Here is a 60,948-nt window from a genome sequence, read left to right as displayed (position 1 = left end):
GTACAATGCCCATTGTGGCTGGTGTCACATTTGAGCAGTTTCCTGCTGCCACATACAGTGGCCAAGGAAGTAGAAAAATGACAACATGGTGGGAAAAGGGAAATTGTAATACATATGATGGGAAAGGGCCGGTGACTAGGAAGCATCTGTACATTTTCCATAGCAACCTGTGCTTTTTAAGCTTATAGCTCTGCCCATAATCAGATGTTCAAAACTTTTCATAAAAACAAACTTGTGGTTTAAAGCAACCCTTTCAAAAATGCCTCTCCTCAGCTAGACGCTGATGTCAAAAAGGAAAAAACCACGGCCTCGAATGACAGAATAAGTATAGTAAAGCTGCCGGGGCTTTTGTTCCCAGAAACCCAAGCACATCTTGGTTGGTTTTAGCAATAGCTGCAGCCACCTTCTAAATTGAGGCTTCATTTTCAAACCTGGAGAGGAGGTCCCTGGCTTTTCTGGGGTCACATCTATTCTCGAGTGTGACAGTACCGAACAAGAGGAACTGTTTTCTGGCCACAATCTTTGGCAGCAAGAAGGGACTGTTTTTCTACTGCCTAGGTGCAGTGATCAGGGCAATGTTGCAGCCACTCTTGGAAAAGCAGCTTGGCATACCTATTTAAATCTGAAACTCCACTTTCTGTGGTTGGTACTGCTGAATTTTACTGTTAAGACTACGTCCCGATAATCAGCTGTTTTTCATAAGCTGTCATTCATTGCTTGCTTGCTTTCCTACCATTAGCATCTCTCAGTAAAAGCTGGGATGCAAAGTGCTAGGATGCAGTTCTACTCAAACACAGCAGGTTTTCTAAAGGGCTGCAGCTTGGAGGGAAATAGCCATCCACTCACACACATAAAGAGTCTTTTGGATTGTGCGCATACAGGGTTGGAGGGAGAGGAGTGGATCCTGCCTAAAGTGTGCAAGTCATTACAATATATACTTTGCAATACTAATGTTCTTTTACAGTTTATTATTTTATTAATAATGTATTATTTTACAGCTTATTATTAAAAGCTCCTAGTCTGTGATGAGATGAGTTTGGATGCTTTGTACTTCTAGAAATAATATAATCAATTTTAAAGTTGGCCACATGCTCCCCGCTCCCCACTCCATTTTGGGGAGCTGGAATAGTATGTTTCCCAACAAATGGTGTCTCCGTCATCCCTATTAAATTCAGTGTAGCTGGGTTAGGGGCTGTTACTGACTTAAGAACAAGAAAAGCAGAGTTCTAGGTGGAAAATAATTTCAATGAGTTTGAATTCATCTAACCAAGACTTACTATTACTCTATCAGTTTTGAAACCAGCAGAAAAATGATATACTTTTGTCCACACCCTTAATATTGGCTATCTGAACTGGAAATGCCTTTCAATCTCAAAGCTGACATACCTTACTTAACATTTTGTGTTAACCTTGTATGACAGTCTGTGATGCCGCATTGAGTGGAATATGCTAACCTGGTCAGTTCCGTGGTTGGGAATTAAATTCTGTACAGATATTCTGGATGATCTTAGGAACAAATCTGTAAAGGCTGTCAAATTCATCCACAAAAAAGGAGTGCTCTTTGTCCGGGTTGGTTGCAATGGCTTCCAGCTCATCTTGGGCAGCCCACGCAATGCCTACTGAATAGGCTATGACTCCTGAAAAAAGAAACGAGGATACATAATGGATATCTGCCTCATTTCAAAACCATTAAACTTGAAAATGGCTCACAAAACACCTATGCAAAAGGTCATTGGGTCTCTTCAAAGGTTGCTTTTCTTCTCTGAAATGCAGTTGTGACATAAGGTGAGAGGTTGTGCCAGTTCCACCACAGCAACCCCTGTTGCTGAGTAGGCAGCTCTGGAAGGCAGCACTGCTAGATACAGAAAGACTCACAGAAGTGCAAGGAAAGGGGCTGGTAGATAACTGAGGAACAGAAAGCTTTCATTTTCCTCTAGTCATTTATACTGGGCAAGCTCTGGTAGGTAAGTTTGGGAATGTTTCATGGAGGTAATAGTCAACTAAAGGAGCTGTTCAGTGCACAATAAACTATGGCCACTGCTTCCAACACCTGTTGTCCTACACACAGCTCATGACCCATGCTTCTCATCCCTATCCTAAATGAGAGAGAGAGAGAGAGAGCGTGTGCGTGTGTGCATGTGTGTGTGTGTGTGCGCGTGCACGCATCAAATTTGGGGTGGGTGGGTGAAGAAATCCCAGAACTGAGTATGCAAATGTGCATAATGAACATCCCTTAAAGCCTTTAAGCTGCCTAATTTCAGAACTGCAACCCTGTCCAAATACCAGTAGTAGGAGATACCTTTTAAATAGATGTTTCCAAAATACAGCAGTTTACCGTTTTGATGTGCTGCTGTCGCTGGCCCTCTGACATCATCATAGGATCGACCATCAGTAATCAGAATCATGATTTTCCTCTTGTTGGGCTTGGATTTGCTAAAGAGCTGCTCAAAGGCATAGTTGATGGCTGCTCCAGTGCTGGTCCCCCCACTCCAATAGTTGATTCTCTTGATAGCATTCAGGACGTCTTGTTTAGTAACGTGCTTGTCAAAGCTAAACTCCAGCCTCTGTTCATAGGTGTACTGAACAGCTCCAATACGGGTGTCTGTATCGGATATCTCAAATTCCTTGCTAATGTTGGCTACAAACTGGAGGACTGTGCGGAAGTTACCAGTGCCCACGCTGCTGGATCCATCAATGACAAACCCAATATCTGCCGAATTCAGACAGGTCTTGCTGCACACAAGACGATCGGTGTCGCAAACGCGTTTCACTAAAGGCTGCACTATTTTGTGCAGGCTAAACCAGCTGGGAACATTGATAGCATAGTAACCATTGGTTCTGCATACAGCCTGCAAGAGAGAGATGATGAACAGAACACTTGCAAAACTTGTAATTTATAAAGATATTGTGATATCATGCTTGCTTTCACCTTATGTCATGTCTGTATCCACTCATGATGAAAATATAAATGTATGCAGAGACTCCTAAACCTATTCACATCATAGGTACAAGCAAATGATACATTTGCAGCAGGCAAGCTGCTCCAGTCAATTGGATAAACACTATATGAGTGGATGGAATGATGCCATTGTACTCCATGCCACAAATGGTCTGCCCTAGGAGCAGATGTTGCTGACAGCATGGCAAGTAACCATATCATCTCACTGGCCCTCCTGAAGCTTGTTCACACAGATTACTGAAGCAGTTTAAGAGCATATCTTCCAGATCGGTCCCACACTGAAAAGATGTGTTCACCTGAAGCCACTCTGTTAGATCAGTGGTCTATCTAGCTCTGTTTATTCTAAGAACTAAACCAGACATACACAAATGTGCACTATCTAAGCCTGCTTCCAAGCTGAAGTGCCATTTTTGCATTAAACAGCCCTGCTACCCAAGGGCCTTTTAAAAAAATGGATATGGTACAGATTAAATGTGTGTGTGTGTGTGTGTGTGTGAGGGGTGGGGGGGTCCCATTGGCATTCTGTGCATATCATGCTGTTGTTTTCAACCCTTAAAACAGAGAAAATTGCTGGAAAGAGATGACGTTGGAGACATCAACTTTGTGAAAAGCAAGAGCACCTAGTTTGTGCAATGCAATGCCAACCATTCTAGTTTCTTGCAGTTCTTTCCATGTTCTAAGATGTGGCTACTGTGTCACCGCCTGTGAACTTGGACTTCTCGTCTCTTGCTTCTTTTCCAATCTGGCAAATGCACAGAGGCTCACTATGGCTCTGTCCCCTTCAAAACTTAACTAAAATCAAGTCCATTGGCCAGTCACTTTTAAGCTGGAGGCTACCCAGTGGAAGGCATTCAGGGACTTGGAAGTACATAAATGTATTTCATGGCAGGGAGACAGTGGAAAGTGTACAAAATGATCAGAAGGAGTGTCCAGGGGGAAAGTTGTTTTCTGAAGGACACTTCCTAAAGTCCAGTCTGCTTCCTGAAGGTGGGCTCATTTTCCAGGCAAAACTGCATGCCAAATGAACACCACTCAGTTGAATAAGCATTCTGTAATGGGTACCCAATCTCCACTATATAACTTGTGAAGTGCATCCAGAACTTGTGTGTGTCTTGGAGAAAACTAGAGCAACATCACACAGTGTTCAGTAAACATGATCTAACAGTGCATATCTTGATTGCTTGTGCTTTGCTGTTTCTTTTTGAAATGCTTTGGTTCGTGCTCTTTCCTATATTAATTCACTGAAGAGCTCAGTGTGGACCAACACTTTCTAACGATATGTGGGATCATGAAATTTAGTTACTGTGTGCCTCAATAATGTGGATATAGTGGCAAATTTGAAAGGATATTTGAAAGGAAATTGAAAGGAAATTTGAAAGGTAGGCCAGTTTTGCCTGGCAAATGAAAATTTTAGGTTAACTCTCAAGAACTTTTACAGTGGTTTCACATTTGCATATGTTTAGTTTATTATACCACTTATAGAGGCATACCTCCAATAATGGAGGTATGAATGGAGGTATAATGGAGGCTTCTTTTAGTGCTGATTTTCTACAGCACTCTTTGTCCTGGCATGATAGACCACCATTCTAGACAAGGAGAGCAGTGCATACTGGGGTAATCAGTCACTGTTTCCTGCCTATTAGATGAAGAATATTATCTATAATGCTGTATCATGCAGTGCTCAATTTTTGGAGAATGTATATCTCATGCTTTTGAAGGTATTGCTGTTTTCCAGAATAGAAGCCACCTTGAGTGCCCTTCTATGCAGAAGATTGGAATATAAATTAACTAACCAAAATGAGAATAACAGTGAGCAAGCTGGCTTTGATTCTGGGGTCCACCAACATCTTGCTTCCTGTTAGAGATACACCTCCCTGAAGTGGTGAAGACTAGAGGTATATGCTTGCAGCTGAGAGCAGGAAGTTGTTGAAACTGGAAGCAGTAGCTGGTTTGCTCAGTATCACTTATATTTGGTTAGACAGAGATTATTCTGCTGCTTTACTGACCCACTTATAAATCTTTAGCAGAGTGGATTCACTCACAGCAACCAAGTCTGTATCTTGCCTCTATTCTGATGAATCCCAGTCCCCATTACCTTGTCCACAAAGTTTGGCTCAACAACATTCTGCTTTTCATTTTCATCTGGTCCTTCAATGGTGACAAAGAAAATGTTGATGCCAGATTCCCTTGCCAGTCTTGAGGCCTCTTCTACCTTATCAGTGGGCCATCCATCCACCATCACTATGGCAACATTGGGTGCACCACCTCTGTTCCCGTTAGAATCCTCAAAGAAGTTTTTGTTAACAAAAGAAAGTGCCTTTCCTAGAAGGGGACATGAAAATAAACAGGAAGAGCTTTCAAGTTATTATAATTTAACCAAGCAAACATGAAAATGCTGCATCCTGAGAAAAAGCTATTCTCTACTCATATCTTTCATAGTATTACCTAGATTAAAGAACAGGAGAATTCGTACAATGGATAACTAGACTAGTGATGATATAAAGATGCAGCCAAAAATGATAGGTGGCCCACATCTAGATCTAGTTGCATGCAGCATACACTACCTGAGATGTGTTGCTTGAACGACAGGGATACATTTCCCAAAGCAGACAGTGTAGTTAAGTGAGCATGATCCAACAAGCCAGGTAAGCCTATTGAGAGCGCTTCAAAACTACCATGCCACTGCACACCCAAAATACCTTCCCTACTGCTTGCTGGCTGCCTGCTGCCGCTTCTTGCACACCTGAAAGAGCTGGCTGTTCTGCTGGAAATTGTTCCAGCAGGCATTGCATGGGGCCAGCTGGGCCAGCAACAAACCTGAACGCTGCCATCAGTTGGCCATGCATGATGTCTGCTGGGATGATTTCTGGCTGGCACAGCAGCCAGCACTTTCAGGGGCAGCCAGTGGGCAGCAGGTCTGCCTTTCTCTAACCCACTGCAGATGCCAGACACATTTATCTGCTTTCTGAGAAGAAAGAAGGCCATCTGCTTCCTCACCATGCTCCTTGTGCAGTTTTCTCAGACCTGAAGGTGCAGACTTCTAGTTTTATTTACAAGGACTGTGCCAATGCTTTCTTCGGGGTAAAAAATGAATAGCCAAGTTGCTTTCGCATAAAGGAGAACACAGGCTGTGTTTGTTTTTCAGCTTCCAGTATTAGAGAGCGGCTTTTTAAACTCCTTCTAGCACACTTGGGTGGCATTCATTTTTCATGTTCTAGCATGCTTGCCATGCTAGCAATCTTCGAGGCTAGAAAACATGGCTCTAGCCACCACATCTCTATGGTAAAAACCCCAAATGCTTTCTAATTCAATGCCATTTTCTGTGTCATTTGTTTTTGAATTGAGCTAGAGGCATGCTTATGAGGTCACTCTGCTATTTTCTAGTTCAAAAACAAATGCAGCAACAAATTCCTAAGACCTGGTTAGAAGAGAATATTGTTGTGATATACTATATTCTGCAAGGGCCTGGACCATGACTAATTAGCTAATTAAACATGGGTAATAAAATTCTCACAATGGGAACGGTAAAACCAAACAAGATATAGAAAGAATGTTTATGGTTAGGGAGAGTTGCAGTCATCAAAAAGAAAATTTTGCCTAGATTTTTTAAATCTTATCTGCACCTCTGATGATATCTCAAAGGAGACAGACATGCTTTGGCATGTTTTCATCCGATTTCTACATATGGGACCGAATCCTCCAAACAAATCTGTTATGGAAGTTGCCAACACATGTTCATCAAATTAATGTCTCTGTAACTTCTGGCTTGTATGTTTTAAGGCATAAGCTGAAAGAGATGATGGATTGTTCCAAAAGAGCCCAACTTACCCACCCTTCCAAGAAATGAAGTCATTTGGCAGTGTCTCAAGCTAGCATAGCCGTTGGTGTTGCAATCCACTATGGATACCCTACAGCTGTTGTTCAGGGCTGAAAGGGTTTTTGAATTGAGAAGTGTTTCAAAAACTCAGTTTTGACCTTCTGGAGAAGAAACATCCATTCTAAAGTCAGAAAACCCCACAGAAATGATTGAAGCTAGCTTGAGGTCTTGACCTGAATCTGCCTAGAATATCTAGCATACCAGTATGCCTTGTCTTCTGTTCTTAAGCCTATTAGCTGTGAATGCATCAAGCTGGCCACATACCTACATTGGATAATCCTCCTTTCTGTAGTATTTTCTCAATAGCATTTTTGAGATCCTTGGAGTTTGCATAGGCTTTTAAGTTAAATTCCGTTGAAGGATCATCCCTATTTGGAAAAACAAAAACAAGTCTTAGACATAGCAGTTTCTTACTTGTATTATCCCCATTCAATGAAGTTGTCACAAAATCTAGAATTAATGATAAAAATAAAAGGACCAATTTACATGTGACATTTTCCAAACAGGAAATTATGAGCATATGTGACACCCTATGTGACGTGTATAGATGCACACAAAAATATGCCCTGTTTCCCTGCAAATACCTGGCTGGCCATCTGCACCACAATGCATTGGCCATTACTCAAAACAAAGAGGTCTCCCATATGTTCACCTGGCTGTCAGAGGGATGGCTAGATGTTGGTAGGGGAGACACATACAGGCCTTCCATTGTGAGCACTGGCTTGAGTATTACATTGCACATACTATGAAGGGACAACTGATGACAGAAACAGGTTTAACAGAGCCTTCTCTGATCCCCTCTTGTGTGTGCTGCTGTTACAGCAATGAAGGATGCACCACCCCAGCTTTTTCCAGCTAGACACACTAATAGTTGCCATACAGATCTCTTCATCTTCATGGTAACCAAGTACTAAGACCTCTCCTGTCAGTCTGGTCTGAAGTTAAGAGCTTCAAGACAAGTTATTTATGCCCATATGACTGGCCTGTAATGCACGTATATTGTTGGTGTAATCTGCTGCATTAACAGCATATCATGTGTGGTGATGATGCTGCCCTGATGGCACATCTCCAAAGCACGTATGTGCCAATGCAACAAGACTTAAGAATGGCTGGTATTCTGCTTGTACAAGTTCTTACTCTATTTGATACAAGTCCCTTTGTGTAATTCAATTCTAGTTAAAACAAACCAAAACAGCTCTCAGAGTTTATTTATCATTGCTACACACAGAGATGTGAAAAGAGATGTACAATTCAGACAATTCAGACAATTCAGAAAATGATATCACTTTCTTACCCATACTGAATAATGCCCATTAGAGGGCCAGCTAGGCCGACATCCAAGGCCTGAGCTACGTCTTTGAGGAACTGCTTTTGGATTTTAAAGCGTCGTTTGCCAATGCTCCAGCTCCCATCTATCAAGAAGGATAAATCGACTTTGCAATCTGAAAAAAATAAAACAGATTCAATTAGAAGAACTTTGGGCACTTATCTTGTATTTTATGTTTTTCATGGAAGAAATCAAAACACCTCATATGCTTTGGACAATAATATCGAAGCAAACATATAATCCATACTCTGGATTTATCAAGAATGTAAAAACATCGCTTGATGCAGACACTAATAATTCTACTGGGCAAGTAGGTAAAATCTTATTCTGCCTGTTTCAGTTTAGAAGGAGTTTGGGTCCTATAAGAGATGCACCAACTGACTGGGTAATAGACAGTTGTGTATTTCCATAGTCTGCAACTGCCTATCTGAATCTGTGTCATCACAATATGGGACATTAGAACCAACCAATCAATCTGAAACCACAGACACCTTTGAAAGGACAGCTCAGCAGAAAATTTCCAGTTTAGTGGACTGTTTAAACACACCAAGACTGGATGGGATATAGTACTGGTTTAGGCTCATTAATCGCCAGAGTTCTGTTCCCAGAACTCATGTGAAAGGCAAAAATAGCACAGTAGCAAATAATAATAATAATAATTAATAACAACTTTATTTATATCCCACCTTTCTCCCTGCAGGGACCCTGTAAGGGATGGCTTACAACAATTTAAAAACATTAATTAAAAACAAGATAAAACATATTTGCAAAACACATCTTAAAAACAGCAGTCAGATAAAAGTGCAAAAGAACACAGAGCAGCAGTTTATAAAAGGATCTAGGCCTGTAACCAGGTGTTAAAAAATGTATTAAAAGATGTTAAAAATGCCAGGAACTCAGAAGGCTTGTCTAAACAAGAGTCTTCAGGCCTCAACAGAAAGTTTCAAGAGAGAGAGAGCAGTTTGTAAGTCAGGGGGAGGGAATTCCATAGCGTTGGTGCCACTACTGAGAAGGCCCTGTTTCTTGCCGCCACTCCACGTACCTCCCTGGGTGGCGGCACTTGTAAAAAGGCCTTCTCTGATGACCTAAGAGGACAAGCTGGATTGTATGGAAGTAGGCGATCGCTAAGATACGCTGGCCCAGAGCAGTATAGGGCTTTAAAGGTCAAAACCAGCACCTTGAATTGGGCCCAGAAACAAATGGGCAGCCAGTGCAGCCGCTGGAGAAGCAGTCTGATGGAGTCAAACCACCTACCTCCAGTAACTACAGGGGCCGCTGCATTCTGCACTAATTGCAGTTTCCAAACCATCTTCAAGGGCGGTTGATTGATTTTTTAAATCAATTTGAAAAACAAAGTCCATTTGCTCAGGTGATTTAAAAACAGCCTTGCTGACCTTTGTGATGTTAAGCCAGAGTCATTAAGAGGACAATTCAACAATCACTCTCTCTCCAGGCACTTAGAAAGGATTATCTTTCTTTCACTTGTTCAGGGGGAAGGGAGGGGGTGGCTTGGAGAGAGAATGATTGATGGACTATCAGCTGGCTGACCTCTATCTAATTATTGTAAAGGACTGTTTTCCTTTAATTTAAAGGGCCCTTCTCATCATGTTGAGATAAAAATATCTACAACAGTAAGAAAAGCATTTTAAAGGGGTGCATTTTTCCCCTTCTCCAGGGATCAGCACATTCCTTCTCATTTGCAGTGGCCATTCGTGTTGAGTCAAATCCGTGTATAAAAAATCAGTGTATAACAAGGTTGGACCTGTATACAAATTATTTTTCTATTCTCTTTTATACTGATTTACTCTTTGCTAAAATGTTGTTTTGGTTCATGTTTTGTGTGTGTGTGTGTGTGTGTGTGTGTGTGTGTGTGTGTGTGTGTGTGTGTCAGTTATTGTTTTAAAGGTAACAGGGGCAAGATATGATGATCAGTAACACCATTATGGTTTGAAATTGCTTTTACCGACTGTGCTATCTAGACAAACAGTTCATCGTGATGTGGGAAAACGTTCCCAGACAGTACTGTCAAATTCAAGTGGGGGACTGCATGATGAACATACAAACTTCACACTATCTCCTTGCACATACAAAAATATTGCACATCAGGAAGAGGGCTAGGCTAGACCTCTGTTCCTTCTCCTCTGACTTTTTGTATTTATATGAAAAACATTGTCATGGTCAACCCCACCTAAATTGGAAGTGGTACAGTCCAGGAACAGTTTTACCACACTTTGTCTAGACTGTTTCCCCCCCCCCCTTGCTACATCCTACTGATAACTGTAATTTTATTTCCCATAAAGGAAATCCTGCATTTTTCTTTTTTGTAGCTATTATTTTGAAGTGTGTTCTTTAATTAGCTATGCAGCAAAAATTTCCTATTTTCTTTAAGTTTGAATTGCTATTTTGCTATGACATGGAAGTAATTCAAAGAATGATAATCTACTTTGTGGCTTCTAGAGCTGCCTGTACAACGAAAATAGTTGAAAACATGATTCTCTTAAATACATGTGTCTACACTCACCTTTCTATTTTGAGTCATGGAAATACAGACAAAGGATCTTTGTTAAAAATAACTTCATCCCTTTAATTTAGAAAGGCAGGCAAACTTGTCTTTGGTGACCTGCGAGCATTAACCCATCTTTATTTCTCTTCAAGTTAGTGAGAAAATACTCATTACTGCAAAGGGATCAACAATTGGATAAGCTTAAATGACAATTAATGTTTTTTTTATCTTAATGACTCACAGTGGTGGGTCTCACACATATCCTCTTTAATATAGTCACACCAAGACAGGTGTGGTAACAGACATATCATTCATAGGTGGACTTGCCAAACTTGTAACCATCTCATCCTGTCTCACTACGAAACGTGATCAGTTCTGCTACTGTCTCAGTTGCCCACCCCCCAAAAACAGAATTTGCAGTGAATGCTGACACTGCTACTACAGTAGCACTCTTTGCGCATGTGCAACATGGTGCGTTCTTAGATTACCATGGACTTTTTCTCCACCCTTCTTACTGTTTTGGTAGAGAAGTTAGCACTTTTCAATAGATTTTCAAAAGTAGGCTTTGAATTTTGTCTTTCAGTGAGAACAGTCCAAGATGGTCCTGATGGCACTCGCAGCAGGAAGTCTTGCAGGACGGGCTTTTTTGTTTGGATTGGGGGGAGCGAGAATCTTTTCAAACAAGTGATGTCTGAGGTTAGGGAGAACATCAACCTGCTGAATATCACAATCAAATGACTTTGTCTGAACAAAAATATAATATGTCAACAAGTCTTCTAAAAAGTTTAGGTTTGCATAGTTACTAATGGCGAATGGCCCTGCTGAATGCCCCTCTACATCAAGCTGTATTTCTAACAAGTTCATTTGCACCACATCTCAGCATATCTTAAATGATTAGATGAATAAAATCCACGCTAAGAAAAATGTAAAAAGTGGGTAAAAAGAATCTACCTTGAATAAACGAGTATACAGTATATGACAGATTCAGAGGTCATAGACCTTTGATTACCCTATGTGGGCGGCAGGTAAGCGTTAGCTAGGAGATGGCTATTTCTATTATATCCTGTTTAATTAATAGGACGATTACATATTATTCACATACTGGGGTTCCCCTGGGAAACTGGCTCCAAAGGTTTGGGGACCAAGTCTTCTTTGGAACTGAAACCTGGAATGATCAACAATACATTTCAATAGTAAATGTAAAACACATGCAAACATTAATACATGATGTGGAAAAAAACCCTTCCAAATGCAAAGATAAACTTCTTCATAAATGAGAGAGAGAGAATGGTACTGCTTTGGACTACTTTGAACCAGGAAATAGAGAGAAATAAAACACTAAGGGTGCAATCCTAACCCCTTATGTCGGTGCTTTTTAGCACTGACATAAGGGCAATGCAGCTCTGAGGTAAGGGAACAAACATTCCCTTACTTTGAGGAGGCCTCCGTGAGTGACACCCAACTGCAGGATGCAGCACATGCCCCATTGGCACCGCTATGCCAGTGCTGGAAAGCACTGACATAAGGCGTTAGGATTGCGCCCTAAGACCTCAATCTTATCCAACTTTTCCAGCACCAATGCAGCCACCATGCAGCTCCATGGTTTGTTCCTACCTTGAGGAAGTTTCTGTGACTGTCCCCCCCCCCCCCCCCCGGATGCAGCACATGCTCTTTGATATGGCTACATCAGCACTGGAAAGTTGGATAGGATTGGATCCTAAAATAATATAGAGAACATGGCTGCTTACATCCAGTCCTCACTTTTTTGGGGTTAATAATGTTCTACAACAGAGAGCTTTTTAGGAAGATAGATGAAAGGAAGTATGTTTATATACAACATCCATCTGCAAGCTGTTCACTAGTTTATCTGACTTTAATCAGCACTGGAAAGTTGGATAGGATTGGATCCTAAAATAATATAGAGAACATGGCTGCTTACATCTAGTCCTCACTTTTTTGGGTTAATAATGTTCTACAACAGAGAGCTTTTTAGGAAGATAGATGAAAGGAAGCATGTTTATATACAACATCCATCTGCAAGCTATTCACTAGCTTATCTGACTTTAAAATGTATGAATATTCAATTACTATTTATCATGATAGCTAAATGAAACTTTGTATCTCATTTTGGGGCCTTGGAAAGCACAGACACGCATACACACACTTTTCCAGCTCCTGTCATCCAAGTTCGACACGCTCTACAATGAATAATTTTATCTGCAAACAGAAATTCAGCCTCCTAAGATTTGTAGTGTTGTTGACTTTTGGCAAATTTTTTTAACAACCTTATCCTTCTGCTGAAGCTCAATTGGGAAATGTAAACCTGCATGTATGAGCATATGCACTTATTGTTGCGCATACCCTCCTGGGTAATGCATTCTTGACAATGGGATAGGACTAAGGGTGAATTCATGGGTATCTGTCCATCGTTGAACAAACGCAACATCGTGAGATAATTAGCATTGATGAAACTCAGCATCACAGAGCAAAGAGAACATACAGAGTTCCTGGATGACCTCACAATATTACAGACAGAATACTTTTCCACAGAGGCTGCTCACACATTTAGCAGCAAGCCATTAAGTGATAAGTCGTTGGGTGACCAGATGACCAAGTGTTGTGTATATATATATATATATATATATATGCACAATCTTGAATCCAGAGGTGTATTGGGTGGAGCCTGAGGAGCATGAGGTGCCATGCTGGGGAGGGCACATGACTATCTCCAGGCTCTGTGCAGTCACTTCTAGCCAGGTTCTCCCTGGAGGGCGGGGCACTGCTGTGGCTTCATGTGCTCCTACCCCTTCCCTTTGGAGGCTCCTAACATCCAAAGAGGAAGGAACACATATGAGCGAAGCTGTGGCAGTGAGTGCCCCGCCCTCCGGGGAAAACTGGGAAGTAACATCATGATGTCACTGCCCTGGGTATGACGCAGCGACATTCCAACATGACTGCCTCCAATGCCGAGGCAATCTTTTGTAGCCCTGCTTCAATCAACTGAATCTTGGGTACTCCAGGTTATGTGGATTGTGAATCACCAACATGTGAAGTGGCATTCCAAATTTGCCCTCCTTTATTTGATGACATACCAGCCTCTGCTCCTCCCACCCTCCCCCATGTTCTAACTCAGCATTCTCCTCCTCTTTACATTTATTCTTCCTCTCTGTCCCGTCCCCCACCTTCTTTTCCAGTCTGGGGAGTTGAGGGAGGAACAGGGATGTAGGTGGATAGAGGTGAGCACCCCCCACCCCACCAGTCTGCTGCCTGAGGTGACTGCTTCAGTTGGTCCTGGATGTAAGCATTTCATGACTGGAACAGCAAATTCCTTTGTTAGAAACAGCTGTGGGAAAGGACAAATTGTATTGTGGCCATAGGGTGTGTGTGTGGAGTTTAACTCTTTTACCAAACATTGATTCCTAAACCACTTCCTGAAGCCGCTATGAGCAGTGGAAAATATATGGGCATAAATTGATATCTAAGGAACTTTAGCAATCAAGAGATATTATCACCATGTAGATCTACTTGCAGGGGTCTGATTGACTGTGAGACTTGACACAAAAAAGGAAACGATTTTAATAGTTTCTTCCCAAAGAGCAGTTAGTGATTAAAAAACATCATGAAAAGTATTTACCTGTGTTGAAAAGGCTTGATCCAGGCTTCCACAAGTCAGTTTCCGTGGCTTTTACATACAAGAGGAAAAATAATAATTACTTTAAAGTATCCAAATAATCTGAATTTACAGAACAAATGATGAATTTATAGAAGAGACTCTTTGCAAAATGTGAGTTGACTATTATAAACTAGAACAAACAAGACCAGCAAAATGCAACAGACTCTGCCTTAAGTTAAATATTAAATGAAATGTTTATAGTACATTACACAGACATAAGATGCTTTGCATGCTGCACACCAAGAATCTTGGCATGCTGAAATTTGGGGCAAGGAGGTCAGTGATGCACCCTCTTTCGCTACTTGGGTTCTGAAGATTTTCCTCCCAGCCAGCTCTTGCTTAGAATCTTGGCTTATTTCTCTCGTTTCTCCTGTCAAAAATAGTCTCATGCATGATGGGACCTCCTGCTTATTGCTATGCTTGGGTCTAGTGCTGGTGCAGTTATACTGTATATATCTGGAATGGAATCAGAAATCTGTGCAGGTGTGTTTGTGTGACAACCACACAGATGTGCTTCTTTTGCTCCACATGCTACCCCACCATTACACTGTGTTGTTCTGGAAGAACTGAGATTGATGGCTATACCTCTAAGGGTGCAATCCTGACCGCGCCGGCCAAGTCCTTTGCGTCGGCCCCTGGAGGGTTGCAAATGTGCCATAAAGCACATTTGCGCCTCCTTGAGAATCAGCTGGGCTGGCGCAGGGGTGTGTGCCAGCCCGCAGAGGCTGAATCCCACCTCTGCGCCGACTTTGGAAGGGAGGGTTGTGTTGGCTGGCTAACACAAGGGTATAGGGAGGGTCTAGGGAGGTCTGGCTGAGTCACTTCGGGCTCCAATCTTGTGCTGGATACAGCGCAGGCCTCCTGGCCTGCCTGTTCAGTACAAGGTAGGATTGCACTGCATACACACTAACTTGGTTCTGCTGAAAGTAAGCATTATTTTGGACTGAGGTATAAAAAACCACAAGAGTTGAGGATAGGAATAAGCTAATGAGTAATGATGGAAGTAATTTATTTGATGTTTGGGAAAAAGCTAGGGAAAAATTATGAGTGGTCTGTCTGGAGATTGCAATTAGCTGGACTTTGAGGAAACTCTTAATGGAAAGTAGATTAATTAATGGAGCAAAAATTAACGTTCCTGGAAGGATCACACAAAGTTTAATATAAGCTTTACAAGTGCATATTCCAAACTAACTATACATAATATATCAACAAAGTGTGAACTCCAGCTAAGCTTTTTATTTTGATCTAAGTTTTTTTTCCACTCATCACACAGTGAAGGACAAAAACATTTCAGTTGTATCTAGAGAGAAAGAGGCTGGTGTGAAAAAAGATATTGGTCAGGATGAATAACTAATCACCCCTCTTTCAACCATGCAGACAGGTGACAAAAAGGCCCGCAACAGCTTCTAGAAATTATTCTTCTTGTCCCAGGCTGTCATTTGGCAGCAGATTTTGTGCTGCTTTTGAGTAAGAAAAAGACAGCTCTATTTCAAGAAATCAGGGAACTGTCAAAGAAGTATCTTTTCACTCATTGCAAGGGAATTTGGCTGGAAGTAATAGTTTTAAGGTGCCAAATCAGTGAACATAGAGCCCGGAGAGGAAAAAACACACTCTACTAAGCATTAATGATTCTATACAATAAGCTAAAGGCTCACTGTTATGACTAGTGATTCTGTTCATGTTAACCTGGAGAAATTGACAGAAAGCCTAACTTAAGTGTCAAATGTAAAAATCCACACTCAAGTAAGAAAAAAAAAATCTACAAGAGGCTGAGGGAGAACCTACCCAAATTGGCAGGAGAACTAGCAGGCTTCCGGAATGTAGCAACTGGTTCTTGGCGCTGAATACCTGTGAAGTGTGACCAAGGTATCTACTTCAGTACACAGAGAAGTAATTCTAGGATAGAGAATGAATCTGAAACTACCTTTATCTAGGAGGAGTTCATGTGAAGCAAGCAAGAGGGAAAGTGAAAAGGGATTATGTGTTGGCTAAAGACAAAAGCAATGTCTATATTTCCAATATGGGGAAGATCCTGTATTTCCACTAGCCTCTGAAATATTACCCTGATCATATACATACACCAGACCTGTCTCTGGGTGCACAAAGTTCCTAAAATATTCTGCATTTCCCCCTTCCTGGAAACTTAGGGTACTTAATACTTCCTGAGACTAGAGACTGTTTCAAAGAGCTGAAGGCAATCTGAAAGAGGGATTGCGGCTGGTGGTGTGGTGATGTGTACACTCATCCCATCTGATAAACAGTTTTGGCAGGTCATTGTTTCAAATCCTCAAAACCTGTTTGACCAGAGGAAATGGCGAAACAAAAACAAGTACAAATTTACATCATAGGAAGAGATGCCTTTCCCATGTTCCACTCTTTTAAAGACTACTGTCTGGCTCCAGCCCAGGGTGAAATAGAGGTTTAGGTTAATAAACTCACAACTTCTACTCAGCAAAAGCAATCTTCATACAAAACCATCAAAATATTCACATTTAGGAAAAGGCATTCGAAGTAGGGTTATCACTTTTGTGTCCATTTGAATAAGTAGTGTTATTTAATCTCTTGAAGGCAGAGCAGACACTGAAATTGCTTGAGATAGAGCAGAAAGTTCAGGTTCAGTGAACGTTAATAGGATGGGCACTCCAGTCCTGAACATTTGCAACATGAGTATTCCCTTGCAATGCTATCATAATGTCACAGAGAAGTCAGTTGAAGTCTCCAGGGCTTACACTGTAATCTATAAATCTTTTAAACAGGTCAGCTCACTTTACTTTATTAGAACTCCTCTGCTGGTGTAAATAGGTTATGGATAGAGATGGGAGAAAACAGTGATAACAAAATTTTTTTAAAAGCACATAACGCTGCATTCCTGCATTTCTCATTTTTGTAAACAACAACAACAAACAACCCCCAAATCTATGAAAATTTAAAACCATTTGGTTTTTATTTATTATCTAAAAGTGGGTGCATGGATAATGACTGTGGCTGCTTCTCCTGATACTATACCACCTATTTCACTTACCTAGTACATTTTTAAAGCAAATATAATTTATAATTAAAATGTTAATTTTGAATAAAAACACATTACACTGCTTTCTGCACTTCTAACTTTGGAAAACACCAACATCCATGAAAAAAATAAAACCATTTCTCCCACCTCTAGTTATTGATTTCAGCTCCCATCATATACTTTGGTATAAGTAAGTTTAAGGTTATAGTTTTAAACCTTATAGTTTTAAGGTTTGCAATTATTGACAGCCAGTAATTTTAAAGGCTAATTAACATTGCTGTGAAGTCCTTCATAAGCAAAATGGGAGGTGATCCAGCTATTTTTATGCCCCACTGATTCACTGGAAGAGGTACCCTATACTTAAATTGGAATTAAAAATGAACTTTGCCTTTAAGATGCTTTCAAAAGACACAAAAAATCCAATTTATTACAGAGAAAAATTTAAGAAGTTATATAAGGTTTTACCTGCATTAGCTCTGGGGCTATTTCCATTACTTGCATAGCTGGAAGTGCCTCTGAATGCTTTAAAAATATTTTTCTGGTCAGTATTCAAACTTGAACATTGTTTTAATTGGAAAAACTTCTTGATCTACATTAATTTATGTTAGGACATACCTTGATTCTGGGTTCTTCCTTGAACAGCCTGAACCTGCCCTGAAGTAGACATTAAAATTGCAATTTTCAAAAATTATAAGTAATTCCTATTAAGTTAAATCTCATCACTCTTGTGTGAGAATGGATGATGGGCGGATCCCAAAGGATCTCCTCTATGGTGAACTCGTGTAAGGAAAGCGCCCTACAGGTAGACCATAGCTGCGATACAAGGACATCTGCAAGAGGGATCTGAAGGCCTTAGGAGTGGACCTCAACAAGTGGGAAACCCTGGCCTCTGAGCGGCCCGCTTGGAGGCAGGCTGTGCAGCATGGCCTTTCCCAGTTTGAAGAGACACTTTGCCAACAGTCTGAGGCTAAGAGGCAAAGAAGGAAGGCCCATAGCCAGGGAGACAGACCAGGGACAGACTGCACCTGCTCCCGGTGTGGAAGGGATTGTAACTCCCGGATTGGCCTTTTCAGCCACACTAGACGCTGTGCCAGAACCACCTTTCAGAGTGTGATACCATAGTCTTTCGAGACTGAAGGTTGCCAATACTATACTATGTGTTTAAAGATTTGCCATAATTTATAAAATTGGATTTTAACATTTTTTGTACAATTATATTCAACCACACCAGTATAAACTTAGAATTATTTATGTAATATTATATATAAACTCAGACCTTATTTACATTACAACTGTAATTACCTCTTCCTAGTAGACCTTGATAACTATCTGAAAGGAAGGCTCTAACAGCAAAAGTCAAGCACCCCACCAAACTAAACTTCTCAGGATCCTCTGAAAGGTTTGTGACACTTGAACACCACGATGGTGTAGTGGCCTTGGGAGTTGGACTTAGACCTGGAAGATCCAGGTTCAAAATCCCCACTCAGCCATGAAGCTTCCAGGGTGGCCTTTGGCCAGACACTCACTCTCAGCCTTACCTACCTCACAAGATTGTTGTGAAGACGAAAGCAGGGGAGGAACCATTTACACGACCCTGAGCCCCTCGGAGGAAGGACAGTATACAATCTGTATACGCTTGCTATGTAGATACGCCTTCACAGTAACATCATCTTATTCTGAATTGTGATTTATACCTAATGCTATAGGTCATGATTCACAGAAGGACACTGCCTGGAGATGCCGCAATAGTTTTTTGTTTCTTTTTTAAATGGAGAGCTTCCTTCTCAGTATTTTATTTCTAGGCCTTATTTGCCAAAAGGAACTGCAATGTCAGATGGAAAAATAGCCCCAACCCCAGCTATGAGCACAATATTGGAAGCCTATTACAACACTGCTGAATCCATTGCTCAGAAGGATCTGCTCCAGATTCCATCTTATCCTCTAGAAGGAGGAAGAACTGTAGTAGTCCCCAAGGGTGTGGTGCTCTCTTCCAAGGCTTCTTTCTTTGCAGGTTTCTGGAGACAGCTAAAAGCTGTTCTTTTTCCAGAGAGTTTTGATGCTGCTTGCCCTTCTTCTCTTTGTTATACCACTTCCAGTGTTGTTTATTAACATGGATCTATTAATTTGATTTGTTTTATTGGATGCAACTTTTCTTGTTATATTTCGCAAACCACTCAAAACATGGCTGGCAGTATAAACCTTATAACGAATACATAAATTTCTGTTATATATTACAGACAATTTGACGACTATCTCTCACAGTTAAAGAGACTGAGGGGATGACATGGTAAAAGTGTTTTCACAGTGCGATCAGGTGCACACCATATGCACATGTAAGTCCAATTGATTTCAAAGGGACTTTTCAGTTCAAAAAAAAAAGGCTTAGGTTTGTAGCCTGGGTATGACAAAGCCATGTCCCTGTCTCTGCACTTACTTGATGCTACAGCTGCCACTGATGAGTAAGCTGGATGGACATTGCTAGAACCTAAAAAGAAGCAAGAGGATCTCTTACAGAGCATAGAAACAACATCTTTACACAAATGCTCATGTGTGAAACAAGGAATGAAGTGAAAGAAAAACAAATGAACAAACATAGTACCTTTGAAGATCATCATTCATTTGAGTTGGGTTCTAGGGCACTGTATCTCAACCAGTAGTACACATACCACCAGTGGACCACCAGTGGGTTCTAGAGCACTGTATCTCAACCAGTAGTACACATACCACCAGTGGACCACTTGAGGTGGTGTCCAGTGGTACGTGCAGGACCCACAGACACCTGGCAGTGAGACCAGCGACACAACGGAACGAACAGCGGTAGGAGGTTCTGCTTGACAGGCAAAACTCCAGCACACACTTTTCAAGTGCTCAAAAAAACCCTCCCGTTCACCCTGAGCCTCTTACTGGAGTTTGTTGCATCTGGCCTCCCAACCTGGAAGTAACTGATGTTGATGTCATTTCCAGTTATTTACAGTGGTACTTCCAGCAGGTGGACGATGCAAAGTGTTACGGCAGGGGACAAACATTGAGAAACACTGTTCAAGGGCTTTCAAGGGTTCCCAATTGCTTCAAGGGCGCACAGACACCTCTGCTTTGGAAAGTGCTTGCGGTTGTGCTGAGTGCTTGTTGGTCACCTTCTATGGTGCCCGAGATTTAGGCAGCTAACAGAAAACAGTCCCGATCCTCTAGTTCATGAAGCAAAGGAGGACTAGAGTACACTGCTATCACATATTCTCCATTGCCTCTCAAGAAGCCTCGCACTTGGGCCCTGTACCCCTAGCTGACTCACCAGGCAATGGAGAACAGCAGCAGCAACAGTTGTACAATGGTACAGAGGAAGGCCTAGCAAGAGGCAATGATGAGCAGGTGATAGTAGCAAAGTGAACCTGGATACTAAACCCCTCAAATGTAGGGTACAGATTGAGTTTACTGCTGTAGGTGCATTTTAACATAATGTGCAAGTCATGTACAGATCAACCATCTGTGTACACTATACAACCCAATATGCGAGTAGCCCTCTTGGCTCCCAGAAATATCAAGGTTTATCTTCATCTTTCTCCCCACCAGACATACTAAATGTATAAAATGTAACAAAGCCTGTTCCTAAAGGGCTCCGAGTGCTAGTGAAACAGGGAACATGCTCACAGTTGAACTATTCCAACCCCTTCCATTTTACTCACCTACATTTCTGACCTTGTGCACTGCAAGTGGAGGCTTCACAGTTGTAGCTGTTTTGGTGACAATTGTTGTATGGATGGTCATTGGGATTGTTGTTGGCTTTGGAGTTGTGCTGACAAATACTGTGGTCATGACAGGAGGCTTTGGTGTTGTGGTGGCTTCTTGTGTAGTTGGCGACGGTGCTGCAGTTGTCTGATATTCTTTGCGTACTGAGCCTCCTATATTAGCATTTAAATGTGGCATATTAGTATAAAGGAATATTTGATATACTGTATGTAGAAATCATCAATTCAAACAAATAGGAGACCCCTTGCAAACACCTTGGAGCACAAGTAGCTACCACTAGAATTAGGAGCATAGCAGTCTAAGTAAAATCTGTGAGGACCAACTTTTCTATTTGCACAACATAGCATCACAATTGCGGTCCTCTGAAAAAGAGTAACTGTAATGACATAATATGATGGCCCATTGTGAACTTGGTAGTGGTCTGACATTTTTTGAGGTGCTTGCATTGGGTAGCGGCGGACACTGTTAATGAAACAATTCTACTTTTTTCTTGTTGAAACCAAAAAGGAAAGAGACTAGGCCATTTTTGATGATATCCCGGAAACAAGACTACCTTTCCGCTTTCAGAACTTGGGGCCTGCTCAACAAAGAAAACTGATAAAATCAGAATCCTGCTGTTCTTCATGAATATTCTCTGAAGCCTTCCTTGCCTAGCAGAAGACAATGGCAATGGATGCTTTCTGTTCCTTTCTCTTCAACACACTACACTTGAATCTTTTGAACTTTCACATCATAGCTCAGTGTTTTCATGATGAGCAACAGTAAGGGCCATGCTACTTCCTAAGAAATCTATGACTGCCATGGACTATGATTAGACAAAGAGACAAAACACACACATGTAAACTTGCTCGACTGAAGTGGTTTAATACTATATTGTGAAAAAAAGTGAGAGAAAAGTCATTTAGCAAGTTTTGTTGCTTTATTAAAACAAAAAAGGAAACTAAATTAACAATTGGATTAACTTTGTTGAACAGGCAGTTTTAGAGACTTTACTGGAATGCAAGTTTTATTTCACTGGCACACTTTCACTGAATTATGACAAAACAATTTAAATGTAAATCATCATACCTGAGGTAATACAGAAATCATTACATGTCACTCTAGGCCAAAAGGGAATTATGAATTACCTACCGCAGTTATGCAATCTCTTAACTGCCAGTTTCAAGGGAATTATGATACATAGAATAATTACAAAATCCATAAAATTTCAAGTTTAGCAATAAGTAGCAAGGATTAGAAAGCAATATGTAAGCTTTTATAGAGGAGCAGTCACTGAGCAACTGACTGCATGCTTATGGGAGTCTTAAGTTCAGTCCCTGACACATCCAATAAATCAGGTAACAGGAGTATGGGAGACACTGTCAGAGACCTTGGCAAACTAACTTTGAAAACTCATCAAAGTATTGTGACAAGATGGACTGTTGACTACATTGCAGGTGGCTCCTTAAGTTCTTTAGGACACAATCCTAACCAACTTTCCAGCACTGGCATAGCTGTGCCAGTGGGCAAGAGCTGCAGCCTACAGTTGGGGAAGTCTCAAAGGCAATATAAGGTAAGGCAATGTTTGTTCTCTTACCTCAGAGTTGCATTGCCCTTACCTCAGTGCTGGAAAGTTGGTTAGGATTAGTGCCATAAAATAAGACTTCGTTCTGAAGGGCTTGGTACCAAATCCCCACATTATTATCAAATAATTGGTACCAATTTCCCAAATTATTAAATACTAAATTGGCTTCCTGTGAGTTGTGACTGTGAGAGATTTCGTAGATTGTGAGTTCTAAATTAATCTCCACTCTTTCTAATGTAAATGACTAATGTCAAATGGAACTAAGGCTGCAATCATAGTCACACTTACCTGGACATAGCTCCTTTGGCTGTAATGAAATGCGCTTCCAAGTAGACATGCATAGGTTTGGGCTCTTAGTGTTAGAACTACTGAATAGGAACACTTTTAGATAAATATATTCCACTAGACTCCAACCACTCTGAAACAGCATGTCATTATTTTAGATTGTAAGTCTTTAGGGAAGGGACCTACTTGTTTTAGGGGAGACATATATTCATGCTATGTAAAGCTCCATGCATGTAGATAGAACTATTTTAATAAATAATGGGTGGAGGGGGAAGAAAAGGACAAGCAGTTATCGGAATCAACAGTCCTGTGTCATTCATTCTTTGAAGTCTAAGAGTACTGCTTCCATCAATGGAAGCTCCTTCCGAGAATGGAAAGAACACTCTGCTCATACAAAGGAACCAGGCCCTTTATATGACTAGCATGTACTTTTGGTACTCAGAGGAAGTTTCTATTCATGGAAGTGTTACTATGGATGCTGCTCCAAGTGTTTTCTGTTGCTCTGCTTTTATTTTCATTTTTGTAATCCTGCCATTTTTAAGCATTGAGATTGTCGAGATTTTAAGCAATGTAGCATTGTTTACAAAGTAAATGCCACGGGCCAGTTTGGATGAAACAGTGTGACCAGTTTCGTGCTATTAAGGATATGCACATTCACAATGCATACTTCACTTCCTGGTTAATTTCCTTTGGGCACAATCCAAACCTGCACTGGAGCAGGCAAGCCAGGATGCTTGCGCTGCATCCAATGCAGGTTCGTTGGCAGCAGCGGCTCAGCCAGAGGCAAGGGGAAACTCTTCCCCTTATGCCTGGGTAAGGGCTGCTTGCCCCAATGGGTCTCCTCGAACTTGCGCCACCTCTGGAGGTAGCCCAAGTTCGAAGAGAGCAGAATGGCTTGAAGCTTCTCTGTTCTCCGCGGGGATGGGGGTTGGGATCCAGCATATCTGCTGGGTCCCAGCCCTGCCTCTGGCTCCCTGTGCGCCCGCCCCCGGGAGTTGCCCATCACCCGCCCTCCCTTCGCCCAGAAACACCTCCTTCCCTCCTCCTCCCCATCCCCCCATGCCTACCTTTGCCGCTTGTTACGGCGTGAGTGCGCCGATGCAAGCGGCTGCAGGGAAGCCGCCACGGAGGCTTATGCCAGCCTCTGCATGTTGGCACATCTAGATGTGCCAACACAGCTTCCTCCCATGGAGGTGCAAACGTGCTTTATGGTACGTTTGTGACCCTCGTGGGCCGGCCCAAGCAACTTGGGCCAGCCCAAGTCAACTTTAGGATTGCACCTTAATCTCTAAGGAAAGTGGGTCATTCATACAGAACAGCTTTCCTTATCATGTGACTGAAGAAACTAATTGGAAAGTGAGAAGACAGGCCAGGATGCACATGTCATGAGTAAACATGTCCTTAATTGTGTGGGATTGGTCAGGCTGCTAAAGTGTCATCTGAACTGACCACTGATGATGCCTTATGCAAGTTTCATAACACCATGATCCAGTTCCAGCTATAGCAACAAGTTATGTGTAGCAACTGCATCAAAAGGCAGTCCAACGAGATTTGCATGAGCTTCATAATATGGAGGTGCATCAATGTGTAGGTGCAGTCGCATTGGCTATGGGACCATCTAAATGTGAAGCATGTGCTTCATCACTAAGCTTTGGCCCCTTTGTAGTACACCAAACATACATATATGGAAGGGCATACATCCGCGCAAGTGGACTCCAGCTGAAAACCCCAAACTTGCCTCCTTTAACAGGTGCACTTTTTGAAGATGCATATTCGAGAGTTGATGGATATTGGACACCTTTTTTCGGTTTGCCCTCTACAAAAAAACAAAAAGCCACATCAGAAAGTAAATGAACTGGGGAACCTCAAATTAAAAAGTATTTAATGACTGCAATCCTATACACAGTTATCTGGGGCTAAGGACCCAATCCTATCCAACTTTCCAGTGTGGGTGCAGCCACTGTGCAGCCTTGAGGAAATGGAGCAAATGCTCTCATACCTTGACAAGACCTCTGTGACTCCCCCCCCCCCGCCCACTGCAAGATGCAGTAGATGCCCTGTTGGTATAGTTGGATCAGCACTGGAAAGTTGGATATGATTGGGCCCTGAGTCCCGTTGAACTGACCAGAAGTAATGCATAACTTGAACTTCTGTATTCTCTGGAATAACTGTTCTGTCTTCCAACTACCAGCATAACAAAGGCAAATTAAAACATGTCAGAGACCAGAACACTCATATTTGAAGCTTTTGGGGCCCAGAATTATTCCAAATTTTCCTTCATAGGAGTCAGAGCAAAACGCGGCATTCTTCAAGAGCACTATACTTCCTGGATGCTGGTGCTTTTCCACAGAAGAGCTCAGGTGACAGTGAAAGGTTCACTGTTCTGAACTGAGTCATGTTGAAGGGGGAAAAAAAAGCCATTATATAAATACTGCATTTATATTTAGAAAACTGAGAATTTCTGAGTTGAGCTTCTGAGTTGACATGCAATTATTGCACTGTAAGCCAAGAAATAAAGTATTTAACTCAGAATGAAATGTTCATAGTTGGTTAAAAATGCACTTAAATCTTCAACTGATATTGGCTTTGTATTTTAGCCAATTCCTTGGTCGCCCACCTGCCTCCCTCCCCCAGTTCATTGTGAGAATTACCATTTTGGCTACACTATGGTACAAAAGAAAAGTGTTTGTGGTGCAGTATTTGCAAAACTTCTTAAATGCTAAAGAACTCCTTGTGTCTCCTGAGTTTCTTTGCAAGGAAATGTGTGGTACCCTTATTTAAATTGCACATCTTTTTTCATGGGGTTGTACTGCATGAAAGATAAATTTCAAAGTCCATATTATAAAGGTGAAGGAATCCGTATGGAAGTTTCATTTGGTTCTAAGATTATGTTTCCATGACCCTTCATAAAGTAAGCACAGTTAAAAAGTGTATGAGGAATTGCAACAGTTCTATTTTAGTATAAACCAGACACTTTTTAGCATAACACACCATATGTGACTTCTGTTGACATCTGCTGCTTTGAAATATGTTTTAAAGGAATATTTTTAGAAACAGTAAATGACTTAAGAACAATATTTACAGAAATGGGTCAGTTTTTCTAACCCTGATGAGACACAGAAACTCTGATGCAAAAATGTTGCAAATTGTATTCTTCTGTGCTTGTTTGGTCCATGGACATTTGTCTACACATGCAGGAATGCCAAGTCTTGCACTTCTATATCATAAATGTCCACAAGTTAAGAGACAGGAAGATTCAGTTTAAGGTGGGTGGCACCTGCATACAGCAAATGGTAACGAATGGCGTAGTACAGGCCTGGTGTGGTGTCTCTGAATGACTGAAAGTTAGTTGCCTTAATTAAGTCCTATTAATGCCAATGAAACTGAAGCTGCAATCCTATCCAAATTTACCTGGGATAAGCCCCATTGATTACAGCATGACTTACTTCTGTGTAGACATGCATATGATTGGGCTGTCAGGCTGCATATATATATATATATATATATATATATATATATATATATATATATATATATATATATACTGGGAATAAGTTCCAGTGAACTCAGTGGAACTTGCTTCTGAGTAGAGATGTCTACCCGTGTTGCTGGGGGTGATATCACCCCTTGCAGAGGGGTGGGTGGGAGGTCTGGTCTAGAGGGTAGAGCCTCCGTTAGCCCAAAGATAACATCAGAAGGTCGCCAGTTCGAGGACACTGGAAGCTCCCTGAACGACTGAGAATGGTGAGACCTTGAAGCAGCTGACAAGCCAAGCTGAGTGATTCCACCTGCTCTTGGTGTGAGCGAGAAGCGTCTTGGCTGTCCTCCATGTGAGAGATGGGGCTGCTTGTCAGCCTGCTTGGGAGAACTGGAGGCCAGAAGTGAGAACAAACCAGGAAGATCCATCTGAAATGTTGTTGGTTCTTGAAAGAGAGAACCTCTATGATTGTAAAAATCCCCTTGAGGGATTTAGAAACACCTGCCTATGTAAACTGCCTTGAATAAAGTCAGAGGAGTAATCTGATGACCAGAAAGGTGGTGTACAAATACCTAGTTATTATTATTAGTTGCAGAGCTTGGCAACCTGGATGTTTGGTGGTGAAATGTGTGCCCACTGCTCTTCGGCAATAATCAAATCTCCTTCTGGCTGGGCTGCGGCATGTCTGGCATGGCCAGGGTGAGAGTGATGCTGGCACCCCCTTAGCACACTCTTATGGCTGGTATTCAGGGCAGACTACCCCCACCCTCCACTGCTATGCCACTGGACATGCCTCGGACTGTGCTTTTATGTTAATTGCAATTGTGAAGCTCCAGTTCTGTACATACTGAATTCAGGGGATGTAAATATGCATAGGATTAGGTTTCTAACCACCTTCCATTTTGTCTACATTTTGCTGGATTGAGCTCAAAACTATGAGCAGGGGTGGGCCATAGTTATCAACGAGATGGTCTAACCAGTATCTTGCACATGGTTAACTGCATCTTTATGCATATCAAGTGGTAATTATCTGACACTGTTTACATGTTACCAAAGTCTGTGTAAGTCACTGAACTGTGTAAAGCTGCATGAGATTTGAACCATAAAAGTTTACCATAATCTAACAAAGTTCACAAACACAACTGATGACCACTACGTATTTGATTATTGTAATCCAGCACCAAATTAAGCACACTTACAGTGCAATCCTGTACAGGTTTACTTGGAAGCAAGCCCTGTTTTGCTCAGTGGGGGTTACTCCCTAGTATGTGAGTTTAGGACTGCAGCCTTAAATTACTTGATTTCAATGGGCTTCAATACATGCAACTCTGGGATCAGCTGTGGCCAAGACATTGAAAGACCCAGGACAACTTGACCAAGGAAAATGCTAATTAATTAAGCAAAAGAGAAATAAGTCTGAGTATAGGAGAAAGTGGAATTAGATCGACCTGCCTAGTTTTCCATGCAGCATCTCCCAAAGCAAACTTCGCTCTTCTTATTTCAAGAAAATAAATTTATTGGTTGAAGTAATACCATAGAACCGGAATCCTTTTGAAAAGCGGTGACAAACTCATTTAATACAGAGGGCCAAAGTTAGCATTCATTGTGCCTGCTAAGGGCCAGAAGTGATATCATTAAGCAAAAAGTGACATCATTAAGCAGATGATGGTCAGAAATAAGCACTTTGTTCTCACCTAGAAACTCATTAGCTGCAAATGACAGAAGAGAACATGTGCAAATCATATTTTCACGGTATGAAAGAGCCCAATTATCAAGCTGGGAGAGCCCAATCATAATGGGGGGGGCAGATTAATTGCTTCAGGGGACCGCATTCGGCCCATGGGCCTTATATTTGACATCCCTGCTTTAAAAAATGGCAGTACTTTAGATTTGAATTGAAAAATGGAGCACTTTGCTTTAGACACTGAATGAAATACCAATCAGGTGGATCTAGTGGCTGTCTGCCATTTTCACAGTACTTGAAGAAATGCAGAATAGAAAACATTACTCTCATAACCTATTAGCAGGGAGCTCTCATTGATCTGAATGGAGTCATTCATTTACATATAAGCCAGCACATTTCAATACTCTGAAATAAAAGTGAATACCAGCCAATTTGCATACCTCCTAGTGGGCACCTCTTTATAGTCCTAGTAAACATGCTTGGTGTTCTTTGCTGTTTGTATCATTCCATATCCTAGCTTGGCAACCTTAATTCTTTCTTTCTGTTGGCTTTTGTACAGATCCTCATTGGTCAAGCTGGCAAATTCCAAAGTATGACTGGTTTGTAAAGTGGAAACACATTGTCTGTATGGTTTTCACTTTAAACTCTGCCATGCCATTATTGGCTTGTAGTCAAGCACTTGGTTGCAATGGAAGCAATGTTCAAACTCAACTCTCCTTACTCTTGGATTACTCACAGATTACTTAACACAACTTGTGCGTTTTTAGTCTCTTCTGATGAGTTTATCTAATTACTAACATACACATACAATGGTGAAATCCTGCAACACATTGAAAAAACAAAAACACAATCACCACCAATGGGACTTTTGCAACTGTGGCAGAAAGATTTCTTGTACTTCTTGAATATGACCTTCTAATCAGTAGGCTGGCTAAGTAGTTATTCTGCCACAGTTCAATCCAGTACTGCTAATGTTTGGAGACACCCATTCATTACCTCTTTAAACTCCTTGTACATAAAGTCTGATACTGTTGAATATCAGTTTGATAAACATAAAAGCCTGATATGATCAAAAGGCAAAGCAGAATGTTCTCACACTTGTTTATTACTTTGAAGGTACAGTAAACTGTTCGCATTTTTAAAAAAAGACAACTCATTTGGGGGCATTTAAATATTGACGCATTCCTAAAAAGTTTCCCCAGATTAAATGATAAGAACAGAACAGCCTTAGTGACTCCTGCAGTAAATTGGGTATTGTTTATTAATTCAAAAAGCTCTCGGGAAAGATTAGGGCGAAATCTTGCCTTTGTAACAGCAACAGCAGTAATTTGTCTCTGACTGCCTCAATTGATCTAAGCCTACAGATTCAGAAACTGTGAGGATTGTCCCCCTCTGGGGGCAGCATGAGAGCACCCGAATAGAGGCCCAACACTCCAGGAAAGGATTCTGAGGCAAGTGTAGCCTTCTTTCTGCCCACCTGCGATTCAGTCCAGTTGGACTCACCTGATTTCCAGCCATAAGAATCCATGCTAGATGGACACTGATGATCCTGCAAAGTCATCATGCAAACCTGGCCACCCCATCACTCAGGCTACCTTGAGTTTTTGCTGTGAGAATTGTGAACATGTCCAGCGATATTTGCTGGGTGGATGACAGCAGATCAGGACACATGAAAACCTTCCTTATGAACAATTACAAGCAATTCAGCTGCCACCAAAAAAGTCTTAACCTGTTTAACTTTCTATACAGGGCAAGTCATGCCTTCTGGGTTTTGCAGTTTTCCCTAGATTTCTGCACATTGTTTTGAACAGCTGACCACAAAGCAAAATTATTACAAATAACCCTCTAAAAGAGTATTTTGACAGTTTTGTTCTTTTTCTCCATGCTTATTACCATTTGATTAGTGGTTTTAAAATTATACAGTATGGTATTACAAAAATCAAGTGCATTAGGTCTGCAGAAATACCTGAAACAATGAAGGACTCTCTCCAACGTGGCAAAGACAATGACCGGATTCCATTGGAGTAGCTACCCTTGTAACCAGATTGTCCAGCAACTTTTTGAACCAGGATTTTCCCTCCAGACTTGTCAATTATACCACTGCAAAAGCAATGAATTCAAATCAGAAATGTCTCTGCTTGAGAAAAAATGATTTTCAAATGCCCCTTGCACTGCAGTCCCAACCCAGACAAGTGCAAACCTCCAAGAGGGCTACAGGGAACAGGGTGTCTCCAACGTGTCATTTTCAAAATTTTAAGTAGATACTGTCCCCACCCCGTGGACTTACACACTACGCAATTCACCTCTCAGAATGATGATGTAGTCAGTGTTCCACTTGGTTTGCTACATGAGTTATCTCCCAAATACATGCCTTTCCCCATTAATCCACGTCCACTCCATAAGTTGCCACCCTGCCCACCCAACCTGAATGCAATAATAAAAATGACTTACCTGTCCCAAACCCAAAGTATCTGAAAGGTTAGATGAACACAAACCACTTCCTTTCCATAAAGACTGCCCTCACTGCAGTTCCTGTCCTAATGGTGTCCCCTTCAAGTGCTATTTACATTTTGTCCCTGATTGACATGAACTCCTCCTGTCTTCCTACCTTTAGATGAGATCTCAAAGGTTAGGGAGAGGAAGCTCAAGTCACTAAGGCTTCCTCTTTCCTGAAGAGGTCTGAAGCAATTCTAAGGCAGATTTATTAATTAAATACAAGGGCCACCACTTTGGAACACCAAGTGCTTGATAAACTAGATAATAATTTGACTACTATATTCATAATTTCAGTCAATCAACAGGAATGAAATCTGTGTCTCTACAACTTAAATGGCAATTTTACAGAACACATGAGTACGTCATTGCTTTCAGCTGGTGGCAGTATTCCTGGGAACCAGCCAGTACTACAAAGCAGAAAGCTATGCTATCCTAGCTTGGCTTTGTCTCTTATGTGCTAAGCAGCTAAGCTCCTTTTTACTTCATAATGCCTGCCACATCTTTTCAGGATATACTTAATTTCTTGTCCTGGAAAAAAATCCCTACTATTTTCTTTTACCTTTATTAAGATTAAAAGCTTCTCTGACAGCCTTTGCAAACTCTAAAGCAGTAAATTTGTCAAACCCATTTTTTTCCCCCTGTCAGATCATACGAGTATTTATGTAAGTTGAAAATAAGAAGGGTCTCATACAAATACTGTAATTAGAATATAATAATAAATGACATCTGTGGGTGCATTCCCAGAGCAAAAATTGCCACTTGAACATAAGGGAGGGCCCCCAAGTTGGTGTCCAGTATATTTTCTTCATTACAGAGTTGCTTCAATCAGTCCCCAGACATCATGGTGAATATTTTTCCTGGTTAGAGACTATTTGTATGCAGGCTGGAGCACAGGACTCCACTGTGTGCTTTGGAATGCCTAGTCTGAACTACCTTTGCATCACCTTACTGACTTCTTTTATTTGTAAATTGCCACTCACCCAATCACCTGTGGCAAGTGAAAAGCATCACTTAGGTGACCAGCTGTGGGACACCTTTGCAAACTGTTTTCTTTCAGGTGACTGATATTCCACAAATGACTGACAAAGGTATGTTGGAGCAGATGCATTACCAGAAGATTGTATGAGCTATGAACTTTTGTCAGCATTTGTCAGACTTCCTTGCCTACTCTTCTATTTTACAGTCCATTATTCCATCCACTCTAACCCTCATCTGTGTCTTGTATGTCTTAAACTGAGTGAAAGCAAAATCTGTTGTACTTCTTCTGCTTAGGATCAGGACAAAAGACCGTCATTATTTTTATAGAACGATGGGATCAGGTTATAAGTGGCATCATAGCATGTGTTCAAAGCTATTCTTTTTTCTCCAGGATAGAGCTTTGGAAAAAAAATGGTTCTGGAGTAAAAGCCAGTTGTGCACAACATCAATTGGCGAGTACTTGTGACATCGCCAAATACCAACTCCCAGGTAGTTCTGCATTTTTTTGTTCTGTTTTAAACAAAATGATTAATAAACTGAATTAATGGGTAAATGGAGAAAAGTCCATGTGGCTTTTTATAAAAAGGAGAAATGTTGGTGGCATTCCTGGAGGAGCCTGTGTTTGTTGTACTGGGTGTGCACATCTGACATTTCAGTTGCAAAGCTAGGTGAGAGCTTGCCAGGTGATCTCTCTTTACATTATGTCTGCATTCACCCCAGAAGAATGTGTGCTGTTGCACCTTGTTCAGTATCAACAGCAGCAAAGCTGAAGAAGCCAAGCAGCAATTTTCAACCAGGATGCCACAGCACATTGGTGTGCTGCAAATCGTCCACAGGTGTGACACAGGAGTTTGGGGGAGGGGCACATTTATTAGTGAAGCCATATGACTCCCCCCACCAGCAGCATGATGTGCTTTGTCAATTTTTTTTTTTTTAAAAAGGTGTTGGTATACCTGACAATTTTACTGATTTGTCAGTGTGCCATGAGATGAAAAAGATTGAAAGTCACTGAGTTTAGGGGTTAGTAGCCTAAAATAACCCTGCAGAACTTCTGAGTTTGTATAACTCTTCTCTCATATCCTGTGAAGTTACAACACCTGAAAATAAGTTTCACTTTCCCTTTAGTTCTGTGTCTTGTCTTAACCGAAGCTGACCTCTCCTGACCTGTGAATAGCAGCACCACACACGCTGGAAAAAGAAGCATAGATATCTGTTCCGTAGACTCGGAATTTGGCATTATGACATCCTGAGGGACACTTTGCAATGAATTCTGGATTGATTATCTTTGCAGCTTTGATGTCACAGTCAATCTGAGGAACATCTATGAACACACAAGATAGTTAATTTTATTTTTTAAATTAGTTAAAATGAAGCAGTTAGCACAAGAGAGTGCTATTTATTTGCTGCCCATCCATATCCATGGTGTGCAGTGGCATGCAAGGATCCTGGGCCATTGCTCCTATGGCTTCAGGAGGGGAGGGGTTGGGGTTGTACTCTAGTCCTCTTCAATCCTGCCAGTTGGGGTCTTGCCATTTGTGCCCCTCCACAAAGGGAGTCATTGGCTCACTGTTCCTGGTTCGGCCTCCTCATCCTTGGACTTTGGTAGGCGTTCCCCTTCCGTCAGTGAGTGTGTGGGTTGTCCCCACGCCCTTCAAGATTGATGGCTGGAGGACTGGCAGCCCCACCCCACAGCGAGAGATGAGTGTAGCAGCAATGGTCAACTCTGGACATCCTCTGGACTAAACCGATGATCTAAGTCTTAATTCTTTTACCCAATCTGGCCAGGAATCTGGAGATTTACCTCCAGGCTCCCATAGGTATGGCTCCTGTTAACTGAACCAATAAGGCCTTTGCGGACATTTAAATTTCATTTTTTGTTTGATCTTCCTTCAGAGGGCATGAGGTACTGGTTAAAAATACTACATGGCGGATGGCAAGCTCTTTCACCTAGGATAGTGAATTGAAAGCCAACATGTTAGTGAACTCGTGCCACATTTTGAATTGTGTTCCAGGTGTGGTAACACAGCAACAATATCCCTTTGATAACACATTAAATCCTACATGTTATAGCCCAGATTCAGCAATTTGTTGTGCAGGAGTTCTGCTATACACACAGAATTTTTCCATCGCAGAGAGAAACCCTTTCTTCTTTACATTTACAGTCAAGATTTTATGTTGTGATACAACCACAGATACTCAATGTCTCTTGGGGATCTCTAGAACATAATTATGTCCACAAAATGGCTGAGCATCACAGGGCAGGCAACGTAACTTTGATAAACCCAGTTTTCAACGTCAGATCCAAAGATAAAAGACAACATTCAAAGAGAAAACCAACTTTGAGCACAGTTGAAACCGTTTTTGAAACAGTTTTGTGCTCACTGTTTACTTACAGAGTTTAGACTTTTTATTCTTCTTTGCAGCTTCTTTAGTTGCATATGTACAAGTCAGCAACAAAACTAGAACAGAATAAGTCAAAAAATGTGAGACAAACACAGAGCTGGCAGCATCAAATGGGATGACACTGAAGACCTATGGGAGTGTGGGTTTTCTAGGACACAGACTGATTATTCTTCTACCTGCTTTGAAATTTGGTAGATAAAATATTCTAATTTTCTACCAGGATTATTTCAGTTTGTTTGCCTTTGTTTCCCCAGGTGTTGTATATTATTTTAGATTATAAGCCATTTTTGGGACAGTAATTCAAATATCTCAGAGGTGTCAAACATGAGACCTGCAGGCACTTGAAGCAATTTATCTGGTCTCTGTTATTACTAAGCTCTCCCAGCATAATAATCGTGCTCTCATATCCTGAAAATATGAACAAGATTTGCACATTTTCTCTTCTATCATTTGCAGCTAATAAGTTTCTAGGTGAGAACAAAATGCTTATTTCTGGCCACATCTGCTTAAAGACATCACTTAATGGGCAGCCCAATCCTGAGCTGCCCGGAGCACCCAGACTTGACGGCACCGAAAAGGGCTGTCGCCAAATCCTGTGCCTCCCGCGCTACCGTGGGAGGCTCCTCGGGGGAAGGGGACTTTGTCCCCTTCCCCCGAGTAAGGTAAGCAGCCTCGCAATGGGGCTACTCACTTTAAAGACGCTTGTGCCCTCCACAAGCACTCTGGATCCTGCGGAGCTCAGCTCTGTGGATCCTCCTCCCGCCCACCCCCTGGCACGCCTCCCACCCGCCCCTCGGCATGCCTCCTCCCTGCCCCTGCCGGCCTCCCCCTTCCCTTCTCCACGCCTTCTCCACGCCCCCGCTCCGCCTGCCATTCTGCAGCTTGGCGGTCTGGGCGACCACCGAGCCACGGAAGCTGGGTGACCGCCCTGCGCTAGCTCAGCACCAGCCGGTGCTGGGCTAGCACCAGTGGGAGCCCGGCGGTGAGCCCCGCGAACGTGCTTTATGGCACGTTTGCTATTGTGGTCGGTGGCACGGAGCCGTGCCGCTGACCACAGGATTAGGCTCTAAGTCACTTCTGGCCCTTAGCAGGCACCATAAATGGTAACTTTGGCCCTCTGTATGAAATGAGTTTGACATCCTTGATCTATCTTTTCTTGTACAATTGCAGTAACCTGACCCGAGTCTGTAGATTATACAATGAAGCAGAGATTATAAAATATTAAACAGGAACAGGGAAATATGCACATTATATAATTCCTTACCACAGCTCATTGCAATGGATGTTGTTGCCTTCATGATGACAGAAATGAAGTCCAGGAATTTTAATAAAGTTCACTGCAAGGTAAAATTCCAATACTTTCATAATGAATTAAAATAATTATTTCTGGCTCTGGTTGCTTTATTTTATTTTTTGGGTTAAAATATTTATAGATCACACCTTTCTTCCATGTTACCAGGGCACCCAAAGTGGCTCCCAGAATTCACAAAATCACACTAAAATACTACAAAAATAAAAGACCAGAAATAAAGACAAACAACATTAACAAAAACATTTAACATTCTCCCGGACCAAAGAACTAGGAAGGAAAGACTAACAAAGGAAGAAAGTTTTCAGCCTCTGCTGGAAGGGTAACAAGGATGGCATAATTTTTAACTCAACTGAGAAAGAATTCCACAATAATGGTGCTGCCACTGGGAAGGTCCTACCCTTTTCATGCCACCAACCTGGTGTCAGCCAACGTCAGCACTTGTAGCACGGCCCCCTCAGATGACCCTGGGGGAAGAGGCAGTTCATATGGAAGCTCGTTCCTCAGACAACCCAGCCCCCAGCTGTCAAGAGTTTTAAAGGTCTTGTGCCCAGAAACGAACACTTGCAAGGGCCATGGTTAGCATCCCAGAAACTGCTTCTGCCATCAGGTGCTGCCCAATTCTGGAAGGTCTGCTGCACTTATGGAAGGAGCTTCTGTTCCCAGAAGAGAGATCCATTACTAGCACCAGAGAACAGGAATATTATTTATGGCCACTGGTTCTAGGGCCTGCTCATGGACCTATGAGTCTCTTTCTCAGGAACATGGTTTACATAATCAGGCCAGTGGACAACATCTCCTCTGGCACCCAAAAGATTAAACAGTTTACTTGGCATGTGTTTCTGTAGGCACTGAGAATCAAGAAGTGGCCTGAACTGTTGACTCAGTTATGGCTTGGCCAGAAAAGGTAGCTTACTCTGTCAAACTTCATAGCTAGTAAAACTGGAACATCAAAAGAAAATACAAGACCGTTTGAGCAAAGTGTGAGAGTTTTCAGCTGAACTTTTAGTTTAGAACTGTGGCACTTCTGAATGACTGCTTGGTATAATTGTGCCTACTATATAGACCTCATTGTTTGGGACCAATAGAGCTATAAATACCCTGATCACCTTCCTCCTGGAAGTCAGAACTACTCATGTTCTTCCAATAAAGAGAAAAGTAGTTGCCAGGTATCTGTGAACCATAAGCACAGCTGCTTAGCCAGTGCATTGAAAGCAAACCACTTGGGAAGTCTGTGAACGTCTTGATAAACAGTAAGAAAACTAATAGATCAAAGATCTGTAGGTAAAGCTTGTATAGTACAGATCTATCTTCCTGGTTGCTACTGGAAATGCCTCCTCCGCCAAATCCAAATCTGACTCATGCACATGGCAATGGAACTCCCACACAGCCAAATGCTCCATTTCATGTGCAGCTTGGCTTATGAACTTCCACACAACAAAATTTGAATGTTTGGTGTGTCTAATTTTCACACTTGTCCAGTGGGTAGCGGGCTATTAAGTATCAAATTTATTGTTTCTGGGTGGTTTGGGAGTACCATTCTGAGATACATTTTCTACCTGGAAGTACTTGAATTTACGAAGCACACTTTGTGTTCACTAAACAGGAAATTTTAGATTTATATTTCATTCACATTTTAGAATGGGTGCTCACCACCAACTTATCCCTCTTCCGACAAGAGAGGTATAGTCTTGTGATGACTTCATTTTGACATTCCTTAGAGGTCCAGCTCAGCTTCAGAGAAGCTCCCACTCTCCCATCACCTGAGTCCCAGTGAGACTCAGCTTCAGGGCAGATAGAGCTTCTGCTAGAGATGCTGGAAGTATTCAACCAAGAAAGATTGAAATACTGAACTACTGGCTCGCAAAATTGCAAACAGAACCAAAACGAGCACAAACATGCTCACAAAGTTTCTTTTCATTCAAATCTTTGCAAGTTGCTGATGCTTGGAAAAGTTCAACCTTTTGTTGGCACATTCAAGCCTTTGAGGGAGGTCAAACTGATGGTTCACAAAGGCTCACGGTTTTGAAACACTTGCTGGGAACAAATGCCAAAACTTGCCTCAATTTTGGATCAAACATTGGGTTGCTTAACCATCCAACTCCATTTTGGGCTTCTGAGGGTATTGGAAAACAATGACAAATCTTGCTGTTTTCAGAGGTTCAGTGCAAGGTCAAAAAAAGCCTGTGTCCTCCCACCAGACACTCTTGCCAGAACTAAAAAACATGCTCATTAGCAGGGAGCTGGTGAGCATTTGTGGATCTCGGCATGGAGGGAAATGATTCTGGGAAACACCACCAGAGAATGGAAACCCAGGAGGAGAGCAGCCATGTTGAATTCACAACGAGAGACACAGTGTTAAGTTCATTTCTCTTCTAGTTCAGTCTTCTATGGTACAATTTTACAGTTTCCAGCAGCAAATTGTTTAATTTATTTTTAATTATTTAATTATTTAATTATTTAATTATTTATTTATTTATTTATTATTATTATTATTATTATTATTAATAATAATAATAATAATAATAATAATAATAATAATAATAATAATAATAATAATAATAAAAAAGGGGATTGGTCAAGTTTCTGGAGGAAAAATCCATTATGGGTTACAAGCCATGATGTGTATGTGCAACCTCCTGATTTTAGGAATGGGCTATGTCAGAAGCCAGATGCAAGGGAGGGCACCTGGATGCAGGTCTCTTGTTATCTGGTGTGCTCCCTGAAGCATTTGGTGGGCCACTGTGAGATACAGGAAGCTGGACTTGATGGGCCTATGGACTGATCCAGTGGGGCTGTTCTTATGTAGCTTTTGTTTAGTTCCATCCTTTAAAACATGTGCCATTATCCCCATATTGCAGCTGGGAGCTGAGGCTAAGAGAGACTGGCTCACCCCAGGCCACTTTCTGAGTATCACAGGGGTGAGATTCAAACTAGGGAAGTACCAATGTGAAGCTGGGTTTCTTTGCTACATCAGCTCCAAATAGCGTCACCTTCAAACCTTCTACACAATACAGTAAAGTGGTCTCCAGCAAAAGATACCAACCTATACTTTCATAGGTCACTAAAGGAGCCCTGCAGAATCTCCTCCTGCACTGACTCACTGTTGCCTCTGACTTGTTCATATGGCCCAAACCATTCTATCCTCCCTGCTCCTTTGTCCAACATCTTCCTTTACTTTTCTCTGCTCAGGTGACTGTAAACCCTTTGAACACTGTTCTTGGGTGGTCTATCGGATGCCTTAGCACCCTGCTGAAGACACCGAACATCCCCAATCAATCTCCCTGAGTAATCGTAGTATACTGACGGAACCAGGATCGCCATATGCCAGGGCAGCTTCATGCATGTGATGATATCCCTTGTTAAAGCCCTGAGGTGAAAGTGACAGAAACACTCACTAGAGGTGTCAGTTGTTCACAAAATCCACCAGAATATGCACTATAGGTTTACATCTGACACTGAAGTGGTGACTCCAGCTTCTACAACACACTTAGCAATACTAAATGGCAGTGACATGAAATCTCCCCAGGATGATTAACTCCTCCAGGCATTCAGCTTCCCTCCAGTCTAGCCAACACTTGTGAAACGTTTACTCAGTCATCAGTCATACACCTTCACTAATATTCACTCAACCTGCAAACTTGCATACTTCTAATAATTCTTGCCTACGTAACTGGAAAAACAGCTTTAGTGGAAGGCGTTAAGTAGGTTTTGCATCTAACTCATCTCTAGTGGGTTATTATGCATACAGCATGCAGAATCCCTGGACTTTGTAATTTGATTTTCTGCACACATCTCCTTCAATCTTGAAAGCAAATCTCACTGCTACTTTTCATTTATATAGTGCACCCTTAAGTTTTTAAATTGCTTTATCTGCTCTTGCTATGTGCTGTACTATGATTCCCATTTTACAAATGGAGAGTTGAGGCTGAGATGAACAATTAATGACTGGCACATGACATTATATATCTGGACTTTCAGAAGGCATTTGACACGGTCCCTCACCAAAGGCTACTAAAAAAACTCCACAGTCAGGGAATTAGAGGGCAGGTCCTCTCATGGATTGAGAACTGGTTGAAGACCAGGAAACAGAGAGTGGGTGTCAATGGGCAATTTTCACAATGGAGAGAGGTGAAAAGCGGTGTGCCCCAAGAATCTGTCCTGGGACTGGTGCTTTTCAACCTCTTCATAAATGACCTGGAGACAGGGGTGAGCAGTGAGGTGGCTAAGTTTGCAGACGACACCAAACTTTTCCGAGTGGTGAAGACCAGAAGTGATAGTGAGGAGCTCCAGAAGGATCTCTCCAGACTGGCAGAATGGGCAGCAAAATGGCAGATGTGCTTCAATGTCAGTAAGTGTAAGGTCATGCGCACTGGGGCAAAAAATCAAAACTTCACATATAGGCTGATGGGTTCTGAGCTGTCTGTGACAGATCAGGAGAGAGATCTTGGGGTGGTGGTGGACAGGTCGATGAAAGTGTCGACCCAACGTGCGGCGGCAGTGAAGAAGGCCAATTCTATGCTTGGTTGGCAACCTTCAGTCTCGAAAGACTATGGTATAAGCCTAAAGCACCCAGTATTCCCAGGCGGTGTCCCATCCAAGTACTAACCAGGTCTGACCCTGCTTAGCTTCCAAGATCAGACGAGATCGGGCATGTGCTTGGGATAATTAGAAAAGGTATTGAGAACAAAACGGCTAATATTATAATGCCGTTGTACAAATCGATGGTAAGGCCACACCTGGAGTATTGTGTCCAGTTCTGGTCGCCGTATCTCAAAAAAGACATAGTGGAAATGGGAAAGGTGCAAAAGAGAGCGACTGAGATGATTACGGGGCTGGGGCACCTTCCTTATGAGGAAAGGCTACGGCGTTTGGGCCTCTTCAGCCTAGAAAAGAGGTGCCTGAGGGGGGACATGGTTGAGACATACAAAATTATGCAGGGGATGGACAGAGTGGATCGAGAGATGCTCTTTACACTCTCACATAACACCAGAACCAGGGGACATCCACTAAAACTGAGTGTTGGGAGAGTTAGAACAGACAAAAGAAAATATTTCTTTACTCAGCATGTGGTTGGTCTGTGGAACTCCTTGACACAGGATGTGGTGATGGCGTCTGGCCTGGATGCCTTTAAAAGGGGATTGGACAAGTTTCTGGATGAAAAATCCATTATGGGTTACAAGCCATGATGTGTATGTGCAACCTCTTGATTTTAGAAATGGGCTATGTCAGAATGCCAGATGCAAGGGAGGGCACCAGGATGAGGTCTCTTGTTATCTGGTGTGCTCCCTGGGACATTTGGTAGGCCGCTGTGAGATACAGGAAGCTGGACTAGATGGGCCTATGGCCTGATCCAGTGGGGCTGTTCTTATATTCACACAGCAGATTGGTATAAATTATACCCTTTTAACCATCATGGCTGGCTTCCCTCAAAGAACCCTGGGGATTTCAAATTTGCAAGGAGGCTGAGAACACTTGTTTATTGCTTCCTAATCCCACCACTCACAGAGTTACAGTTCTCAGGGAGGAATATTAAACCCATTTAAGTCTCTAGTGCAGCTTGCCCTGAACTCGTTGAACATAAGGTTGGGCAGGAACAGTAATTTTCAGCTGGTGTGCTGGGAAAGATTCAAAGTTCTGCCATGGGAGTTGGAAGCACAGCTTTGAAAATAGCTGAAAAACTCTTCTGGATTCTGCAGCTCTGTTTCTAGGGCAACGGTAGTAACTAATTGTTTGTGTCTCTCCCTCTGCCAGCAGCGGTGGAGGAAGAGGCACAGACATTATGACAGACAGTTGTCCTAGAAACAGAGCTGCAGAGCCCAGAAGAGTTTCCCAGAAGTGACATCACGAGAGGTGAAGATCTCAGAGAAGACCATGGGATCAATATGCCATGAGAAGAAAAACACTGAAAATCGCTGGGCTAGAACCAGGACTCAGCACATCCAAGGGCAACTTGGCTTCCATTTGTAAAAAGCTGCAATTTAAGCTTTCAAACTGAAATGATGCTCTTCTCATGTGCAATAGATGTTTTCTCTGGTGACAAAACAAAGCAAAGTATGGTATAAACACTACATTGTGCTTCTCACAGCCTAGGAACGGCTGCACAATGCCAACTTTCCCCCCAAGGTACATATTTAGTCTAGGAGCAAGGAATTTGTGTGCGAGACTCTGGTTTCTTGAAAAACACCTCAGGGTCAATTTTGTGCATTTTTTCTTACATGTCTACACAGAGCGTGTCGTCCTTCTGTAGAGGAGAGCTTAAAAGCAGAATTTCATGCATATCAGGGATGTTTACCCAGCTTCCTCTTAGTGTAGGTCAACACATACTGTAATTTACTCCATAACTAGGTAAAGAAATATGTTCAATGGCTGGATAGATGCGTTTGTGCTTAGGTCAGACTCCACAATAGCATGTCTTCCTATTAACCGGGACCATGTGACCACTGCTCATACTTGTCTCATGCAGAGAATTAGATGGATGAACACAGGTCTGCCTCTGGGACCCTCACAGCAGCAGTTGGTAGAAGAGGCTGAGTAAGGACCTGAAAATCGGTTTGTAGTGCTTTTGAGGAATGGCTAGTGATCAGCAGCTGTTTCCATACAGGTTGGGACTGTGGGATATTACAAGCCTGCATGTACTGCTGCAATTTTTTTCTTTCTGCTAGGATCCACGTATACTTAAGTAGATTTAGAGGCAAATAGGAGTTAGGTATTTATATCAGTGCTTATGGAGAAGTACCCTCTTAATCTCATCTCACAGATAGACAGGAAAAAAATACAAAATATAATTCCCTTTGCAAATCCCAGCAATGTCCTTGCCGCAGTACTTCTCTTGTTCAAATACTTTGCAATGACAATACAAAATTTTGCCTTGCAACTTGTGTCCAGATAGGTGATACTCGGTCCAGGATGTCTATGCTGGAAATGGGAAAGTTCCTTACCCTCCTCAAGAACAGGACACAGAGGAAGGAAAAGCCTGCAGCAATTAAAGATACTTGCCAAAATCTGTTCCACAGGCACAAAAAAGAACCCAACTGTTTCCAGCAATTCACCTCACCTGAGACAAACTGTTCAGGGTCTACCACACAACAAAACCCAACGGTCAAATGGCCCTTCCAAGTTAGGCCCAAACTCCAATAGCAAGTGCTAAGTGAAACAAAGTCAGAGATAGGAGGAAAGCTAAATGAAGAAGAAACCCACTCAGCATGTGCAGCTGCAAAGCGCTTCTTTCATCCATAACTTAAAGTGCCATACACCAGGGTTACACTGGCAGGAGAGGAAAGTAAAGGAGAGCTCCCTCAGTGCCCCTCTTCTGTTTTTCCCTCCCTTTCTTTCCTGAAGTAACTCTGTAGGATCTCCCCCGCTTCACCTTAGGGGGCCAGAAATTTCCTCAACCATGCTGGCGACTGCTACCATGTTTTCCTGAAAATAAGACATATCCAGAAAATAAGACCTATTTGTGATCAGGGCCAGGATGGGGGCGGGGGGGCGGAAGGGGTCCTCATGCGGGGGGGGGTGAGTGGAAAACGTGACCAGGAATGCTCCGTGCCCGCCACCTAGAAAGTACCTGCTGTGCTGCCTTGGGCAGAGGACGCTGAGGAGGAGCTGAGTCCGGAAGCAGCAAGCGAGGCAACCCTGCCTACTAGGCTCTGAGGCTCTCCACATGTTCCAGGGAGTAAGTCCCATTAACTATAAAGGGACTGACTTCTGAGTAGATGGGCAGGCAGGGATCCTCCTCTGCGCTTAGGGAACACCCTCTCCACACCTTCCAGGGAGTAAATCCCATTAACGATAAAGAGACTGATTTCTGAGTAGACAGGCAGGCATCCTCCTGGGTGCTGAGGGGATATTTTTGTACATGAATGACTGTGGATTGTTGTACATTAAAAAAAATAAGACCTACCTTGAAAATAAGACCTAGTGTGTTTTTTTGAGCCAAAAAAATATAAGACAGTGTTTTATTTTCGGGGAAACACAGTATGTCAATTGCCACACGCGTGCTGATGCTGTCTGGCTGAGGACAAAAAGCCATTTTCAAACATGGACACTCCAAAATCAAGATGGAGCCCTGATTTACCAGGGAGTCAGGACATGGTTTATCAGAAAATTAGTAAAAACCTTGTTTAAGAAAGGGAGTTGGGGCATATGAAGCAATCTGCTCAAGTGATCCCACTGGAGAGTTGGCCTCCTTACTACAATTGCCAGATGAAATGCATTCCAAAACCTAAAATGTACGAAGCAAGATCTGGGTACCTTTGGGGTAAAAAAAGGGGAGGAGAAAATCTGATATTTGCCCCAGAATTAACATAAGAGGCACAGAAGCTGCCCCAAAAGGTCTGAAAGTGACCTGGGAAAAAGTGAAAAGCTGGAAAAAGCAGGGTCATTTGGGACAAAATGGCAATCCTATCCCCTGCTACTGTAGTGTATCCAAAGGCATGTGAACAGCAATGGCAGGAATGGGGCAGGACAGATGCTTCTTCAATCCCTGGAATCTTTCAGCTCAAGTGCTGGCACAAACTAAGGGCGCAATTCCAACCCACTTTCCAGCACCGCCATAAGGGCAACGCAGCTCCGAGGTAAGGGATCAAACATTCCCTTATTTTGAGGAGGCTTCCATGAGTACCACCCAACTGCAGGATGCAGCACACGTCCCATTGGGGCAGCTATGCCAGTGCTGGAAAGTTGGTTAGGATTTGGGCCTAATTCCCTTCCTGTGCAAATAGCACATCAGCTCATCTCTGCTTGCCTGCATCTCTGCAACACATTTGTGGCTTTGGTCCTCTGCTGTTAAGATAGGTAGACCTCTTTTCCAACAAAGGAAGCTGCAGGCAAGAACATCTGACTTAAGAGAGCAGAAGTGAAGTTCCAGGGTATGGATCCAAGTGCAGAAGAAGGAGTCAGAACAACAGCACCAGAGCATTAACCCGCTCCCAAAATAAAGACACCCACCAAGAGTTGCTGAAACTAGGCCTCTGTATTCCCGGAATAAAATAGGTGCTATTAAACACGGTCATGTCACATCATATCAATCTCTAACCTACCAATAGCAGGACCCTGGACTATTTTGATCAACTGATGGTTTACTGAGCATAGGTCTATAAGGTCCTTATGATGTGACCAAAAGAGTCTTCACCAACCAACAGGTGAGAACAAGAATCCACAGAATACAGGAGTCAGCTATTTTGTAAAAGGTAAGTGAAAGTGTTCTTTTGTGCTGCTGAATAGTCTATAGAGTTGAGGCCTCAGGCATAGAAATTGGGACATAACAATTTCTAATGTCCATATTTAAAGGAACGGACACAGGTTGTCCATTTCATGCTTCCCAGCTTTTCTGACTGCTTTCTAGCCTCCAGAAATAACATTTCCCATTGGCATTACTCCCATCTGACAAATGTTTTTATTGCACTCATGTAAGTGAGAATCATTTAGTTAATCTTTGCACATCGGCATCACAAATGAGCACACAGGTGCTGTAGTTACTTTCCCTGTCAGTGCTGAAGAACTTGTCCTATCAAGGACATCACGCATGTGCCCTGCGAAAAGTAACCAACTGAAGCCTGAAAATAAAACTCCCCTTTGTAACAGCACTCTCCTATGTCACAGGTTTACCACTTCATGCTAAATATAAATGGCACCTTTAGGGAAACTGTCAAACTTTGGAATTTGGGAGCATAAGGAATAGGTAAGAAAGATGGCTAAATTTTCCTCTGACAAATTTCTCACTGCATTTGAGTATTTCATATTAGCAGAAATGTTTACAGGAGTGGAAATCATAATCTTGGGATCTGGGGTTTTTTGCTGCAAGATGTCCTTATTTCTTGCTACACTTCCAGTCCACTGGATTCCTGTGGAAAGGTAGCAACATTAATTTGTGAGTCAATGTTTTAATTTGAATTAGTTCTGACAAATAAAGGAAGCTGCTTTCTACCTAGTCTGACTGTTGGTTCCTCTAGCTCAGTACTGCTACTTTGACTGGCCGTGGCTCTGCAAGTTTTAGAGAGCCTTCCACTGGTAATACCAGGGACTGGACACAGGGCCTTCTTCATGCAAATCAGGTACAGTACTTAAACACTGAGCTACAGCCCTGCTCCCAAGTTCCCAATTCTCTTCACTTTAGTTCCCATGGGGAGGAGGCAGGGGAGGTGTTCTGGGGAGGGGAAGGGCAGAGAGGAGGTGTGGCAGGGGAGGGAGCGGGACAGGACGGGGGCGGGACTGGCAAAGCTCAGCTCCACCAGATCCAGAGCCCTATTTTGGGCCTCGCGGCCTGACACCAGGATTCTTGATTCTGCGCCAGCTCAAGAGCTGCTGTAGAGTCAAACAGCCTCATTGTGGGGCTACTTCCCATACTCGGGGGAAGAGTACGAAAGTCCCTTTCTCCAAGGGAGCAGCCAGCAACTGCCTGGTGCATGCAGGATACTGCTGAGCCATTTTTGGTGCTGTGGCAGGCCCATGCACCAGGCAGCTCAGGATTGGGCTGTTAGCTGGCTGTGAAGCACTGGCTGGAATATGGCAGGCTATGGACTGCTTACCTCTTGTCTAGCATCTGCTAGAAGCCAAAGACATTGAAGACACTGACCATGGGTACGATGCAAAGGACTTCAATTCCTATCACAGCATCTCACAATGAATGGCATTGTTATTATTCTTGAGGAAAATGGTGCTGCCTTGATTTGCTTTCTTGAGAAAACAGCTTTGCCCCAATATGATTTTTGTCACAAAATATAGTTGACCTTAACAGCTCATTAGACTAATTGGATGCCAAATCCAACCACTGGAATGCAAGAACTTGGCATTGCCAGTTACAATACGTGGGCACAACCTTTCAGCTACTGCTCCCACAAACAGTGCATTTCCCCCCCAGTGGAATTTGTGTGGGAGCAGCATGTGTTAGATTGCTCAGTATATGCAGCATTGTGAAGAATATACTTCTTGGTGAAAAGTGTTAACGATCTGTCAGCATCTTGGAATGTATTTCTATGCTCAGGTACAAACGCACTAAAAAGTACAGCTGCTTCAAAGTGCTGTGTACACAGGCTGCTGCTCATGACCTTTCAGAAGCTTCAGCTAGTACATCATGTAGATGTTTCCTCCTGACAAGCTTCCATGCACAGGTCAAGATGCTTGACCCAGGGAGTGCTAAGCACTATGAACCTAGCCAAACCTTAAAAGGCCTCTTTGCCCACTATAGATTCTAATTGTCACCAGGAACACCTAATAGTGCCACCCATGTGCCATATTCAGACCACAAGGTGCAAACAGATGCATTGTATGAGGCTGTTCCTCTTATGCAGAGTTCACTTTCACTAATGTTCACTTTCAACCAGAGCTTAGACCACTTTCAGAAGCTCTGCAAGCTCATTGGAGTGGGGGGGGGGGGTGAAGCTGGCATTTGGTAAACTCATACTGTATTGGATCTGAGGTTTTAACATCTTTCCTTTATCTGCTGATTTTTTTTTCCTAAAAGAAAATAGTGTTCTATACCTGTTTTAGCCCATTGTTAATTGACCTGAAGATTCAGATGAGATAGGCTTAAAATGCAAATCTGTTAATTGACTGTTGTAACATGGTCTGTGTGGGGCTGCCCTTGTTGATTGTTCAAAAGTTTCAAATAAGTTGGCATGCAAACCACCTCTTGCTGGCAATGCAGTCAAGGCTACTGTCTGCATTAGCATTCCAAGTAATTGCTAAATAGTATTTTTAGGACTGCCAATAAAGCTTCTCACTTCAACAGAATCTCTGGTGATATTGCAAGGGATTCATTGCTGTGTCTCTGAAATCACATTAGGCTTGATTAATTTCTGTGGTGGTGGCCTAGAGTGCTCCTTTACCTTCTGGGCATCATTCAAGGTAAATTATAATTTCATGGTACATATCTAAAAGATTTATCTTTCCCTAGTTCCTATCACAGTCGCTCAGAGCAATGGCAACATCCTCATGGCATCATTATCTGTGCCAAACAGAAAGCCATTGATGGTGGCTTCCCCACAGCAGTGGAATTTTGTTCTGAAAGCTCTGAGCAAAACCTGAACATCTTTTGAAAGTGGCATATAATATTTTTTTTTATGTGGGCAGGCCTTCAGCAGGCAAGGATTAAGGCAGAAGGAAAGGTGAGAGTTTAAAGATTTATTATCTGCTTTGCTAATTTTAATTGGCTGTTTTCCTTTGAAACAATCCACTGGGAAGCGCTCCTGTGCAAGCCCCATCAAGTGGATCTTGTGTAAGAGAACATTGGTGTATTGTTCCCTATATACTCTTATATACCACTATCTGCTTGGATCCTTTGGAGTTAAATGGGCTAAAAATCCAAACATTGAGCACAGTCCATTATGCATTACTACTACTACTGCACCTATTCTTGAGGGGAGTAAGAAGTCTGACTGGATTGTAGAACTTCAGCTCTCTATTAATTGCTGGATTCTACCCAGGCAATGTTCTGATAAACTTTAGAAGTAATAAATGGGGACACAGCAAATATTGCACATAAAGATTACCTTTGTCCACCAATGTTTATTTTTTAAAATATAATAAAAGTAAATTGATTTTCAAGGGCCATCATACACTGAGTCCATGTGTCAAGGCCACACTGATATGTGTGTGTTTCTGGAGCAGAGTTTGACACTATAAAGCATGCAACACCACCAGAATGCTAGTTCTAGCCATAGTAGTGCCCAGTAAGATTTAAAACAGGCTCAGTCCCACGAAATTTACCCTTGTAACTTGTTCTCATACAAAGTAACTATAAACCAAAGCATCTTTCTTGACAAGTGAGTAATTGCAACAAGTTCCTACACACCTATGATGAGGGCTGAATATACCTGACTGTTTAGCCAGGAATAATTTATGCTGATGCTCATTTATATAACTAACCCCTTGGAAATCTGATTGTATTTTCTTGGTATGTTAGGAAGGGATTTCCTCTGCTTCTGCAGAATCCTAAATGGGTGGAATTCATCTCATAACTAAGAAGTGAGATACAAAGGGCAGGCTACTGAGCACAATATGGAAAATCACCACTTGATAAGAGTCAACTGCACTTATGCTGGGACAGGGCCATGAGAGCAAGACTTCTAGGTGTACTTGAACCCTGAAGCCACTCCTCTGAGACAATGAGCCCTCAGCCTGATTGATGACACATAGCAGCACAGCAGCAGCAGCTCAAAGTATGAGATATATATGGGCCCCTAACTGGCATATGTGGGCAACTTCTTTTCCATTGGCACTAAAGTCCAGCTATCCCCAACTGCTACTACCGCAGCAGCCACCTGCCCAAATCTCCATTGTTCCTTCACTGTCCTTGTACAGCAATGTCTGTCTCAAGCCTCACTGTGATTGCCACAAAGCATGTTTACGGCGCCCTTGGAGGAAGGAGCGCTGGTGCTGGGCCATTGCTAGAAGAAAGCAGCCTGGAGGAAGGTAAGAGGTCCAGGCAGCAGTATGGGCTTTCAGGGCAGGGGAGGGCATTCCAGGAGAGGGCAGTGCGGGGGAAGAAACAGTCTGGAAGGGGGGAACCAGAAGAGCCCTGCTCACCCAGATCCTGTTCTCTGTGTTGGGCTGAAACGTCCGACATGGAGGTTCTCTCATCTGTGCTGGCAAAATAGCCAGCGCAGATGTGAGATGCCCCATTGCAGGGCCTGGAGCTTTACTTGGAGAAAGAGGACAAAAGTCCCCTTTTCCCAGGGAGTCTTCCAGCAACATCCTGGTGCTCATGGGATGCTACAGTTGCCATTTTGGTCCTGCTGTTCCTCCAGATGTCAGGAAGGATAGGTTTGGGCTGTCCATATGCTTGGCTGCTGTATGAAATGTTTATCTGCCATTCTTTTTGTTTTGATTTTTTAAAATGTATTTATTGCTATTGTTTTAAACTGAATGTGTTTTAAATTGGGTATGTTAGCTACCTTGGGCTAACATTCATTGTTAGATGGAATGAAAAGTTAGGATAGCAATGCTCTAAATAAAATCAGTGAATACATTCCATGGTGTTCTTTTGCATATTTTTAGATTGTGAGCCCTTTTGGGACAGGGAGCCATTAGTTATTTGATTTTTCTTTGTAAACCGCTTTGTGAACTTTTAGTTGAAAAGCAGTATATAAATACTGTTGTTGTTGTTGTTGTTCTGAGCCTTTCGCCACTTGGCTAACCACTCACTCCATTCCCATAATAGTGGTGTTTGCTTTCAGGAAAAGAAATGAGCAAGCTGATAACCTACTTACATTTATATTTATCAATGCAGCTTGGTAGCATAACATGGATTTTAAAGCACAGGTTTCCCACTGCCGAATGATGCCTAGAATTTAGCTAAACAAAATGGTAAGAAAGTGCTTTTGCCTTGCTGGTAACTCTAGGGTTTTGTAGGTAACTCTATGGCTTTCTAAAAGTTTTCAGTGTAATCTCTCCTCTCAGCCTAAATTATTTGCTACCTTTGCCTGAGGAAAGCTAGAAGTAACAAAGGAGTACCAGATCCTGAGATATTAGCACAGGAGCATAAAGTTCATGAAGGCTGTTAAAGTCACACACACACACCCCCGCCTAAAAGCATTCATTGAGATAAGTGAATTTTTAAGATGAAAATGTGCTTTGAGTGAGATCATTCTAGATCTAGATATAAATCAATGCAGGAGAAGCTGATCCACTTTAAGATATGGATGACTACAACAGGTGACATATCTAATAACAATGCTAAGCCAACATTTTCTGTTTAAAAGTTGAAAGGTTGAAAGTTGAAAGGGGAAAAAAGTCTTCAACAACTTTTAATATACCCAGTCCTGATCACTGCCCCAAATGTCCATTGAGTGAATTTTGGTACACTGTGACACAGTTCTCTGGCTGTTTCAGGCTGAGCAAATTCCTGTTTATTCAATGAAGACAGATGTTCATGTACCATCTGTAATGAACAATGGCAGGAGGAAGCCATGGTGCCAGTGCCTTCATCCTTTCTTCAGATCTGCCCCTAAGCCTGGGCCAAAACTGGTAGACTTCACTGCCAATATGAGGACCAAGCCAGGACAGAATAAAACACGCAGACCTGGAAAATGGCTTGAACGTTGGAAGTGCCCAGGCTCAGATCTTAGAAATACAACCAGCCAATTACAGGCAAACATAAAAGCAAAACAATTCCCTGATTCACCTTAGCTCATTGGTCCCTACCTGCACTTACTTAAGGCCTTAGCTTTCCATATGCTATTTCACCCCCCTCCCCCGATCCCAGTGAGGTGGGTGGAATTGGCCATGCCCATCTGAGAGAGCTAGAACACATGGGAGCAGCCTTGGGGTTGACATTAAGTAATCTATGTTCATTTAATCATATGTCCATCCAACTGAACTACCTTGGCACCCCTGTCCGTTCTCTGATCTGATCAGTGGGCTTGGATGCCCAATTGCCTGGCACATGCCTTTCCTAGCAGGTAGGCTAGCTAGGGCTACTGTTCTTGGTTTACTCAAGGAGAACTCAATCAATGCAGACTAGATCTTGGAAGCCATTGCAATTTTGTGGTAAAATACTTATGCATACTGGACAAAAAATGCACCATTTCTCCATGTGTCTCAACTTCTCCTTGCAGTCCATTTGCAGGGTCACATTTAATTAGTTCTGTCAATGATGTTTCCTGCATTTTTTCTGTATATGTTTTACTCATGCTTTTTTTTTTTTAAAGAAGAAAAAAAATTAGTGCAGCCTTTAATCCCAGAAATTTCACCTTTGCCAAGCAAGTTGTCAGATTAGATTAAAATGAGATTAGCAACAAGAATCTTTACAGTCTGGTAGCAATCATCATGCAAAAAATACCACTTCATTATGGTGCACTTATTCTGGAAATCTGTGTCATAAAACTCACTCAGCCTGTGGGCTGAATCTTGAACTGCACTCTGGTTGCTGGAATAAGAGTTGCCACAGGTCACTCTGTGTTCTATGTGCAGTCTTTTGTTGTTGTTATTTAGTTTTAACCATGGCTAATTGCAAAGTGTTGGATTAGGTCTCCTGTAAAATCCCATTTGAAAATCTTGTGACTTTGAATTCCTTTTTGCTGAAATTCAACATGTGAATTAAGGGTGACATTTTAGCAGCTTTCTGATTTGCCGCTCAGGGACTTGATAGCTTTCTAGTTAGTGCAGAAGAAAGAGAAGCAAAGGGGGTTTCCTCCTGAAATTTATCATTCCTTTATTTCTTTGAAAGTCGTGCCATTACCATAAATATTGGCCAGCTATTCAGTACTTTCTCTCTCTCTCTCTCTCTCTCTCTCTCTGAAATTTTGCTGGGAGCAGTCAGTACATGCTGCTACTGGTCTGACACAAATCACACTGTAGAGACTTATCAAGAATCCAATCTTTCTAGGAGAAGGTGAGCTGCAGTGACAGGTTTGATAATGCTAGTTCTCGTCAAAGTCTTACTTGCAGTCAATCGGCACAAAAGGGTATTTGGGGGGGAGAGAGGGAGGAGAAGAGAGAGAGACTACTAGAGTTATGTACACACATTTCTTTATCAATACTTTTTTCACAGAACTTGATCTAATATTCAGTGAGACAATTAAATGCCCAAAGAATGAAAAAGGAAAAAAAGGAAGAAAGATGTGTGTACCTCGTTAGCCCAATATCTGGACAATTTTGTTTTAACCTGGAAGCCAAGTTATTAAGTGAGAAAGGGAGGGCAAATCTGAGTATATGAATATGGATTTAAAATTATGACACACATTATACACTGCCTTGTGTTATCAAAATGTTGTGGGAACTCTCTCTCTCTCTCTCTCTCTCTCTCTCTCTCTCTCTCTCTCTCTCTCTCTCTGTGTGTGTGTGTGTGTGTCTTGCTATACTTTATAGGCACATCTATCATTCACAAAACCTATGGAATTTATAGCACAATGTATCTTCAAAAAGTCATCTTAACCTAAGGGCAGCCCCTGAAATGCAACATACTGAATTATCCAAAACCCTCCCTTCTTTCCCCAAATAAGATTTTTAAAGAATCACAGGGAAACAATCTGTATTACCTTGCTGGAGGTGTGTGGTTTTTAAAATTCCTTTTCTGGGTTACTTTTTCCAAGATTTCCTGCACCACAAACTTCCAGACTAATATTAGTCTAAAGAATCAGAAACAAGCAGGAAAAGGAGTCCCAGGCACCTTTTCTCTTTCTCATCAAACATTCCCGTCAAGCTCCCAGTAGTTTGAAAGACACATTAAACTCTCTCCTTGCTCTCTCTGTCACCACAAACACAGAGCTCCTTACATGGTTGGAGTGGCTGAATTAGGCGGTGCTCTTTTAAATTTCTACTCCCTCCCTCCTTTTTTCCCCTAGTGGGGATTTTTATATTGTGGGAACTAAATTGGTAAGTACCATTTTGTCAGTGGTGTCAAACCTTCATGAAAGCTAAGAGTCACTTGACTTTATTTTGACTCTGCTCAAGGTTTCTTTTGTGTTCTTCATTTTAATACTACTGAATTGAATAATAACTTATTGAAGAGAAGGAGGGAGAGAGATTGAATTCCAAACAGATTATTGATTAGAATTATTATTGATTAAAAAGAACAGAGAGATGGCAGACAGATACAATTTGAGGTAAAGCAGAACATTTGTTTGATAAGGTCAAGACACAGACTTGCACTCAGAATTATTAATAGAAACAGTTTTAAAGTTACTCCTTGAATTGTTAGCAATATAATTCAGTGTGAAAATTATACTAGGCTACCTGCACATTAGAATTCACAGATACTAGCCTGCTAGGGGTTCCACTTCCAAATTTGTCCTAGATTGCAAAGGCACTTTTCCTTTTGTTGGGATTTGTTTTATTTTTTCTTTCTTGCATGTTGAGATGCCACATTCTGGTAGATGTAATTATTCTCTATGGGTAGTCTGTACAACATCTAACCCGGGCACAACCATAAAGGTTGATGGCAATGGAGGAGTTCCCGATTAGGGGACAAGCTCAGAGTGACATTAACAATACATTCTCATCAGCAAACCTAGCACTGGGCGAACAGGGCAAATTCCCCAGGCACTAAGTTTGCGCACCTCTAGGACTGCACGGGAAGCCTCATTGAGGCTCCTGAACTGGTTAGTTTTCTGAAAGTGCAGTTTAAGACGGCGGGGAAGTGTTCTAACGCTTCCCCAGTCAGTCTAAGGGTTGTGCGAGGCTTTGTTGTGTGCTAGAAAGGTAGGGGTGGCTTCATGCACGGGGCAGTATCTCCCAGGGGCAACATCTTGGAACTTTGCCCCAGGAGCAGGGTGGGGTAAGTCTACTACTGTACATTCTTATTTTTTATTTGTGAAAAGGATAAATTCACTGAATGTCTCTCCAAACAAGTAGGGTTGAATGCATAATTGTTACGTATACTATAGAGTAGATGCCCTCAGCAAAATGCAAGGCTGCTTTTGTATAGTTATCAGGGATTTCCCTTGTATAGAGTGCAATAAGAGTGCAACTCAATAAGGTTGAGAAGAGAAGTGTTAACAAAGTATCTTGTCATACATGTTGTGATAACAATAGGCTAGTGCTTCTTTTGTGTACAAAGTGCCCTTTCTCAAATGTTCCCAAAATCATAGTTTCCATGAGCATAAGTGTGGTGCATGTGTATAGCATGAGTTCTGAGAGATATGGCCCCAAGTCATGCACCTTGTCATCCAAGTCTTAGGGTGCAATCCAGACCCATATTTGGGTTGGTACAAGTCCCTTGCGCTGGCCCAGGAGGGTCGCAAATGTGTCATAAGGTCCAGTGCTTCGAGAAGCGCCAGCCTGCGGAGGCTGACACAAGCAGGCTGGGCCAACACAAGCAAAAAAGGTAGGTGGGGGGAGGCGGGGAGGAGACGGGAGGGAGGCATTCCTGGGCAGGGGAAGGGTGGGCGGTGGGCAGCCCCGGGGGCAGGCGGGCAGGGAGTGAGATGCGGGGCTGGAATCTGGCAGTTATGCCGGATCCCAATCCCCATTCCTAGGGAGAACGGAGCAGCTTCCAAGTTGCTTCGCTCTCCTCTGACTTGCGCCACCTCAAGAGGTGGTGCAAGTCCAAGGAAACCCATAGAGGCTAGTGGCCCTTACCCAGAGGTAAGGGGAAATGTTTCCCCTTACCTCTGGCTGAGCTGCTTATGGCCACTATCCTGCGCTGGATACAGCGCAATCCTCCTGGCTTGCCTGTTCCAGTGCAGGATAGGATTGTGCCCTTAGTTTTGTTGGTGGGTTTTAATAGTAGGGTTGGCATGCTATGATTGGTTGCAGAGTGTAATAATAAATAAACTTTATTTATATCCCGCCCTTCTCCCTAAAGGGACCCAGAGTGTAGTCTGCATCTTGTGCTCCACTGCAAAAACATGGACAGGGTGGAGGGAATTGAGATTTTCTTGGTGGTTTTTCCCCCACTCCCCATTGTTTTCTATGGGTTTTTGGGTTCCTACACAAGCTCCTAGGTTGGTATAGCATTCCACCAATGTTTGGGGATGCACCTGTCATTTGGAGGGGATTTAGGAAATCATGTACATTGGCTCCTCTCCATTCCTCCCACATCCTGCCCACATCTCCACCTGGTTTGGGGGTTTACACCAGTTGTAATTGCACCAGTGGTTAGGATACATCAACCTAGCCAGTATCCACCATATCCTAAATTGCTCAGAATGGAGTGTTCAGAATATAGGAATGAGATGTAAAACAGATAAGCTATGCATATATGTTTTAGTTTAGTTTCTTTAGAATGCTGCAAGGTTGAAAAAAGGGGATGTGCTACTTTCCAGAAAGAAAACAACATTGTGGAGCAAGTGCCCATTAGTCTACTGAAGTCTATCCTGCAGTGTTCTATAAGGCTGCTTTTGCCTGGATGATGCTATTCTTTGTCCTGTATTTAGAACTTGCAGTACCCACAAATTCTATGTTATAACTTAACTACCATGAACGGCGAATGCCCAGATTTGAATGGTGTCCATTAAATTTGGAATCAGGAAATGCCATTGGCTGGAATTTTTCTTTTTTTGCATGTGAGGAAGTTTGTGTTCATTATAGACCTCAAGCATCTTGTTAAAATTTTGGAGCTAAAATGAGGGTGCTAACTTCAGAGGCCTCTGTGGGGAGAAGCCAGGCTGTGTGGTGCCTGCATCTTTTACAGGCTCCAAGCAAAACTTCAAATAACGGCCTTGCCTTGCTGGGTGAAATATTCTCTTAAGTTAAATTCCTCTTTGACTATCCTGTGTTTTGATAAAACATCCTAATTGGTGTAAAAGGATCCTGAATTACACTGGAGCATACTAACAGTGCAATCTTAGGTATATCTAATCAAAAGCAAGTCCTATTGAGTTCAATGGAACCTACTCCCAGGTAAGTGTGTATAGGATTGCTGCCCAATCTCGGCACGCCGGATTACCACCAGCGCACAGTGTTGCAAACGTGCTATAAGGCATGTTTGCAAGTCCTAGCACTCTCTCTGGTGTTCCACCAGTGCTGACCGGCACTAGGCTACCACCAGGCGAGCACCAGAGCTCCAATGCTCAGTGGTCGCACTGAGGTAGGTGAGGTGTGGGGGGAGGCATTCCGGGGCAGGGGGAGGTGGAGGGAAGGTGGAGAGGAGGTGTTCCAGGGAGAAGGAGCATGAAGGGAGGCAGGAGTGATGGAGCTTTGCTCCACTGGATCCTGAGCCTCCATTTTGGGCCGCTGGCCTGACATGGTGGCTCAAAATTCTACACCGACCCAAGGGTTGTTGTGGAATTGATTAGTCCTATTGCGGGGCTACTCAGCTTACCCAGGGAAGGGGAAGAAAGTCCTCTTCTCCAGAGGCGCTGCCTGCGGTGCTTGTGAAGCTTGCAGGATGCAGCAGCAGCCATTTTTGACGCCATTGCAGCCCCACACACCAGGCAGTTCAGGACTGGGCTGTTATTTAGGATGAAGATATCTGTGGTCCCATACATTGGTTTAGGGCAGGGTAGAACTTTTTTCAAGGAAACAACTGTAAATTAGAAACTGGAAAATAAGATAACTATAAATAAGAAATCAGAAACATCTACAGTTATTGAATTTTGGCTGGGATCCAAAGGGCCAGTTTAGGTGCACACAAAGATTGTGTGCATCTTGTGAATTGTTGACATGCTTTCATATGACCAACTTCTTCTGAGACTCCCTTCATTTTCAAAAGTGGCTTGCTATATATCATAGGGCAGTGTTTCTCAAACTGTGGGTCAGAACCCATTAGGTTGGTTGCGAGCCATTTTCAGGTGGGTCCCAATTCATTTCAATATTTTATTTTTAATATATTAGACTTGATGCTACTATTGTAGCAGGAGGGCAGGAGGTCTGGTCTAGAGGGTAGAGCCTCCATTTGCCTGAAGATAACATCCGAAGGTCGCCAGTTCGAGGCCACCGGCACCATGCGACCTTGAAGCAGCTAACAAGCTGAAGCCGAGCTATTCCATCTGCTCTGAGCGTGGGAGGATGGAGGCCAGAATGTGAAACCAGATCAAGAAAGTAACACCTGAATGTTGTGGTTCTTGTAAGATAGAACATTCTTTCAAATTGTAAAAATCCCTACGGGGATTTAATAAGCCTGCCTATGTAAACCGCCTTGAATAAAGTCTTGAATAAAGACCAAGAAAGGTGGTATATAACCTGTATTATTATTATTATTATTATTATTATTATTGTTGTTGTTGTTGTTGTTGTTGTTGTTGTTGTTGTTGTTGTTGTTGTTGTTGTTGTATGTGACTGCATTTGGGAAAACGTTACAGACCTGTACTTTTAACAAGCTAGTATGTATATTCTTTAAACAATGTTGGTGACCTACTAATGGATGAATGTGGGTAGAATTGCAGCCTAGGATTGTTAAAACTTTTCCTGCTTGATGATGTCACTTCTGGTCATGACATCACTTCCAGTGAGTCCTGACAGATTCTCATTCTAAAAAGTGGGTCCCAGTGCTAAATGCATGAGAACCACTGTCATAGGGAATGTGGGGAGAGCTGCCTGGTGTTTGATAAACCCAAGTTAGAACAAAGGTAATTAGAAAGGACGTTTCAAGGAAGTAGGAAGAATCGCCTCTGGCCGGAAGAGGGAGCAGAGACACCACCTCCAGTACTGTTCAGCCATGACCTTAAAATAAAATGTCACTTACTCTATTCTTCGCTGCTGGGTTGTCCAGGTTGTCCAGGTATTTTATGGGGAGCATTGCCCGTCAGAGAGCCCATGTCACCAGGCTGACACCTTCACCCTCGATGTCACAGATGAGAGAAATCCAGCTGCTTGGCATTAGCGCTGGTGCCTTCAGTTGACATTGTAAAAAGTCTAATGCCACATTTGACTTAGGGCACAATCCTAACCAGGTCTACTCAGAAGTAAGTCCTATTTTGTTCAATGGGGCTTAGGAAAGTGTGTTTAGGATTGCAGCCTTAATGTTTGAGAGCTAGATCCTGTTCACAGTCAGAATGTCTTTGGGTTTGGGGATCACCACAAACTGCAGCTTGTCAGTGGTGAATACATTTTGCTGACTGAATGTGGCACATAAGAACATAAGAAGAACCCCGCTGGATCAGGCCAAAGGCCCATCTAGTCCAGCTTCCTGTATCTCACAGTGGCCCACCAAATGCCCCAGGGAGCACACAAGACAACAGGCACAACCTGCGTCCTGGTGCATGACTGGTGCACAATCATGCATCTATGTGGAGCAGCTTGTTGCAGGTCTCATAAAACATGGAGCTGTCTGCCTTTAGGCTGTACCAAGACAGTTCATCAAATGCCAGCTCTTTTGCAGCATTTAAGTCAATGGGGAAGCACACTGTTTGGGAGAACGACTGGTGAAGTAGAGTTTTGTAGTTTGCGGCTGAATCGGAGCGGCTTTTGCCATTTGTTTTGCCCATTGCTATAACCTGGACCCGTAAAATATTCCAGTAACAGCCTCCTTTGTGCTGTGTGCTGAACTTCTCCTACAGAGCTTGTGCTGAGATTCTGGGTGGCACCAGCCAACCCGTCAAAGGTTGCAGGCAATGCCAGCAGCGATAACTTAATGCCTGCTTCCATGAGACTGAACAGATCCTCTGTGTGGCATATGTAAACCTGGCTACTTCACCCAGCACTCCAGGGACTAAACAAAATGCTGTCTCTTCTGGAGGGAACACACTGGAACTGTAGCACTGCATTGGCACCAACACATTTCCAAACAGTTTCTGCAGCCAGAACTGCCAGTGGGATCAACTGGGAAATAAATTTATTCTGTACTCCTAATTTAAAGATTTCTACCACAGCTCCTAAGAAGGCTCTTATAAGGACATGCTGCATCTCCCCTCCCCAAACCCACACACTTCAGCTGTAAACTCATCCCCGTGTCATTTTTCTAATCAATGTGGGAAAAGGGTTTATTTTTCAGTAAACCATGTTGTGCTACAGATTACCCACCTAGGTTGCCTGTAATGGTTTTATGAGCACAGTTTTATAACATGGCTCTCATGGGGAAAATATTGTCCAAGCTGATCACATAAACTGTAATGCTGGCTGTTGCTAGCACATATAGGCAAAGTGCTGCTTGAGAAATCACCTTGATATATTCACAAAGTTGGTACAATTCAAAACAAAACTCAACAGGAAGCTCTTTTGCCCTAGAGCTCCTCAGATTGCCAAGTGTATGGCTTGCTTTCGCTTGGGTGGTCCACTTTTGCTCAGAGAAGTTTCAGCTTTGTGATGTGGCAAGGCCACAGTGATCTTGAAGAAATAAGAGGGGGAAAGGTGTTCACCCCAAAGTGTGGTCTTTTTGAAGTTCACAAATTACATTGTTCCTCAATTGAAATGTTACCGCCCCCGCCCCCCATGGATAGTATGCTTTGTGAAATTGGTCTTACCATGCCATTTTATAAGATACAGGGCACACCATTCACGATCCTGAAGAGGAGGAGAAGGAGTAAGGAAGAGCTGTCTGGAAAAGGGGGGGGGGACAGGACTCCTGAGAAAGATGGACTGGAAGCAAGGAGAGAGGAAAGGTAAAGGGCAAGCAGGGAGAACCCTGCCAGCACTGATCCAGGGCTGGGATGGATCCAGCAAGTTAGCTGGGCACTTTGGCAGGACAGGGCCCAATCCTATCCAATTTTCCATTGCCGGTGCTGCTATGCCAATGGAGTATCCACTGCATCCTGTGATGGGAAGGAAGTCACAGAGGTCTTCTCAATGTATGGGAACCTTTGTTCCCTTACCTTGAGGCTGCACTGGTGCTGGAAAGTTGGATAGGATCGGGCCCTTAGTTGGCTATATGCCAAGGAGAAGCTGGAGACATCAGGCATCTACATGAGGGAGACCTGAGCTGGAGTAACACAGTTGCCTGACAGAGCCCCCTTGGTGAAGTAGCCATGTTTAGCTGATTCAATTTTTGTGCATTCCGCTTACTTTTTCATAAACTTCCTTGAAGTTGATGCTTCAAAGAGGTTTCCTACGACTCTTCCCACATGTCATACCCGTTTCCTGCACGTGGAACTCCCCCCATGGGACAAGATGGAGAAGGCTGCAGTGCCCACACAATATCATGCAGTTCCATCTCTGGCCTGTAGAAAGAGGACATATCAAAAGGCCAGTGCCTTGACTGAGAAAGCCCCACTTCTTATGGATGGCTGTGTAGGGCTGCTGACAACCCAGGCAGCCAAAACAGGCAATAAACTGAGCATAAGGGAGGCATCTACTGGTGAAGGTAGGCCTTCAAGTATCCTGCTACCAGGCTGTTTAAGGATCTAAAGGTAAGAACTAGCACCCTGAATTGATTCCAGAGGACTATGGAAGCCACTGCAAAACCTCCAGCACAGGTGTTACCAGTGAGCTGTCCCAACTAACAGCTAGGTGGCTGCATTTTGCACCAGCTGAAGCTCCCAATTGTTTTCCAGGTCAGCCCCACATATTGCATCTTACAGTAATCTAATGGTGGCTAGGGCATGGATCACTCTGGTTAAGTCTGACTTGTTCAGTCATGACTGCAGTCAGGGCAGTAGCTGAAGCTCTAGGCCCAGGCTGCTCTCCTTCCCATCACACACACTTGCTTCCGTGTTTATCACTTGTGTTGACTGTGTAACCACAAACACCTCATACGGATGTATATTAAACATTTCAGATTAAGTGGGTGGTTTCTCAGAAAGAAGGAATACTGAAGGCACACAATATTAGCAACCCCCAAAGGCCCAACTTTATGCTCTTCAAAAGCCACCCAGAAACTCCAAACGTGCCCCGACTCATATTCAGATCTAACTCAAGAAAGATGAGAATGGGATATCAGCTCAAAGTGTTTGCACTAGTAAGACATACGTAGGCTGGTGTCAGCAGTAGAAGGCTAATAAAATGGAGAGGCACATGAACAAAGAATGCTATCCATTCTCAGTTTAAATTCCCTTTAAAGTTCTTAGAGAGATCAAAAAGAGTTTGAATGTCTCTTTTGAAAGCTCACTTGGAAAATACCTGTTCTTTTATTATGTCTAAAAAGCTGAGCTATTCAAAACATGTTAGGTGACTAAAACGTTCTCCATATAGCAAGATGAGCAGACCTATAGCAGCATCAGTATTTCACTAGGGATATTCACTATTAGAGCACTCTATTAAGTGCACAGTCACCCTCAGAGAGAAATAGAAACCTAGTGGCCATCTAGTCCAACTCTTCATGAGCAGAATTAAGATTGATAGACCACAGCTAAACATTCCTTTAATAGGATTTAAATGTAGGAAATTACATCATGTGCCTCTAC

General features: G+C 42.5%; 1 protein-coding gene across 1 annotated transcript; it reads right to left on the bottom strand.

Moving 5' to 3' along the window:
* Positions 1–1,458: 1,458 nt before the first annotated feature.
* On the bottom strand, positions 1,459–35,314 carry VIT (vitrin). Its single transcript, XM_066611549.1, has 17 exons — positions 35,246–35,314; positions 33,972–34,037; positions 32,743–32,899; positions 30,071–30,204; positions 24,681–24,758; positions 21,030–21,242; positions 19,784–19,834; positions 17,965–18,003; positions 17,815–17,871; positions 16,125–16,187; positions 14,301–14,348; positions 11,769–11,831; positions 8,131–8,278; positions 7,101–7,204; positions 5,055–5,281; positions 2,336–2,849; positions 1,459–1,637 (listed from the first exon to the last, which is right to left on the bottom strand). Exons 1-17 carry the CDS (start codon positions 35,277–35,279, stop codon positions 1,459–1,461), a joined length of 2,175 nt encoding a protein of 724 aa, XP_066467646.1. The 5' UTR covers positions 35,280–35,314.
* Between the last annotated feature and the right edge of the window lie 25,634 nt (positions 35,315–60,948).

This window comes from Tiliqua scincoides, chromosome 1 (genome assembly GCF_035046505.1).
Source record: "Tiliqua scincoides isolate rTilSci1 chromosome 1, rTilSci1.hap2, whole genome shotgun sequence".
Classification (NCBI taxonomy): Eukaryota; Metazoa; Chordata; class Lepidosauria; order Squamata; family Scincidae; genus Tiliqua; species Tiliqua scincoides.
This window is presented reverse-complemented; position numbering and strand designations above follow the sequence as displayed.

Excerpts from the sequence above, each read along its gene's own strand:
- VIT (XM_066611549.1), bottom strand. The coding sequence starts at position 35,279 with ATGAAGGCAACAACATCCATTGCAATGAGCTGTG. Across the intron at positions 18,004-19,783 it reads AGTGGCAGCTGTAGCATCAA|GGCAGGTTCAGGCTGTTCAA; the intron begins GTAAGTGCAGAG and ends TGTCTACTTCAG. Across the intron at positions 2,850-5,054 it reads AGCCAAACTTTGTGGACAAG|GCTGTATGCAGAACCAATGG; the intron begins GTAATGGGGACT and ends TCTCTCTTGCAG.